The 64,063-nt window shown below is 46.1% G+C and overlaps 2 protein-coding genes across 2 annotated transcripts; both read right to left on the bottom strand.

Moving 5' to 3' along the window:
• Nucleotides 1-287: 287 nt before the first annotated feature.
• On the bottom strand, nt 288-5,163 carry LOC146236754 (nephronectin). Its single transcript, XM_084687596.1, has 7 exons — nt 4,982-5,163; nt 4,404-4,519; nt 4,068-4,160; nt 3,799-3,921; nt 3,164-3,283; nt 1,759-1,893; nt 288-1,279 (listed from the first exon to the last, which is right to left on the bottom strand). The coding sequence occupies exons 1-7, from the start codon at nt 5,077-5,079 to the stop codon at nt 1,071-1,073; spliced, it is 894 nt and encodes a 297-aa protein (XP_084543722.1). The 5' UTR covers nt 5,080-5,163; the 3' UTR covers nt 288-1,070.
• A 9,252-nt stretch (nt 5,164-14,415) lies between these two features.
• hhip (hedgehog interacting protein) lies at nt 14,416-47,261 on the bottom strand. The gene is made up of 13 exons (XM_084687698.1): nt 46,562-47,261; nt 43,337-43,529; nt 39,101-39,242; nt 37,035-37,251; nt 29,292-29,443; nt 28,094-28,267; nt 27,722-27,865; nt 27,282-27,403; nt 25,625-25,748; nt 24,741-24,880; nt 23,357-23,438; nt 17,347-17,495; nt 14,416-17,009 (listed from the first exon to the last, which is right to left on the bottom strand). The coding sequence occupies exons 1-13, from the start codon at nt 46,829-46,831 to the stop codon at nt 16,813-16,815; spliced, it is 2,106 nt and encodes a 701-aa protein (XP_084543824.1). The 5' UTR covers nt 46,832-47,261; the 3' UTR covers nt 14,416-16,812.
• Nucleotides 47,262-64,063: the final 16,802 nt, after the last annotated feature.

The following is a 64,063-nucleotide window of genomic DNA, read 5'->3' as shown; positions in this document are numbered from 1 at the left end:
TTGGTCTGACCCGTCTGTGCTCTCTTGCTGTGTGGTCAGCTGTCTCGTGTGTGACGTTCAGCGTCTGAGAATATCTGGTTTTAGCCAAACATCCTGGCAGAGCAGAGTAGGAGGGTAAAGGCTGAAAGTACAGGACAACAAAACTGTCCTTTCATGACCACTGTGACAAACTACACACATACACACACTTACATGACCATGAAAAATGCCAATTTACAACCAACAAATCACTTTATTGACATAAATGAAAGATCACCTGAAATGCGGACTAAACTATATGTCTGCAATTTGGAATCAAAGGTTTCTCTTGGAAACAAATTCACTTTTCCATTCTTGTTAAAGAGTGACTGTAAAAAAGATTCTTGATTACATCTCACAGGCATACATGATGCAAAGAATAACTATTTCTCCTTATCTTTCCACCAGAGGTCAGCCTTCTATTAACAAATATTGATAACAATATTTATTTTTTAAGGAATAAACTGGTGCACAACATCTAAATTGGTTTTCTTTGGCTTTGACTCTCGGAACAAATTATAGCAAAGAACATAAAAACGTAGATAAAATATTGTTTGAGATACATCGTTAGTTGGAAATGTCAAAGCAGTGAAAATCGTGTGACAGAGTTATTATCTGGGAACCTAAACAAGTAAAATTGTAAGCTGTGACTTTTTGACCAGAAACACACGGAAAGACAAACTACAGAGTGTTCGGTCATAGAGTGTGTTTGTGAAATGAGTGGCTCGACATACATCAAACAACGTGACTGCTAATGGTACCATATATCTACACCCTTGTTGACTGGTTGTTGAGGGGGACCAATGACAGGCTAAAACACAAAGTGACCCCACTTTCCAGTTGTATGGCGAATTCTTAACATTACTATGCTCACATTATATTGCCAGAATGAGTGAGAACTAATATTCGTTTCCACAATTTTTTCCCCAATGTCTCCTGAATTTTCCTCTGAAGTCCTGCCCCCTCACATTTACACACAACGGCACATTTATCCTTTCCACTCAAAATGGACACCAACTGTTGCTTTGGAATTGGTGTTATCAGAGTCATCCTCACCCCAAAGGTTGTGAGAATTTTGTTCTTTTGGAGAGTTTGTATTGGAAGTACATGGTAGACTTTGACAGAGTGGTTTTCCTGTGCCAGCAGGTGAGCCCGTTGCCTGCATAGTCCTCCGCACACTGGCAGATGTACGAGCCGTCTGTGTTGATGCACCGGGCGTTCCGGCTGCACCGGTGACTACCGCTCACACACTCGTTGTGGTCTAGACAGGAGCGAAGACAGAAACAGGTGAGAGGAGAACATCACATTTAAATGTGAACACATTTTGGTTTGAGGCCCAGTCCTCTACAAGATGAGCCCAAACAAAAATGTTGGTTGACGGAGTCAACAGGGTTCCCTGGCTGCCAGAGGACTCATTCAGATGCCGCGTCTCTTAGATGGTGAATACACGCGAGAGGAACATGTGAGGGTGTGCGTTGATCCAGCCAGTCACTGACAGGTCTGACACAAAACAGAGCAGAGGGCTGTGGTTTGGGCTGAAAAAAAAGTATATCTCCTCACAGCTGTAACCCCCCCCACCACCACCACCACCACCACGCACACACATGCTCAGCACCACCACCACTACATCTGCATCTTTTTTAAACGAGAAACATGTGGCCAGGCTGCTTAAAGATGCTGGCAGAGGGAGGAACAATATTCATGTGTTTAAGTAGGTCAAACACACACACACACACATACCTCGGCACTGCACAGAGTTGTGGAGCATCCCCAACACGAAGCCATCCCTGCACACACACACAAAGCTGCCGAAGGTGTTCTTACAGGTTTGCCGAGGTGGGCATACGTCAGGGAACTCCAAACACTCATTCACGTCTGAAAGATGAACACAACAACACCAGCGCACACTCTCAACATCTTAGAAAAACACTTGTGTAGAATATACAGGATTTGAAACAATGTCCATAGAAGTGTGTGATCGACGATATCCCCCTCACCGTGCGCCTATATTGGACATGGAACACTAAACACACAAGCACACACACACACACAGTCATCCCTGAGATTTTTTAAGGAATGCATGGAAACATGTAGGGAGGCCGCCGACAAGATAGAAGGTTATTTTTCCCAGCTCAAAACAATCATTACCGTCACATCAAAAGGACAGAAAGAGAGAGAGACAAATGACTAGCATGTCCCTGTTCTCAGCTCTTTGTACAGCAGCTTTGAAATGTACACCGCTGTTTAACAACTGAACTGGTTTGCACTATATCGGCCTCAAAGCAGCCCTCTCCCATAGTCAAAAGTTGGTCATTAGTTCATTGTTCATGTTAACCTAAACCAGGACACCAGAGTTATGTAAAACGTATACTAAGCTTAACTATAGACTGAGTATACACTTAAGAATGGGAAAACCTGTAGGTCTGCAGCACAAAAATAAGTCATACTTAACTGTGCTCACCCAATTGTCTGTTTTTGTTGTAGCGTGCTACTCCCACACACCCCTGAGTACAGTGGGACTCCTGTGGTGCTAATAGCACCTTAGGTAGCTAGGTCCTAATAACAGTGGTGATTTTACTGAGTCCCAGTGGACTTGGTCGTTCCCACACTATGTGAGAATGAGGCTATAACTACCACCAAAATGAGAGGGGGGGGACCTGTGAAGACTGACTGGCATCGTTAAAACAGCTGGAGGCGTCTAGCTCTTTACGGCCGAGGGGGGACTTTAAGTAAGTGAGTGCTGCTGGTTAGCTGGGTGCTAAAGAGAGTATATAGGAGAGACTGAGGTGGGGTGGGGCTGTTTTCTTAGCAGAGGGGCTAATGGTTCTATGGTTTATCGTCAGAAGGCTAAACTTAGTGGGATGGTGTTGCTGGCCTCGGTGCAGTGTGTGTGTGTGTGTGTGTGTGTGATTGGGTCACAGCATGTCCTATAAGCAATGCATTGGAACCTGTCTTTCCTCTTCCACCTGTTCTCTAATTGAAGGATAAACACCAATCTGGCAACCTCTGACCATAGCATCCGCTCCATGGGCTGCTAACACAATAAGACTTTAATGATAGATAACAGAACAGGATAACAGTTTGTTGCCATAAAAACTGGCCATAGTGATGGCGGGCGAGGGTAGCGGTTACCGATGAAGCCTACCTTCACACATCCTGTTGTCCTTGGCCAGGTGGAGGCCGGGGGGGCACAGACAGTGCACCTCTCCCCCTGTTTCTATTTGGCAACCAAATTGACAACGACCAGAGACACACTCCAGCTCTCCTGTAACACACACACACGCACACATGGAGAATCTAGCTTGAAGCTGAGGAGACGCACAGACCATTGGAACACCCCCAGGAACACATGCCACCATACGTCTGAATATTCTGATATGTTCCATTCTGCGACGGATGCAAACGTCGGATACGTTTATGGAGGAGTTGTCTCCGTGTTCCACGGACTGGGAATATAGAACATGTAGAACATAACAATAACAATACATTTGGTTTAAAGGCACCTTTCTCGATACCACTGTGAACACTGTACAGGTTTGTCAACTGCATGTCCCTTTTCGGCGAGCAGGTACATTTACATTTAGCAGACGCTCTTATCCAGAACGACTTACAGTAAGTACAGGGACATCCCCCCCGAGGCAAGTAGGGTGAAGTGCCTTGCCCAAGGACACAACGTCATTTGACATGGCAGGGAATCGATCCAGCAACCTTCTGATTACTAGCCCGACTCCCTCACCCTCAGCCATCTGACTCCCTGTCTCCCGGTAGGTGTGTACCTACGGGTGCAGGTGTGTCCGTCTGTGTTGAGGGTGGAGCCGGGGTCGCAGTAGCAGCGGTAGCTTCCTGGGAGGTTCATGCAGCGCTGGGAGCAAGGCCGCACAGCCTCGCCACACTCGTTCACATCTAGAACGCACGCACACACACACAAGTCCAAACATTACACATACACATGGACCCCACACATCCATACATCCACACACACATTTACAGACATTATTATTACTGTAATGGCAGGTTATGAGGGGGGGGGAAAGTATAGGATAGTATACCTTCTTCACATTGCTGCCCCGTGTAACCAGCTATACAGGAGCACTTGTCTGGACCCACACACTCTCCCTTCACACATGGCTTTCCACACACCGCTGTTCAGTCAGATAGATTCACACAAAAACAGACATGAATGGGGAAATGACAAGAATCATTTACCAATAACTTACAAAAAAGAGGGTTTAGAAATTGTCTCTGGACTTGTTTACTGCCCAAGTGCAATGACCATTCTGGACTTCCTCTGTGAGGTGTCCTATGCACTCTTCTGCAAGGTATTGCTTTTGTTGCTAGCAGATTCAATAGAACTGGATCATTGTTAAGCTTTCCAGGTGACTTACGCTGACAGAGTCCGTTAACATTCCTCCACCCCAAACAACATGCCATGGATCCCCCAAAGCTACAAACCCCTGGTCCAGACAGACCCCTGATACATCCAGACTCGGTCCTCACAGCGCTTTAGAAAAAGAAGAGAGACAAAAAAGTTATAAAGATGTTATTTGAACAATTCAAGGAATAGTTGAATCAGTACGATAGTACCAGTTAAAAAATGTTTGGGTGGATATTCTACACTTGTCTTGGACAAGTGAACATTTGCATACTTAGGTCTATACACAGGCCTTTGCTCTTTACTAACTCGTCAATTAAGTTGAATCAGCTGGGCTGGCGGACAGGATTTAAATTAAATATAAGCCAAAAGATTTGAATGGAAAACCATTGTTAAGCCAGACATAACACGATTACAACCTAAAAAAAATCGTTTATGTCACTTAAAATTGCGAATCCAGTCGGACTAAGATTTCTGGGACGTTAGTACTACCCACGTCAGTACTACTCTAACGAACTCTCAAAGTCATTCAATTACAATGGCCAAATGAAAAACAGTTTTCTACATATGCCAAATCTGTATCGACCCTACCTTTCGTGCTGGTTAGCAAAGGAGAGCGCAATGAAACGCATCGTGATGACCAATAACGGTTGACGCACTGAAAGGCTGCTCACAGTTGTAAATTCCATAGTTTAACGCAGTTTATGGATAACGTACGTTAAGTGACTACAACAGTAAGTGACTACATATTTCTAAAATCCATAACAATTTATTTTTTTGGTGTGCGTGTTTTAAGGTGTATTTCCCCAGGTCTCTAGCGCCAAAGCCAAGGACTAGTCACCGACAATGTATGCGTGCAGGGTCGCATCACATGTCACTTAATTGTAGGGTCGAAAATACCTTTGAAATTGTTGTCAACAAACAGGGACACGCAACCAACCTATGCCGGTGGAGAGACAGAGAGAAGCAGAGTGAGAGAGCGGATTGGAAACGTAGATATCATTTGTCAGGATTTGTTTCAAGGAGACCACAAGACATAATGTTGCCTGAATCAAGCCAGATCCATAGTCAGTCCTTAATATGACATGGGCAGCTTTGTGGAAATCAAAGTGTTAATTTGTAAAGGCTTATTTTGTGATTTTAAGGAGGGAAATGACTACTGGCAGGCTCAGAACCAATGCCTTTGAACTGGGAAGCTAAGCCCTTAACTATTTCCAGCAATGACCAGTCAGCAATCAGTTGTATTAGGCTCAAAGGCAGAGTTCATGTGTAATCGCCTGGTGGTCCACTCAATGGAGGAGCAAATGAAACACATGTGCGCACGCATGCAAACACATGGTTGTGCACATTCACACACACACACACGCACAAACACACACACACGCACACACATACACACACACGCACACACACGCATGCACACAGACACACACAGACACACACACACACACACACACACACACACACACACACACACACACAGGGGTCCTTTCTTTGTAAATTACCTTTGTGGATAATGGAAATTCTATCATTAGGTCAATGCCAAGTCATTCTTTTCCTCCCCTTAAAAAACAGAGACATTTCTCACTCTTTAAAACAGGCCGAATATGATGCTTGTTTAACCAGTGAGCAGTGAACTCAGATCCTTATCAACACAGTAATTTGTCCAGTCCCAAAACAAGTGAAGACTCACTGGAAGTGGCACATACCTGGCAAGCGTTCCCCAGCTCCTTGTGTTCATTATGAGATTACTGCAGCGGTGAGATGGCCCCCGGGGCACCTCCGCCACACCACCGACCCACGATGCACTGCCTTGGGAACACATGGGAGGTATTGGAAACCGTCCCCTGGCTTTCCCACAAGTCTGGGAGAATTAACCAGTCAATGGGATCAGTTTGAATTTAGGGCAGTTGGAAGGGATGATATGTGGTGTAGTAGATGAGGGAAGGGGGGGGGGGGGAATGGAGGTGAAGATGGGGGGAGAAGGCTTATAAGAGAACACTATACTGCCCCCCCCCCCCCCTGAGCCCAGACCATATCATGGTGGTGTCTGATCTGCTTTGACTCCCTGCCAAGCCTCAGTTTCTCCATCGCCATGATGATATGGTGAAACACAATGCTGGCTGCCAAGAAAAGATAGTTTGGGGCCTGGGAGGTTGTGGTGGGGGTGGTGGTAGGAGGTGGAGGAAGAGAGGGGAAGGTATATCTTGGTGGTCTTGTTGATGCTAGAGTGTGTGTGGCAAGTGCAGTCTTTCTCTTTATATTTCTCTTTCTCTCTGGTCACCTCTGCCCTATTCTCTCTCTCTCTCCCTCTCTCTCTCTCTCTCTCTCTCTCTCTCTCTCTCTCTCTTTCTCTCTCTCTCTCTCTCTCACACACACACACACACACACACACACACTAACACACACACACACTGCAGAGAAGATTGCTCTCACTCAGATTATGCTCACAAGGTTTGGTGGTGAGAACAGATCCTTTGCAGGCCTCAGACCTTCCCTCCTCCCTCAAAGACCACATCAGATGCTCTGTGCTGTGGTGGTCTCTGAGTCTTCAACCTGGGGGGGCCGTGACCCCATAACCATAGACATATTGAATACTAGGTCCAGACAGGACAGATCAAATGCCTAGCGAAGATTTTTTTTTAAACAGAACAGTAGCATGTAATAGTGCACTTCATGTCTGGTAGAGGAGAAGCAGCTGAGAAGCAGATAACATTACATTCTTTGAAGGAGGGAATCTTCTCAAAGTTTCTGTGAAACCTTTTCTGGATACATCATGGGGCAGTTAGGATTGTTTGCTGGTCGGAAGAATCGAACATCTTGCACCTCTGTGGATGAGCCTGGGGGGGGGGGGGGGGCATGTGGACTGTGTCTGGTATGTCTCCCTTTGTCATGGCACGCCAAACTGTCAAAACATGCAACAGGTAGAGAGAACGTTACAACAACAACAAACGGTGTTGATATCTGTTGAGCAACAGTTCTTGGAAATAACATGGTGGTGTGTGAGGTGTGTCGAGGCCTAACCAGCTGATTCCCTTTCACAGGGGGGAATGGGTTTAGGTTGAAAATATGTTTTATTACTTACTTACTGCCATGCAACACAGCTTAACATTAGCAATATGAACATCTGTTTAGAAATTGTTCACCCTTGGTCCAAACTTTTTAGATTCGGAGGCACTTTGGTTCATCGCTACATCTTGTATTAGCAAGAGCCAGAGAGCCAGAGAACCAGAGAACCAGAGAGCCAGAGAGCCAGAGAACCAGAGAACCAGAGAACCAGAAATGTCTCAGTGGACTTTGAAGTTGTCTCCCCAAGCAGAGCAGTGGGAAGGGACTGCCACCTTCTGTCTGCATGAGAAAAAGGACTTGCTTGCCTTGGGAAAAAGCTGGAAGGTGACGCAGAAGAGGACTTTCTCTAATTTAATAAACTTGAGACAATCAAACAGCATAATGCAGTGTTATTGTGTAGCCAATCTTTTGTCAATTTACAGGAAATCAATACATAACTACTATCGTTGAAAGATATTTTTCTGGACAACATAAAAAAGTTAGTGTGTATCTTTCTGCTAGCTATCACAACACCTTAAAACTGAATGGAGAGCTCATATATTATTTGCTGGTTGTTACAGCACACAACTTTACGACACAGACAGAAATATAAATGTATAAACAAGTCTGTAACGTCATGATTCGCAGACCCAGAGACACAGACCCAGAGAAGGCTACAGTGCCACCCAGTTCTAATGTGTTTAGCAGCAGAGCCCAGACCACGTGACAGACAGGCGGGGGGTCAAAGTTTGCACCGGGGGGTGTCGTTGTGGGAGTTGCCCAGGTGTGAGGGGGTCAAAGGTGACGGGGGTTCCGGGGTGAGGTCAACAGACAGGGCACCTGCAAGCAACAGATGAGAGGAACAGGGGGGGGCAGGGCATGGGAGGGGCTGTATGACAGATTGAGGGAGTCAAGGGCGATGGTGGTCTCACCCAGTCACTCACATTGTAGTCGGTCACCTGCATGTGGGTTTACCACAAAAACACACATGCATGCAAATACACACTTCACACACATTCACTCACAGGGACACACATACACACCTGCAAACCCTCAGAATCCTTCACAGGACACCACGAACAGTGTCTCATAGCAGTGCTTCTGTCTGCTACATGTTCTCTCCATCCATTGCCAGCACTGCCAGTTGGGCTTGTTTTGACTGGAAGGACATGATGTACACAGAGAGTCAGCAGGAAGAACATAGGGCTGCCATTGGACACAAAGCTTTAATTGAGAGAGAGAGAGAGAGAGAGAGAGAGGGAGAGAGAGAGAGAGAGAGTGAGAGAGAGGGAGAGAGAGAGAGAGAGGGAGAGGGGGCAGATTAGGATGCACTGGAACACACCACCACAGGCAGTTTCTGTACCAGATCAGGGATTAGGTTTTAGGTATTGAAATGGCAGTGCCACAGAACAACACCATGCGAAATGAGCTCTACAAAAGACTTGTGATTATTATGTCACACCAATGCAAGACATTGGACCATGGAGGAGAGAGGACATGAGCAATATTCCATTTGGGTTCTGTTTCTGTGTGCATGCAAGTGTGTGAGTCAATATATGGTTTGTATATCAGTGGTGCTTTAGCAGTGATCCTACTCTTCCGTCCATGTGAAGACATGTCAGTTTTGAATGTGTGTGTGTGTGTGTGTATGTGGACCAGCAGGAAAGGCCATTCACTGCTGTCATTCAGCAGCACAACAGGAGCCCCATAAACACCTCATCCCCCAGTCCCAGAGAGCTTAGCAATGCACCCACACAGAAACATCCACCAAAACAGGAAATAGTTTGCTTTCTCCACTGTCCCCATACACAGGTGCTTCTTGGGGGTAAGCTGTATTTTGATTGGCTTACGGGTTAATGTTGACACACCAGACACAACATGGAACATCCACTATGACAGATTGATACCCTTTCCACTGAAGACAGATGAGAAACGGAGACATGGTTACCGTTGTGGGGCATGTTACACCAATCAACAGAGTTTTCAGGACGGTAGAAGGTTTGTGTGTCTGTGTGTGACAGAGAGAAAGTGAGAATGTGGTAGAGAGACAGATATGTGGGTGTGTGCATGTATGCACCTGTGTGTGTGTGTGTGTGTAACATGCCCTCACACCAAGTGTGTCCTGGTGTGTGATAAGGTGGTTGGCAGGCACAGCGTGGCGTGGCGTTGGCAGAAGCAGGCGGAGCCTCCACAGATAACAAGACGGCAGGCATCTGGCAGAGTTCTCTAGCCAACATGGACGGACAAACAGACACACGGGTGATGCAAGCCATGGCTTCACATCAGATACGCACGGGTTGCCAGAACATGGGGGAAAAACACAGCCTGGGTAGCACAGAACTCCGACTGTACTTTCTCACTCCCTTTTTTTTCACCTCGATCTTTTGAGTGAGCCGGCCCTGCAGTCAAGTCAAAGTTGAAAGTGTTTGACCAGCAAATATGAGAACCAAGTGCAGGGAAAAGGCAAGCTGAGGCAATAAAGGAGGGTTTGCCCTCAAGTCTGGCAACCGGTCTGTTGTAGCCTTTTTTGTACTGTACAAACGGATGGAGATGCTCAGATGCTATAAAAAGAGCAGGAACAAAAGTTTGTTCCGTTCAGGAGGTTGGACGTGTATATACTGTATACTGTACACACCAGTGGACAACTGCTGACCTTTACTGGAACTATGCAGTGTCTTAGATGGGAACACACATACACAATGTTAACGGTGGGTCCGCACTGCACTGCTACACTGTGGACTCTCTGTGATGTAGGCTGTGATGAGCCATGCAGATTAAGAGAATAGGCAAACAAAGGGCTGTGCCAAGATTAGCCGCAGTGTATACAGATTAATATAACTATACAAGCACGTAAGTGCTGCCGTAAACCATTTGCATAACTCTTTTTAATGTGTTTGGGAAAATTTCTCCGGGTCGGTTTGAAAAGCTACTTTGACGTGGAAAGTTTTACCTAGGTGGTCCATTCCAGCTGACACTACTTGTTTACCTAGCCTGGCTGGAAATCACTGAGACAGGAAGCAGACAGAAAGGAGATGTGTCGTCCTTGACAGCCACCCATGCTCATACACACACACACACACACACACACGTGCACGCACGCACGCACACACACACACACACACACACACAGGTATACACTCACACACACACACACACATTCACACACAGGTATACACACACACACACACATTCACACACAGGTATACACACACACACACACACATTCACACACAGGTGTACACACACGTGCACAAACACACATGCATTCATGCACAGAGTGGTGATAAGACACACAGAGACAGACAGACACACACAGCCCTGGGGGGAGCCTGGCTGCTTCGTCCGTGTCTCCCTCAGCCGTGTGTCAGCTGACACGTCCGTCTCAATAAAACATTTACGGGCGCTGCAATAAAGAGCTCCTGTCACACTCCTTCCTCTCCCTTCCCCTCCTTCACCTCACCCACCCTGTCCCCCAAAATCTCTTACCTGTCTCTCTCAAGTTATTCACACAAAAAAACACAACATCTTGGTTGGAGCAGGGGAGTTGTGCATGTGTTTATGTGACAGATTGGACCCCAGTGGGAACCTTAATTGCATCATTTCATGGATGCGAATCAGTTCTGAAGCCTGGAGGCAGTAAACAGGCTCTGTAACCAGGACCAGGGAGAGAGGGAGGAAGGAGGAGAGGGAGAAAGGGATGAAGGTAGAAAGGAATAGAAGTAGAGAAGAGGGAGGGTGGATTATGGGGGAGACGTGTGAGAGAAAGAGATTAGGTAAGGGGGAGAGGGGGAAAGTTGCAGGATGGTGAGGGAGGGTGGACAGAAACAAAGGAAAGACATAAACCAAGACAGAAAGATGGGACTTAAAACGCTCATGACAGATAATTATATCACATACACACAGCAGGGGAAGAAAGAACTGTCAGGGAAAGATCAAGAGATGAGAGAAGTTAAAATAACAATTCATATAGAAAAATAAGTTTACTCAGACATGTTGAAACATTTACAAAAGACATTCACATTCCCACTCTTACTACACTGTGGTCAGTCATTTTTTGCCCCTAGTTTTGTTTTGATATGCAATGAGCACTGGATAAACAAGGCAAGGATAAAAGACAGCAACCTTTGGCTGGAGAACGTGTCTTCATCAGGGAGGTAGTATCAGACTTCAGCCTGCCTTGGTTGTACATTACACCAGTAGTCCTCCTAGACTCAGCCATAAGTAAACACATGATGTCATAGAACACACCACGCAATTAGGAGTGTGACAACACCAGATATATAACCAGGGATTGACACAAACACACACACACTTGTAAATGTTTACTTTGGTCAATTACAATGTTCTCACATCAATCAATTTAGCTGGGCCCATGTTTTAAGTCAAAGTCATACAAGAGACACAGGAGACTGTGTGTATATGTCTCAATCAGTATGGACCATATGGCCCAAGTAGCTCTGAGATGACACAATGTAAAACATCATTCCTTCTGACATAAGCCTTTACGTTAGACACGTACGACTGGCCTCGCGGTGACTCATTCCGCCTATGCTCTGCCATTGTAAAATGGAACCGTACAATTAGCTCATAAGGAAACAATGAATCACGCGCCACGAGGCCGGCAACAAACATTTCTTTCAGGTGTTGAGGCAGGCCCGGAGCAGACGTCATTGCCGTCAAATCAAGAGTCGGGTGTAGTTACTGTACCTTACTCTAGGGTCTGTGGAGCCACCTTTCAGTCTGCTAGTCAGTCATTAAGTCAGTCTTCATGTTCTCTCCCTCTCTCTCTCCGTCTCTCATCATTCCTGTACGTACAGTATACACAATACGAAATTAACCTACTGTGGTCTCATTTGGCTGGATTTCAGTTTACATTGACACCGCCCTGAAAACATTTAAGCTTGTTAAGAGGTCAACCACAACATTTTCTTGGAAAATAACTGAAACTGAGAGAAGTGAAAGACTATATATTTTTTATCTAGCTGACTTGATTGTTTTTGTTGTTCTCTCTCCGTTTCCCTTCCTGCCACACCGTAAGTATTGGTTGGATGTACTATTTTCCTGGTGTACACAATAGTAGGCCTATAGCATGCACTTCCAGGCATCTTGGTCCTACAAATATTTAGTATACATGGTCGCCATGCTTACTGAAAGTGCTGGGTTACATTGTTTATGAAAGATAGCCAGGCGTAGGCCCGCTGGGAGGGGAAAAAGAAACCCGTTCCAAATGAAAAAGTCATGATTCATGCCACAGATAGTGTATAAAGCCAAATACTTTGAAGCACAATTGCCCAGTTCCACTTTACGCAATGTTGATTGGCTCCAAACAGTGCGCAGACAACTTAGTGTTGCGTTCCTCTAAATACGTCGAGAGCGCTGAGGTGGGTGGTCTCCACGTTCTCCTCTATCCTTGCACAGCAGCACCTTGATTGATATTTTCGCAGGGAAATGAACAATTCCGGCGACCAAGGAGGTTGCCTTAGTACGCCTGTGTGTGTGATGTGTAGAGAGCCATTCATTTGGAATTGAAATTAAGGCTTTGTTCCTTCAATACAAAAGTATGAGGGTCCGTTTAGGAAATAATTCAGACTGTCCTTACACATTCACATATGAAACGTTCACACACATCCAAACTACTAAAAACTCACATCCACATATGTGAAATGCTGGCATAGACACATATGAAACGCATTCACATGTCAAATGTTCACACACATAGTCATACTACTGAAAACCTTTTTCGAAAATATTTGTTCAACGTTTCAAAACGTTTTTTTCACGTGAAGTGAAAGGAGAGGATAGGAGAGAGGAGGGAAGAGGATAACAAGAAGAGCAGAATACAATAGAGTACAATAGAGTACAGTAGAGTACAGTAGAGTACAGTAGAGTACAGTAGAGTACAGTAGAGTACAGTAGAGTATAGTAGAGTACAGTAGAGTATAGTAGAGTACAGTAGAGTACAGTAGAGTATAGTAGAGTACAGTAGAGTATAGTAGTCTTCATCAAATACTCATCAAAGGGGCAAACGTTTTTTTCGAAAATAATTAAACCATAAACCTTTCAAAACTTTTTTTGAGGAGAGGAGAGATATGGATTGGGAAGATGAGAACAGAGAAGCCTATAACAAAGTAAAGCAGAGCAGAGTACAGTAGAGTCCTCATCAAGTACTCATCAATGATGCAAACCTTTTTTTGAAAGGAGGAGAGGAAGAAAGGTGAGAAGAGAACAGAGAAGCCTAGAGCAGAGCACATGCTCTACAGTAGTCCTCATCAATGATGCAAACTTTTGTCAAATTGTTTTTTCAACCCTTACATGACAGATTCTTATTGCTGTGATGAAATGGGATAAATAGGAGATTTTATTGTCAAAGCCATACCAATTTAGGTTAAAGACAATGACTCACTTACTCTATCAGAGTGGAATTGATTTTCGTTCTTTCCAGACGTTTCAAAAATCAACATTCCTTCTCTCTCTGTACCCTCGGTCAACACAAGACACCACCCTTCCCAAACATACTTTTCCATTCAAGCGTTGAGGAAAAACCTTGGGCCGAGGGCCACATTGGCCCAGGTGGTGCCCAATCATTTTCTCAACATCCCTCTCCACTGTACACTTTACGTAGGCAGCGAGAGGTACCCCCTTGACAGGAAATTCTGTGAGTGGCGCCTCAGAAATAAGAGCATTCCTGGTATGCCAGAATAGTTAGCTAGACTACCGTTACTCCGTTTTGACAGCTCTCTTGAAAACTCAAACTTGGGAAATGTAGTTCAAACACAACGAGTGCTATCTGTTGGACCACAAGTTTTTCCAGACTTTATGACTGAAACAGGGATAACGTTTAGGGTTAGGATGACTCAAACACATTGTTACTGGTTGGGTCATGTAGAAGGCCGATATGAAAGTTGAAAATGTAACATAGTTCTTTGACTAGTAGGCTCTACTTCAATTAGTCAAACAGATGACAGATGGCAGAAGCATTTCAGACATGCTATAAACTTTAATAGACATATTGATATTTCTGAAAAGAAACAAAGATAGGCCTAGTTTTATTTACAGATACAATACATGATCCAAAAAATCATCACATACAGTGGTAAAAACAATGTAGAGAACTTAAATAACTTCTTATTTTCTATTTGCGTAACTACTTAAATAATGAAAAAAGGTTAGGCTATTCACACCATGCTGTCTCAGCAGCTACAATGCAACTTTCACATTAAGTGCTAAAAAATTATAGTATCAACTTTACAGCATGAATTCATTGTGACTTGCTATTCCAGGTAGAGTTGATTTTTAAAAAGCACAAACGAGGCATAAGGTTGAGGACAAACTTTAAAATCAGTGACAAACAAACTGAGCGAACTGGGACACGTGTCAGAAACCATGATCAGAATGGGAACTAATCGTACAAAAGTTCACATTCTGATATGTGTGGGGATCAGGCCCTGAGACACAATGGCACAAGATGAGTTTGACTTTCTTTTGTTAAATCTGAGACACCAGACTTAGCTGGCAAGTTATGTCAGGATTAATATATAATTTGCAATGGTAACGTAATGGATGGTTCCTGATTTTCATAAACATTGACTATTGTGTGCGTGTGTTTTATACAGTTCACTAAGAGAATAACAATACATTGATTGAGCTCCAGATAACTTTGCAGTCTGAGTTTAATTGTCATTTGCCTGGCTGGAGACACTTTGGATCTACGTTTTGTGATTAGTTCAGTGTTCTTGCCTTTTTTCTCTTCATTTGATACAGATCAACCACAGTGGAGGGAAGAAAATCAAACTTGACATGTCTCCCTTCTTTTTCATCGGAGTGTCACCTTGCATTAGGTAGATCTTCAGAAAACGAATCTTTAATCTGATCTACACCGACCGACCCGGGACTGACTGGGCACCGTTTCCAGTGGTGGTGGTCTGACTTTACCTTTGATCACTCTCGAAACAGAGACAAAGGTCCGACAGTCGTTATGAGGCTGAATATCACAAGGGAGTTTGACGCGGAGAGGGAGGGGTGTTTAAGTCTCCGTGTCCTATACGCGGGTCTGGACATGTGCCACGTTAACTGCAAAACGGGAATTGGAAAACACACGTGTCACTGTGATCCTTTCAAAACAGGGTGAGGAAAAAAACACTGCATACGTGAAGGCGGGAAAAAAGATAAAAATGTAATGACATGAATTTACAAGCTTAATGTAAAACCACTTCTATAAACACCCCTTCTCTCCCATATATTATTACGCTTAAAAAAATAAACCCTCCTCTATCAAAACAATAGTAATGCTATATTATTTCGCAAGGCTAAGTAGTACTTAGTTCAGCTCTATATGAAATATACATCACTATACTCTTTCCCTTTATTTAAACAACTGGAGTTGAGTGTAGCGAGTTGTGAGTGTGTGTTTGTTCAGAGTGAGAAATAAAGTGAGCTTTGTGTCATTGTGGTTGAGTGACAATATCACTGGTGTTGCAGAGCATTCTCCCCATAATGGAACAATTTGCACTTGAAAATGAAATAAAATTATGACCTTAGGTAAATAGTGCGTGAAGCTTAGGTCTCCATTTTGAGTATATAAAACTGCCAATGGTTTATCTAAGCTATATGACCTCAAATGAGTGGTGGGACTGTAAAATAACTCACGCAACTGCAAATCTTCTGGAACACAATATCAGTACTAGCTCTTTCTTGTTATACAATAGTTCAGAGATGGTACAAAGGATTATCATAGTTTTCAGCTCGGTTTTCGATAAGAAAGCACATTCCTGTATGTAGACTGTTAGGATCATGTTGAGGTTTGTCAATAGACGCAAAGTGTATTGTGGGTCTTCAGGCTTGGCATCAACTTGCCTTGTGGTGTGTTACTGTTCTTGTTGACCCCATTTTGGAGTTCCCACCTGCACTGCAACTGACACCCCAGAGATGTCAAACTGGTGGCCAAAAATGTCCGGTCCTATTCAACAGAATGTACGGGGTCTCCACTGAAGCTTAGCAAGGTTTGGAGTTCTAATACCGAGGATATCTGCTGGGGGTCTGAGTTGAGACCTGAGACTGACGACCATATTTGGACTGCGCTCACCATCTCCCTTCTGTTCCTGTCTGCAGGGCTTACGAAGCGCAGCCTACGGCTCAAGACCTGGTAGCTTATGGGCGTAAGGAGGGGGCAGAGCCGGGGTGGCAACGCAATGTCGACGAGCCGTCCGAGGACAGGCGGCGTCTGAGGAGTGTGGGGTGTCAACGTGTGCGAGTCAGAGCTGGGTAAGGATTAGAGAAACCCTCTCTGGGGGGAGGCTGGCTGGGTGGAGATGGAGGGGGTGGGGTGTACTCTGAGTCTACTGGTGGGCAGGGGGGCTGGTCCCCTTCCCGTGCCCCTATACGATGTAGCTGGTCAGGTCCAGCAGGTAGGAGGTCATGTCGATGAGGTGGTCCAGGATGCCGTCCTTGTCCTGGTCGTTAGGTAGGCCCGGCTCGCCCTTCTCACACTGGGCGCCGGAGTAGCCCCTCTTGCACAGGCACTTATTGGGCTCCACGCACACGCCTCCGTTGCGACAGCCGGGCTCACACTTGGCTGAGGGAGGGAGGGTCATAGCGAGAGAGCGAGAGTCACAACCAGGACACAGGATTTTATTATCACGAGTTTTAATCAAGAGTGTTTTCAATACCACATGATGTAGGAACTGGAATCAATCAGTCATCCAACATATCAATCCATCAAATCAAGGAACACAGTTGACTAACAGACCACTACTCAATTTCCACAGATGACATTGTGACCTTATCGGCATGTGCTGAGGAGAACTCCTACTGCACTCTGGTGTCTTATGGGAGGAAATGGAACGATCTTGAAATGGCGTTATATAGAACAACTAAGCAGGAAGGGAGGTAGTCCAATGGCGTGGACTCACCCACTCTGCAGAAGGGCCCCTCCCAGCCACGGGCGCAGCAGCACTTCCCGGTGGGGGTGCAGTGTCCGTTCTTACACTGCCTGGAGCATGCCGTGCCCAGCAACTCCGGGGGCTCCACCTGCCTCTGGCACTCTTTAGGGACCTGGGGTCTGGAGGGAGGGAGGAAGGGAGGGGGGAGGGAGGGAGGGAGGGAGGGGGGAGGGAGGGGGGAGGGAGGGAGGGAGGGGGGAGGGAGGGAGGGGAGTGGGGCCACAGACAGAGCAGAGGTCAGCGCCAAGATTGTGTACACTCACACACTTACACGCATACTGGAACACACCACAGTGGAGTCACGCTGATATCCATAACACATATGGGGTATGAGCAAAAACATTCCCTCAAAGACACACAAGCGTAAACATCCACGGGCCCCATGCGCAGAGGGGGGAACATCCCACACACACACAGTGATCATTTCATATCCAGACAAATATGCACGCACTCCACCAAATGAGGCGTTAGTGGGAAGTTGAAATCACGCTCTTCAAATCTGGAAATAATATTGCACTGTAGGTAATGGAGGTCAAATGTGAAGAGTCTGGTGGCTTGCTCCAATGTGTGTGTGTGTGTGTGTGTTTGAGAGAGAGAGAGAGAGAAAGAGAGAGGCATTCAAGGCACTCTAAACATCTCCCTACTGTACTGGGCTAAACACGGCCGCCTAATGAGGCAAGACAAGCTCCTTCAGGCAATATGTTGACATCCAGCAGGCCAGGCACGCACACACACACACACACACACGCACGCAAATAGACACACACTAATTGGACTGGAGCTGAGTGCTGGTAGCGGTATGGGAAATAGAGAGGCGAGGGAGCAAGTGGTGAGGTCAGTGCATTTGCGTAGGTAGGCTTCTGCAGTGATGAGAGCATGGGAGAGCACAGTGTGCTTCATTGCTCACTGCTGAGGGCCTCTAATGACCACAGCTCCGGGCTCTGGGGAAGCCAATGTGATACCTCTGGACATCTGGGTGGTTAGGGAGCGCTTCTGATTGGGGTTGGGGGTCTCTGTGTGCATATCTGTTCCGTTCGGTCTTGTGATTCGGAGACTGCGGAGGCATGAGCAAGTTCATTTTGTTCATCGTAGGTCGTTCACAGGGCGTTTGGCGTGCGTGTATGTGTAAGTACGTAAGTGTAGTACTCAGGCATTTGTTTGTGTGTGTGTGTGTGTCTGCTGTTGGACACGGGTGGCTGGGAGAGTGTTACTATTGACAGCCAGGCTGACTGATAGCAGTGTGTAGGCGCATGAGCAGCCGAGCAGGGGGGCTTTGGGGAGGAGGGGATTCCCATGCTCCCATCAGCACCCAAACCCGGGTGCAGATCCCGTTCCCATCCAGCCCCTGGACACCCCCACCACCCCCACCCCTGGGGGGCTTTGTGGGGACAGGCTGAGCATGGTTCCAGAAAAAGATAGAGAGGGAGGGGGGACAAAACGGAGCCAAGCAGAAAGAGAGAGGAGAGACGGTCCCTGGAGGATTGGTGGTGAACACTGTTAACGGCGTCCGGGGTGGTGGCAAAGGGGTGGGTGGATGGGGGTGGGGGGTGGATGGGTGTCTGGGGTTGGGGGGGGGGGTCAGCGGCCGCCTCTAAACAGTTTGCATGACTGCCAGGGTGGCCGTGAAAACAGCACCTGCCGCCGAGGCACTTGACAAAGGCAGCTGGGTCAACAGCCACTGTGGGAATTTATCAACTTTGGTGGGGAGGGAGAAGGGCTGTGTGTGTGTTTGTATATGTGTTGGGGGAGGGTGGAGGGGTGTGTGTGTGTGTGTGTTTGTGTATGTGTTGGGGGAGGGTGGGGTGCTTGTATAAAACACAGACTGATAAATGAAATGGGAGGGGAAGATGGTGGTGGGCCTGGGGGCGTCTTGTTAGTTTAAGGTTGTGCAGGCTGCATGGTGTTAGTTAGTGTGTGTGTCACTTCTTTTGTCTATCCTCAGGAGGATAACTAAGGCAGTGACAATGCACCAGGACTGATCCTGCTCAGGTTGCGTATCACTTTACAACACCAAACACTCGAGTCATTTGATTGTCTTCAAAACATAGCCCCTGGAGCATGCAGGTGCCTGTACCACATGGGCCAAGGTCTTACCTCAGGGGCCCGGGTTCGATTTCTGCCTGGGCCATTTCCTGCATGCCCTCCCCTCTCTTTGACTGTCTCATTCAAGGTAAATAAAAAACATATATTTAAAAAAACCCTCATCCCCGATCCAGTCTTGTGTTAAGGAACGATGCAAAAGCAAGCTAATGACTCCCTCAATATCTTTGGACAGTGACGGGTATGGGGTTTTGGTATGGGAACAATAAAAAACAAAAAATTTGGGTGAGGGGGGTCTTTAGCTAGTTGGCTAGCTGGCCGGTTTGATTGACATGAGGTGTATGTGAGAAAAAGCCAGCAAAGTGGTGTACATTGTGCGGTGCAACAATAGCTTAATCAAACGCCCCAGTGTGGGTCCTTTTGCTGTTTTGTCATCTGACTCCATTGTTTGGGTCAGGCTTCTCTTTGTGGTTTCATTCCTTGTTTTAATTGTGTCTGAAATTGACTGTGTATTGTAAGAGCCAGGCCCATTCAGCTGCTTTGTGGAGGGGTGGGCCGCACTGGAGCGAGCTACCAAGATTTAGGAGGGACGCTTTTAAATGAAAGAGGCTTTTTCGTAGTGCGATGGGAGCTAGCATGGGGCTGGGATACCACACACACACACACACACACACAAAAAGCTAAGGAGTACACACCCTCCCACACACACCCAGACACCCCCCTCCCCCCCACACACACACACACCCCCACACAGACACACCCCCACACACACCCCACTCATTCTCCAATGAAGGCCTGTGATTTGTGACTTCCATGTCGAATGCACTTAATAAAAGAAGTCCCAGGGCCTTACTGGGAGTCCACAGTGTCTTTTCAAAGTCTCTGCCCACTGTAATTCAATCAGGCCACTCTGCACCTGACTGAGATCCAACGTGTGAAAATCCTCTTAAGATCAAGTATTTCAATTTTGCCTCCTAGATAAAAAAAAGTTTTTTAAATGGACGGAAAAAGCAAAATACACTGTAATTTTCGGACCATAAACCACGCCTTTTGTCGCATTTTTCGACCCTGCGGCTTATATAACGGTGCGGCTAATCTATGGATTTTTACAGCTAACGGCTAACGGTTAATTCATGGGAGCTTCCTCAAGCAGCCATCTCTTTCCCGACAACTAATTACATATGGTAATTAAACATTAAAACACCTGCGGTTTATAGTCAAGTCCGTCTTATATACGTACACATCATTCAATTTAGCTGCTGCGGCTTATATAACGGTGCGCCTTATAGTCCGAAAATTAAGGTAGTTCTTTGGCTTTTCCACTAAAAGAGAGTTTGTTACCGGTGGGGGGTTAGGGAGGGACATAGCTGCGGAGTGACCCAATGGAATCTCACATTGTACAGTACACAGCAGCATGACAGCAACATGCAACATCACCGTTTGTCTTGTTGTATATACAAAGCCGATGTTCAAACTGTGCTGTCCCAGATCACATCTGCGCTGTTTCATATTATCTTTGTTTGTGTGTGTGTCTGTCCCAAGTATGAGGAATCCTCAAACTCCACAGATTCTTAATTGATTTCAGTGCCGGGAATACAAATAAATGGCTCTCTTTAAATGACACAAACTCCCACAAGACCTTTTCTCAGACTGCGTGTGGCAGGGCAATTGAGATAAGAATTGTTCAATGAAGCATTCTATGTCTCAATTATAGGAATGAGGGAGGGGGGGGGGGGAAGGAAAAGAAAGAAAAAGAGAAAGAGAAAAAAAGAAGAAACTAACACAGCCCTCTCTGGACGCGTGTGTGGGATTCATATGGTGCGGGTTTGGAATTGACAGCACTGCGAGGTGTTTTGAAACATTTCTGTCTCCTCCACCGCCGGCCCGCAAACACTCACACACATGCACGCACGTATACATCTTAAAAAATGCACGGTGGCCTATTTATTATTGGAGGGTACCCCAACTGACAAACAAATACATAGAGATGAAGTCATCTGGTCGAGGGTGGTGTTTACCCCGCCGGAACGCCGAGTTCGAGGTGATTCAGCCCCCCACCTTCCCAAACACAAAGTGATCCAAACACCATGTGGAGATGTGGTCCTGCTTCTCCGACCACTGCTGACACCCATTCCTACAACAACCCCCCCACCACCACCACCACGTCACATGAAACCTCTCTCGGGGTCCCCATTTCCCCGCGGAGCACCAAGGAAGAAGAGGACGACGGAGGACCACCCGACTCGATAACGCACCAGGGTCAGACACATTAGCTCGCTCGCAAACCCCTCCCCCCCGCCCTTCCCTTCTACCCCTTCCTTTCTCCTTCGTCTCTTGCACCCTCTCCGCCCTGCCCTGCCCGCCCGCTCCCCCCCCCCCCCCCCCCTCTCCATTGTAACGAGATACTAATAACGATGCTGGAGTGTGTGGAGAGTCAGACTCCAGCGCCGCAGAGCCGGCAGACTAAACAAGCCCTGTGGATGGTGGAAAGAATTGTTCTTGGGGGGAAAAAATGCACCCATGCCAGAAAACATAAATACAGAGCGAGAAGCCAGGGGCCCCGCAACAACATCTGGGGCCTAATTAATTGTGCTAAGTCTTGGGTGGCACTGTCATCACCTAGGAGTAATTAGCTGGGGGGATCCAGTTCTATTGTGATTCTGGTGCGAGCGCTGCCCACTCACATACACACACAGACATTCTGACACACACACACACACGCAAGGCGTGAGGAAACATCAGTTTGGGAACCTCTCGGACCTTCGAGCCTCTTCTTTAAGCTCCATGTGAAATGTTTTGAGATGCCCCACCTGCCAACCTCAGCTGAATGACTTAACCAAGCACAAGGGGCTCCGTTTCTCTACACCGATCAAGCGTGTTGAAAGGACGGCCGGGGAATGTGTGTGTGTGTGGATGTGTGCGTGGATGTGGGGGGATCTCAAATTTTTTCAATCGAGTTTGAGTCTAAAGGGGATCTGGTTGTGCTCAATGTAATTTCTTATTGTTGGGGTCGTATATCATCGGCACTCAAAGCCTGAAACACATTATGCAAATACTGGCAGTGCTTTGGTGGTAATTCATAATAATAAGTCATACACTCCAATGTATTCTCTGGTCCCCAGAGAGAATTGTTTTCTTCTGGATGAAGTATTTAGATCTTGACACAGACACCGTTATTAAAGATCCATCATGCTGTTAACTACATACTTCCCATCCAACGTGGCAGACGTTAGGACACACCAAAAACACACACAAACAATTTACAACGCAGTCACATATTTGTCTTGAACCCATCTGTGGGTACAAGCACACCCAGAACTCCACCACTTCACTGTATAACCCAAAAATCCAGGAGGTCTTCCATATGCCTACTACGACAAACAAAAACACTGGTTCACAGATGCTCTTCGACAGGTGCGTTTCACCGCAAGTGTGTACACCCCCGCTGTCAAAAGCTCTGAAAATACCCAGCAGGCCTTTCTTCAGCAGGAGTGCTCTGGAGCCTGTGAGTGGCATGCTCGTCCGTGACGGTTTTAAGGAATGTTACGCTAACATTTGCAAATGGCACGCTTTCTCTCCAATTACCGCCTCAAGGTTTGTGTTGGCCAGCGCTCAGAGGTCGTGCGATGCTTTCTTAAGTGGGATAAGATCCCTGGAGAGAGGGATGTGTAGGAAGAGGGGTAGAACGAAGGAGTGAGAGGAATGGGAATGTTTTCAGAGTACACAGTATGTTTCGCTGTTTCATTGTGCAGTTGCCACACTGACAATCACCAGAAATAAAACTGAAACCGATTTTGAGCACCTTTTTAGGTAGACTAGGTATTCCCTTTAGTCACCAAGACAAAAACGATCAACAAACACCGCGTTCAAGCACGTACAATCAATCACACGGTTACTCATACAGTCACACCAACTCATGACATGTTGAGGAACTTTGTACCTTTTGGGGTCCACCAGCTTGTAGAGCTTCCCGCTGTGTGATTGGGCCATGCTTTTACTGTTGGCCAGGATGTAGACCTCACCTGTAGGAAAGAGATGGGAAATGTAGTCCTTTGTCATTTGTTGTAGTTAATTTCCACTCCATAGAAACAGAATGGAGAGAAAGTCCCTCCCCCTCCAAGGAGTGCCTCCAGCGCTGCACTTGCCTCAGCAGACTTTTTTTTACCGTAAAACTGACGTACTCCCAACTGGAACCATGCGATTTAATGAGCAGACAAATTGTGAACATCTGTCAATGGGCCCTCCCTACATCTGTCAATGACGCCTGTGCCCCCCCCCCCACCCCCACCCCCCCCAACCAGATTCCACACCGCTAAAATGTAAAATTAGATCACCAGAGACTTGGCTGGCGCAGTTGTTAATAAGGCTTTAACATGAGGGATTTGACACATGTGCGTCTTGAGCCAATATGATCAAGGACAGTATCAACTGGATTTGACTGGATAGTTAACGCAGTGTAGCTCAGCTGACCTCACCTAAATGGTACAGTCCACAGAGTAATGGTACAGTCCACAGAATAAACAATAACACATATCAACCCCTATTACAAATATTGAACACCACCTAGGTGGCCAAACACATGCCCAGGCAGTGGAGTCTTTGACACAGTGCTATCTTATGGAAATGACAGTATTATCCTGCCAGGAAGCTGAACAACTTTAATATCCTGTTGGAAAGTACCATCAGGAAGGGCGATGGGAGTTTTCCTTTACCGGTTCCACAGTTTGTGACCTTCAATGGGCAAATCGTCCAATACAGCTTTGTTAAAACCTAAAACTTAAGACACTTCCCCCCCCCCCCCCCCCCCGCTTTTCTTTCTCCAGTTTCAATCTTCCTCGAAAGTGATACACACTAGCCAGAGTCAGATGGTGTGGAACGCCCTCCCACCGAACAACAAAGTGAACAACGCAGCACGTTTCACATCAGGGATGCACTGTGTAAATACACGCGCCCTTTTTCCGTATACAAAGTTTTGTGCTTCTAAACAAGGATTTTTCCAGAGTTTTGACATCTGTCATTCCAAGTAAACTGTGGTTTTGGGACGATCTGTCAGCCCTCGCATTTCAGAGGCCTTGTTGACTTAGATTACACTCACAAACCAAGAGCAAGAGGCAGAAAGACAGAGAGAGAGACCGTGAGAGAGAGACCGTGAGAGAGAGAGAGAGAGACAGAGAGAGAGCAGTGCCAAAAAGAGAGCAACAGTGAGAGAGAGAGCAAGAAAGAAAGAGAGAAAGGACATGAAATTATCTTGAGTCGAACAGAGCATTTCCTCAAATTTGAGGCTATGGTTTCACCATGCCATTGAGACATTGGTTTCAACGCACCTAGTTCGTCCTCTCCAAAGCCCTGGATGTGGCCCACCAGGGTGGAGCCACAGGAGCTGCTGCTGCCCAGACACAGAGCCTTCTCCTCCCAGAGCTGCTGCCCGGACGCCGTCAACGACTTTTGGAGGATTCGCAGGTTCCTAAAACACACACACACACACACACACACACAGGCCCACAATACCAACAGACACACATGAAAAACACGTCTAAACGTTAGCGTTCAGTTGCAGCAACATTTCTGTACCATTAGTGAAGAATTTAAAGGTGGGATAATTGTCTCTATTGGCCTGGTTAAATTGTGTAATTCACACTGTAAAAAAAAAAAAAAAGCGCTTTGGCCTTATCACAACAATGGGCCTGGTGAACTGAAATGAGGCAGAATATCCAACATCAGATTTTTCCGAGCTCAATGCCATCTACTGATAGCGCACTTCCCCCCTGCTCTACCCTATTTATTTCCTCTGTTTACACAAAAGTGAGTGTTTGACATCAGCAGAGGGAGATACATTACACAGCACTGACAAGTGGGAATGACACTGGGTGAGAGGGAAACAGTTCAGGGCAGGATATCCAATCTCAATTTACACTAGAAGAGCTGAACTGTGCTGGAGGCAGTTGTGTAACAGTCATGCCCCCATCCCTCCCCAAATCAGCGGAATGTTGGACCAAGGCAAGGGGACAAACGTCAATGGGCGAGTGTTCCTAGAGGCTCTTTTGGATTTCCTCCAATCGACGGATGACGCCAACAAACTCTGTTTAAGGATGGATTCAGTATTTTATTCCAACTTCCTTTTTTCCCAGTGCGTAACACCAACTTTGCCGCAAAGGGTTAAACAACTGATTCGACGCGGGTCTCAGTGGCAGGGCGTTTGGATGCCTACCCGTTTTTGTCTCCAAACACGTAATTCCTGTGGAGGCGTCGGGACTGGCAACCGCTGTAGAAGAACCCCCCCACGGGGGGGGCCCCGCCGCTGGCCTGCAGGTCCAAGATGGACGCCTCGTTTTCTGTGGAGCAAAGAGGAGGAGACGTGGAAAGACAGCTGACGGAAGCCACATTAGGAAAGCCACTGGAAAGCTAACCTACCAGCCTGGTACTACAAAGGTGAGATTTAACGACAAGGACTGAAGTGTACAGCTAGCTGTGAGTCTGTCGTGTTCAGAGAGGGAGTTCTGGAATTAAAACAAGGTTACATCATTTTGAAACAAAAAATTAAATAAATAACTATGATCATATGCCTGTCAGTAGATGTATTTAGTAAAGATAGAGCACTTGTTCTAGGTTGTTCTGTTGCTCACACAACAGGGAGAGAATAAACTCATGCCCAACATGGCACCACAACGTCACTCAGCACCCTGTCATGGTAGGTTCCTAACCAACTGCACTCCGAGACCCCAACCTGATTTATGCCTGTTATAACGAGCACTGTTTTCTGCGTTTGCTTAGGACGCGAAAAGGATATCCATGTTTATGGTGATCTGTCAGGAGTCTATTAGCACTTGGCGGAGGGCGGTTTCAATCAGGACAGGAACGGTAGGTAGTTAGGAAAGGCTGAATCTGAAGTTGATTTAATAGGCGTCAGAAGACCTGACCATGCTGCACAAAATCAGATTTAGATGAACTAAATCATGTTGAAACTAATGTGAGGCCATTAGGGTTTGTTCCGCTTCTCTTGAGTTATATTAAAGTTATAGTAGTGTTGGGATTAAACCATCCGAGGACTTGTTTTGCTTGTAATCAAGGAGGTAGAGAACACCCTTTTCCATCATCTCAGTACCAGCGCCAGGACAAGGTCGGAGGTAATCAGGCCCAATCAGAGTCCTCCTGGGTGAGGGGTGAGTTAGCTCTGTGTAGGAGGGTTATTTTGCATGGGGGTGGATAATGTAGGACTCATTGTGTGGCAAAAACAAACTAGCAGCTCTACATATCATGGACCAATCTTTCCAAAATTATTGTTTGTTTGTGAAAAAAGTGTGGCCAGTCTTCTGGTATTGATTTTCGTGATATATCAGCTCCACTGAGAGATGAACTAGGCTCTTCATGGATTTCAACAATACTAACCCATCATCTCAAAGCTGATTGTTTCTGACAGCTATGAATCATGTTCATGGACACAAGCTCACATTCCCTGGCAATGTGGTGCGAGGGAAAAATCTTTGTGGATCACAACTCGCTGTTCTATCAAAACTCTTTCTCTTTCGCTGGCCAGCCGAGCGTCTACTTGCACGTTGGATGAAAACCAAACCAATGTTCTCACAACGCAAAAAGATTTGACATTTGTAGCACAAAAAATCTAGGCCGCTTTTTTTTTCTCTCAGAACATAGCAAATGTTTTGTATTTATTTTTTTAACAGATTTTTTTCCATTTTTTTCTCAAGATTCCACCCAAGATTACCAAACTGAGAGACCGTAAAATTCAAAGTAAAAGGGTCAGACAAAGCAGCAATTTCATAACAAGCTACAATAATGTCGGAATAATCTACTCCAGACTCTAGAAAAGGTCAAATCCAGTGCAGCCTTGGACAGGCCTGGGAACTTACCATAGTCTCTCCCCTTGGCCATCTCCAGTATCCTCCCTGCTGAGGCATTGTTCCCACTGGCGTCGGTACAGAGAATCAGCAGGCTACCATTGCCGTCTACATGATCCCGATCAATGGCGCACCTAGACAGAATGCATGACTTATTTGTAGGGAGTCAGGTGGCTGAGCGGAAAGGGAATCGGGCTAGAAATCAGAAGGTTGCTGGTTCGATTCCCGGCCGTGCCAAATGACGTTGTGTCCTTGGGCACTTCACCCTACTTGCCTTGGGGGGAATGTCCCTGTACTTACTGTGAGTCGCTCTGGATAAGAGTGTCTGCTAAATGACTAAATGTAAAGGAAAGATACAGCCATGCAACCATATCCTGTAGAAACTGGGTTTGAGTCGGAACTCTATGGCTCGACCAGATATCCCAAGTAGAGGGGTACTGTACTGTACACACCTGCCTGGGTCGTGCAGCCCATGAGCGAAGATTTCCGGTGGCTGGTTGGTGCTGTTGAAGTACGGGTTGTTCCTGGGTATGGAGTAAGGGGCCGCACAGACATCCGTGTCCACGTCCACCCTCAGAATTGACCCGGTGAAATCGCTGCACAAACATGCCAACAACCACAGTGTCAAATCATACTGTATTGCTCTGGGCTAGCCACATGGAAAAAGAATCCAATGGAATATATATCACATAAAATACCTATAATTTATATCTGTCTCTTTTTTTTTTTTTACTAGGCGACTGTCTCACCCTAAAACAGAATCCCTAATTAGAAACCTATTTATGGTAGTTTCCACGGCGACCATGTGACCCCCTGGGCCTCACCTGAGGCCGTCCATCTCCTCCATGTCATCCAGCGTGATCATGCCGTCTCCCAGGACGATGTGCAGCAGCCCATTGGGAGCAAACAGCAGTTGTCCTCCAAGATGCTTCCTGTGGAGCTCTGCCACTTCCATCAGCACGTGCACTGTCCTAGTGTCCACCTGGTTGGGGTTCTTCCTAAAAGGTGCAGCCCAAACACGGCAGTGTCAGGTACAACAGCACTTATGAGACATAACGTACAACTGGCCTCATCTCAACTCTTCAAGCTAGTGTGATCAGACAATTCAGACACTAATTAAGAGACGTATAATATATGAGGTGTGCATGTCCTGATAAAGAAGGGGATTGATGTTATGGAGCAAAAGTAAACTGACATGCATCAACAAGCCTCAGCACTGAGTCGGTTTAATTTGTTTTCTCACGACATTTTTGACAGTAACTGATGTGTCGTCAAATCGTCAAAAATCAAAAATGGGGTGGATCTCAGAGTTGTAATCAAATCCTTCAAACGTGATGCTTGGGGTAGTAAAATGTTTAATGAGGTGTTATTTTGGGCAACAGTTTTTGACAGTAAGATTCCTATTATTTTCAGTGTTTTGCCAGAGAAGGATTTACACGTTTAGGCACTGACTGTAGAAATACCAAAGCAGGATTCATCTGTTTATTGCATGGCCCATGTCGATGCCGGCAAGATTATAATTGCAGCTTTGACAAAATTAAGTCTTTAAAGCAAACGTACAACGGTGATTACAATAATAAAACGTAATACTTTAATGGGTTAGTTAGAAGTTTGTTTTCTTAATCGCGTGTCGTTGTGCAACAGGCGCAGTGGTCTCTAAGCTGCAGAATAAGACAACACCAGAGGAGTCATTTAGACACGTTGTATAATTATATCATTATATTCTTCTAGAAAATGCCATTGCTGACAGTATAGGCATTTTGGAGGGACTGGTGTGTATTTGGGAATATATCCAAACCCACAAAAAAAGAAAAAACGTTTTTCATCTCTCCTACGCACACATTTTACAAAAGTACTATACAATATTTTATACCAAACGCTGCAACGGTCACAGGCAAGATGAGTGGAGGTATTTGGACCAAAAGTGGTTTAGGGGTTGAATACTTTTGGACTATGACATGCGAACACAGAAGAAGAACTGTTGTTCTGTTTTGTTTTTCTTGACCACAGGGTCCCCATTACCTGGAGACAGTGTACTCGACCACACGGAGAATGTGGTCGTGTGGTCCGCTGGCCCAGCGTTCCTGGTTGGTGGTGTAGGAGACGTAGAGCTTGCCGTTCTTCTTGTAATTGGGGTGGAATGCCAGGCTTAGCAGGCCTCTTTCATCACCGCCCTGCAGTCAGATGAGAAGCACAAAGGATCCAAGAGTTAATTATGTTCCCTTTCGCCTCTCTGCTGTGTCCCAGCTAGAGTCAAAGCCAATCCCCGCCCCCCCCCCCCCACACACACACACACAAACACACATCACACACACTTAAAGCCAATTGCCCCCACCTTGTCTCTTTCTTGCCACTACTTTCTCTCTCTTTTGTTCTCCACTTCTTCTAATTCTCTCACATTCCCTTTCTCACTTGTCCTTTATTCTCTCCACCCCTGCTTGCTAGCTCTCTTGCCATCGAGGTCTCTATAGATACCCTTTCACACTGAGACCTCCACCCACCCACCCACCACACCACCCCCACCTCCACCCTGCCTGACCACTGCATTACACACCATTATAAAACATTTGACTCTGGGCAGTGCCCCACCCTCCATCCCCCCCATCCAGTGTCTTTCCATCCTGGTTGTGTGTGCCAGTCCCAAAGGTTGGAGGGAATGGGGGGCGGTGGTGGGTGGGGGGTCGGGGGGGTGGTGGGTGGGGGTGGGGGTGGAGGGGTGCGACGCCCCGAGCCCTCCCGGCGGCCTCCATTGTGCGGTGATTTGTGTGTGTAATCTTCGGGGGATATCCGTGAATGCTGCACTGAGTGGCTGAAAGAATTTATTAGCTCACTCGCAGTTCATAGAGAGCACAAAAGTGCAGGGTCCTTCATTGCCTTCTTTCTCCACCCTCACCCCCCAAACCCCACTCCCCCAAATCTAAGCTAAATTCTAGAGAGAGAGAGAGAGAGAGAGAGAGAGAAAGGGGGAGGAGAAGAAAGAGAAGGAAAACCTAAACAAGGAAGGGGCTGCCAACTCCCACTGTCTTGGCAACATGTTTAGAAAACATCTAAATTGCTTGTGTAATACGTAAACCTTTGTCTCACCCCGGAGGCTACCACATCTGTTGTCACTACCATGGTGGTCCTCCCATCATAGTTAGTTGTAATAAGCAGCTATAGCGTTTCAGTCCCTGAGGCAAGTCAGTCAGGTTGGCCCTTTTTTTGTGAGTGCCTCCCTCCCAACAAGGGAGGACAGAACGTCAGGCTTGGGTGTTAAGAATGTTTAAAATGTGATTCTGACATTTTTGGTCCTTTTTGTTTTTCATCCCAAAACAGCATGACAGCTCTCTAAAATACAAGAATGAAGACAATAAGGGGAGGGGGGGGGGTCCCCAGTCCTCCTGCTGCAACCCAAGAAAGGTCGGACCTGGTGGCATCAAGTCTAGGCAGTATCAGCCGTTTGGTATTCGCTCTCAAAATATTTAACAAGGAATTCGGCAAAGAGAGGAGCAGGAGGCGGTCTGTGTTTTGGACGTCGGTGGAAGAAGGCTTTAGAGAGAGGTGTAGTCTGTGTCACCAGGCCAAGGAACACATCATAAATTGGTTCAAGTGCGTTGGATCCACCAGTTGTGTTTGGACTGCACTGGGCCAGGCCCAGGCCAAACACAGCGGTGACATAGTCCACATGGTCACGTCAGCGGCATGACAGCACGCATTTGGAATGTGATGAAAATGTCCACCTACGCCAATAGAGACACAAGTTTGGAGAGTTGGGGGTGCGCCCATCGATCCAAGAATGAGGCGAGAAGTTGTGAAAGGTGACAAATAAATGTCAGCTCCAAAGACAACAGTCTCAGCAAGAATTTAAGGTCCCTAATAAATGTCAGATCAACGTGGTCCAATAAAAGGTGGCGGGTTGGGATGCATTAAGCAAGCTGCCGGTCGATGCTGGCGATACCAGATTCCCTTCACGACGGGAGGTGTAAGAAAAAGTATTGTTTGGCTTTTTTCAGAGGGGGCCTTCCCGATCCTAACTTCACCTCAAAAATACTTGACCCACATGTCAAATCTGGAGGTTCAGTGACCCGGATCCCGAAAATAAATACAGTGAGCGGGAGCAGGTCCGAGAGCGGAATTCCTGAGCAGCCGTAGCTGTGAGCTGAAGCCAGGTAGACCACCATGAGACGGCCGAGGTCTGTCAGACTGAAATGTTAGTTCCTGAGTTAATCAGCAGCTACTGCAGCAGGCCCACAGCAGCACCAGGCCATGAGAAACACAACTCTCCACTGGAGCTTCTCTCCCACCAGGGCCATGGTGGAAACTCTGATCAGGACAGAACACTAACCTGGGCCAGATATACTGTATGCACTGCTGCCAGAGTTAGAGGTGTGGAGAGACTGTTGGCAACCTTCTCCAATTGGTAATTATTATGTGGAGTTACAGTGTAACCAGAACATTGGCTCCATCATTGACATAAAACACTAGGGGAGTTGTTTTGGGTAGGTTTTACTGTGTGTGGGGTCGAGGACTTCTACATCCAGACATCCTCTGTTCTGACATCCCCTTTTCACCCCCACCCCTAAACACACACACTCCCCTCTCCCCCTAAAGTGAGCGGTCATAAGAAAATACTGCTGTCTCATTGCTGGGGACAATGCACGCGATGATGTCATTGTTCCCTCCCTCCACTACAGTCAGCCTCCACAAAACACGTTGCCATGTCAACCTGCAACTAGTCATTATCATTATTCTTCAACAGTCCATTAGAGGGTTTGAGACTAATTTTTTTTTTTTTTTTTTTTACTCCCCCCCCCCCCCCCCACACCCCCCAAACACCTGCTTGAACTTTTATTTCTCAATCTTGGTTCAAGATATTTCTCAGCCACATTCCACAGAAAGTTGGGAAAGCAAGGTGGGGTGAGGTAGAAGAGGGTTGTGTAAGAAAATCCCAGTTGAGTCCCACAGACCTGGAAACCACTCCACTTATAGTGCAGAAGAGCTGAGGTAATTGCACAGGAGAAACTTCTATCCAGACCCCTTGACGCCTAGCTGGGCTGACAAATTGTTGCCCGGCAACTCTTGATCTTCACTAACTCGGACCGTCCGCCAGGAAAACAATGCCCTCCAACCCCCTTTCCTCAAAGGCAAAGCCCTGCCCCCTGAAATGTCCACATTATTTCCCTAGCACTACCGTACGGCGAGGTAGGCTATAACATGAATAGGATCATAGTGATAATAGTGACATGAACATGACTTGAGGCCTTTGGCTCTCGTTCACCAGTGTGACAGCACGGAGCAGGGGTCTCGTTTCTCATGGACAGAGTACTGAGGGTCAGATGGCTGAGTGGTTAGGGAAGCAGGCTTTTAATCCGAAGGTTGCTGGTTTGATTCCTGGCCGTGCCAAAAATAACGTTGTATCCTTGGGCAAGGCACTTCACCCTACTTTCCTCGGGGGAATGTCCCTGTACTTACTGTAAGTAGCTCTGGATATGAGTGTCTGCTAAATGACTAAAACATTTAAATGTAAAAATGTAAACTTACGTTGGGGAGTGCCACCTTTGCGTTCCCCCGGCTGGGGGAGTCTGACAGCTGTGTGTGAGAAGTGGGATGAAGAGAATAACACGTGGGGAGCGATTAGTTTTTTCCGTGAAATATTTCATTACCAGTGTTGGGAACGTTACTTTAAAAAAGTAATTAGTTATAGTTACTCACTACTTGTTCCAAAAAGTAACTGAGTTAGTAACTGAATTACTTTATTATAAAAGTAACTAATTACCAGGGAAAGTAACTATTTGCGTGTAAAAAAAAAGTTGCTGTATGTCAAAGAATTTGGATTTTCTGAGCGGTTTTCACAAGTCAGCTGAAATGAGTAGAACAGACAAGTACTTGAACATAACCTTCGATATTTATTGCACATACAAAAGTAAACAGTTAAACAATATAAAGTGTGTTTAACTATGTGCATATTAAATAAATCAAACTCTCACAACCTGAGACAACTGGTCAAGTAAACAACATGTACTTAAGTATTTTTTTCAATACAAGAGTAAGCATTTGAACAATATAAAGTGTGTTTAACTATGTGCATATTAAATAAATCTAAATCTTACAACCTGAGACAACTGGTCAAGTAAACAACATGTACTTAAGTATTTTTTTCAATACAAAAGTAAGCATTTGAAATTTAAATTTAAATTTGAGTTGCTAACAACGGATGTCGACAAAATCTTCCCTCCCGGACATAGTGTACACTTTACATGCACGTTCTTGCCTTTTTCCTCGATTAATTGGAAATAGTGCCTATATTTCCACCTTGTAAATGTCAATTTGTCATCGGATTGCTCCGAACTCGCCATCTCGGCTGCTGTTTGGTGTGTGTGGTGCAAGCAGCGCGTCGCGTGGCCTGGCTTGTGTGTGAAAACACTGGCTCCGATTGGCTACCATGATGACGTGACTCTGCTTGTAGCCAATCATAATCGCTAAAAACCATGCAGTCTCCTCACTAGCAGTTTGTGTAGAGCTAGGAGGAGTGCGTTCAGATTACACAGTTTATTCAATCAATTCACAGTAACGCACCGCATTTAACGTTCAGTAACGATAACGGCGTTGTAACGACGGAAAAAGTAATTAGTTAGATTACCCCGTTACTGAAAAAATAACGGCGTTACCTAACGCCGTTATTTTGAACGGCGTTATTCCCAACACTGTTCATTACGGGCCTCTTGCTCCCTGTCAGACAGGCTAATACTCTTCAATGGAGTGTTAACCCACACGGTTATCGGACTGGCACATAAAAAACAATTTTGCTATCACTGCTGGAACCTGAGTGCGTTTTGGGAACACAAGGCCGATCTGTCACTGTTTATTAAATCAAAGATGACATTTGATGTGTTTTTTTAGGATAGACGTATAGCCAGTGCTAAATACAGCAAGGTTTAGGGGAGTTTCTACATGTGGGAATGTATGTTGGGAGTTTGCTATGTAGCATCTGGAAGCAGGTTCCTTGGAGAGAAACAACAGCCACAACAAGTGAACTGTGGAAAATTGCCAACGTCGCTATTAGATGCTGGGGCTCAGCTGAAACATACCAAATAGCCTGGCACAGCTGGCACAGTCATAAAACCAGTCATAAAATCAGTTCTTCTTGTGTGTGGCATCTTTATTAGGATGTACCGCTTTGAAGCAGCTAATCCAACGCCTGGCCTGTGACAACAGCCACTCATCCCAATGAGCCATAGCCATTTAGCTGTGACATCTGAAAGGCCCTGATCCAATGGGATTGGGGACTAAAACCATGGCAGTTGAAGGATGAAGGAAGGATATTAGAATATGTCAGGCAACAGAGGGCAAGACAGACCGACCTCTGTGAGTGTCTGTGAGTAGGTGTACTGTAAATTAGGAGGCTCTATAGAGGGAAGAGAATGCCAGTTTTGTACCCTTTCTTAAACACACCCCTGAAAGGACAGGAAGATGTATATGTGTGTGTGTGGCGGAGGAGAGCAGAGATTGAGTTTCAGGAGAACACCCACGGCGATGCGAAGAGACTCCACGCCAGCGCAGCTTTGTTCGGCTTAATTGTCACTGGGGGGATCGCAGGACGAGGGTGAGCGAGAGCATGGGGGGGGGGGGGTTGTTTCCAGGATGGGGCAAACACAGTACATTGCAATCAAAAGACATGCGGGGGGGGGGGGGGTGAGGGGCAGATACAAACATGTTATCTACTCCTCATACCCCCCCACTTCCCACGCCACGATTCCCGAGAGACTCCTGGGTCCATCTATCCCTCCATCTGTGTAGATTGAGCTACGTCCTGTTGATGCAGCGGAGTAAACATCTCAGCCCTCCCCTGGTGCTGACACCCCAACCTAGGGGTGGGCCTGAGCCACCTCCAATTACTCTAATGATTGTTTTATCCGCAACCAGTTAGGTTTAATGATGATAAGACGCAGGCTGGATGGTTGAAGGGGGAGGTTGGTCCCGGTGGACCTGTTTGTTTGCATGTCCAGCCATTGGGGTGTGCTTGGCACTTCATAGGCTCTGGTTCTTCTTTTTCCTGCAGGTTAGCGAGGGAAGCCTGCGTGCTAGATAAACTGTGTGCTGTGGTGGCGTGTGCCCCACCATCATACCGACTCAAGCTCATCTCTCTGGTTGGCATCTGGTGCTATCTAATAATAAGATTTTTTTTTTACCCGTTGTTGTGGTCGCTAGTAAACATCCGGCAAAGTGTCTGAGATCGAAAAACTGAAAAATGTTCGGTCAAAGTGGCAGGAGGCAGATGAGATATCCAAGAGAAGAAGAAGAAAAAAAAATCAAATTTCACGCCGGATTAAAAAACGATATCTGAAAGCTTCCAAATCCTTAACAGCTACGAGGATGGTGTTTCCACAACTGGCGCGATACAACACAACGCTGCATGCTTCTGTAGTATACCTCTTGGCTGGAAACCATGCCCGCACCGCACAGCCCTCCAACGCTCAATACACAGATCCAAGGCTTCCACAAAGAAAAAGAAAATTGAGAACGATTTCTACCCGGAGACCATGCCAACACAAAACCTACTGCTAGAACGGCTGGTGGTGATTGCATTTCTTTAAAATTCACTTGTGGGTGTGCTTCCTTCGTTCTCCTTCCCTCTGAGAGTATGCCAAAACAAACGGCTGTAGAACATTATCTTTCAGGCGGAGGCTGGCCCTGGCCCTGACCACCCCAGGTCTCCTCTACAACTCTTATCCCGTTCTCTGGAAGTCTGACTTCCATACTGGTGGGAGGTCGGACTGACAGTCAGAGGGAGAGATTGAGCGAGCAAACGTTGAGAAAAAAGGCGATAATTCCCCTCTGAAGTGCAGACATGTCCTGGCTTCCTGTCTCGAGGAAACCGCAAAGTAGCATGGCGAGTGCTCTCTCTCCCTCTCTTTCACTCTCTTTTTCTTTCTCTCTGCCTTTGACTCAAACCCCTTGCTATTAGAGAGAGAAAGGCCTAGACAGCAGAGAGATGTTTTCTTTAGCAATGGCAGAAAGAGTATGCAGACAGGGGCTGTGAGGGGAGAGACCAAAAACTGTCCTCTAGCTCCGTGTGAGACGCTGGGGTAAAATGTGAGCAGAGGATTATCCTTTTCTTCTAGTTTTACCCTTATGGGATATTTAGTGCTCGTATAGAAACAATGTGTACGGCATTATGTAGGCCAATTAGGGAGCTGTTACAACATCTTGTATAAATTAGCAGCAAATTAGCAGGGGGAATAATGTGTACCCTCCCTTAACAAGAGGATAATATAAATGTGTAAGTTAGCCATGTGAGCAATTAATAAATGGCTGTTAGTTTGGTTAATTGCTAAATTGGGTGTTACAATGGTGAGTGAACTGGTTTTAAAAGCGATTTCGGTCCATGAGGCCCAAACGTTCCACATTTACAGAGGCAGTCAATGACGTCAACAGCACTCTGAGGTGTTAACAATTCTTCTGGTGTGGTAGAATAAGAATGTCTCGATTTCTCCCTAGTCTCCAGCTAGTCTGGAAAGTGCCTACTTCAGCTTTAACTGTCAACAACAGTAGGTAACAATATCATAACTATGTTTTCTCAACGCCAACCACAGTCCACCCTAGTGCTCGCGCAGGCTAAAACGTAACACACTTAAATACCTTTTTAGATATGTCTGAGGAGGACAGTCACTCCCCCCCTATCAATTTTTGTTTGTAATTCCCTGCAGTAACCTTCACTTCTCTCCCCTTTCACCCCCTTTTCCTTCCCCCCCCCCCCCCACCTTCTACAATGCCTTTCCTCCTCACCTTCAGGCCACTCTGCACCACCTTGTGGATGTCCAGGAAGGGCTCCTTCAGCAGCTCCATGCGGTGGGTGAGCACGCGTACAAAGCCCTCCCGCTCCAGCACGAAGAGCCGCTGGGAGCCGTCCCCACAGTGGACTACGCCCACAGGCTGCCGCAGCCCGCTCAGCACCTCCTCGGCGCAGTAGCAGTTGTGCTTGTGCTTCTTGGGCGACCGGAGACTGTGGTGGTGGAGAGAGGGGAGGGGAGGACAAAAGGTCAGGGGGTAAACAAGTGAGATAATCCTGTTAAGAGAGAGAGAGAGGGGGGGAGCAGAGAGGAAGGAGTGAGAGAGAGAGAGAGAGAGAGAGAGAGAGAGAGAGAGAGAGAGAGAGAGAGAGAGTAGATGTGGATAGAAGATGTGGAGGTACAGAGAAAGAGCAAAGTATACATTTTGTTGATTTGTGGGAGGTAGGATAGTGAGCTGATAACAAGGGCCACAAGCTTGTCCCTATCATGTGGTCCAACAAGGAAAACCTCTGGGTCCTAACTGAAGCCCAAAAAATTGTTCACACAGTATCATTGGCTTCCAGTCAGTTGCAGTGGATAATGTGCATTGGGGACACACAGTATGCTACCGACTCTTCAGGGATTTTCAAGCTGTGAAACAACCGCTGCTCTAACCACAGTTGATATGTGATGTGGGAGGGGAACAGCACAGATCATTTTACCACACAGTTAGCTAACAACGCAACATTGCCAGATCAGCAGGTGGTTTTTGTTTGTAGTTTTTTGATGCCGAGCGATATCTGATGGGCGGATGCTGACTTTTGGGAGAGGGAGGGAAGGACAGGGGTATCAGTATCTATCTTTCTCAAGTTTGCAGTCTGGGACTTCAATATGATGTCACTGCGACAGGGCTGGTTTCTGATGTGCCGGACAGTTGTGTTGTCTCTCTCTCTTCTCTCCCTCTCTCTTCTCCCTCACTCTCTCTCCTTGACCACCCTTGTTTAGAGCGGGAGGTCTCATGATGTCAGCAGACTGGCGGTTTTCAACCTGTAAAAAAATACATCTGCGACTGGATTTAATTGGAAAATCCTCTGTCCTCATAGACAGGGTGGCTTGGACTTCTCAGAATGATGAGGAGGAGGAGGGCAGGAGTGCATCTTTGGAGCATAGTCCATAGTTATCGTCCTGTTCTCTCTTTTCCAGGGTCCCTCTAGAAGCTCTCAGGACTGAGAAAGGGGCGATGTATCTCTCCTCAACCTCAATCGGAGGCAACTGGGGCTTTGTCATTAGAAGACCGAGGGACCAATCAAACTGGAACGCACCATTTAAGCCTCAGCTTACTGCTGTGTTCGTGTGGACCCTCAAGGACAGAGCAGGCTGGAGGTCAAGCACAATGTGCTGCTTACACATTGAAGGGAAACAGAGGCCAGCTAAGGTACTTTGGGAAGGTTTTTTATGCCCTTTGAGAAAATATTGTGGCTAATTTGGTGGCCTCTTGTCAGTAAAGTGACAGTATCAGTATCACCCAACACGCCGTTTTTTTGTTTAGTTTTTTGGGTGGTGGTGGGGATTTGACATGCCATACCAAAGCTTTCACCTTGTCTCGGGGGCTTCCCTCAAAAGGGTAAAAGGTCAAAGCTGCCTATGGTGGGCAGGGAGAGGGGTAGGGTGGATGGACGGAGTGGGGTAGGGTGGAGGGTGGGGTGGAGGGAGTGGGGTTGCCTATGACGCAGGCTAAGCAATTTCATTGTGTGTCCAAAGCTGGGGTGAATTTACCCTGAACAAACACCAAACAAAAAACAGCTTTGGGATCAGAAAAGCAGTTTGGAGTGGCGGGGGCATTCCGGAACATGTGGTTGGAGCCGCATCAGTGACCTCCCCCTTCACAGCAATTTGGGACAAGGCTGTCAGACTGGTGGCCAGTCAGAACTATATCTGGTTTTGTGTGATGAGTGAGTTAGTGTGACAAATTGCAGCACTGTGGTCAGCAAGAGATTACCTGGAACAGCCTTATGTGAGGAATATTATGGGAACACGTATTTGGCACAATTACAAACACAAATTTATGGGAGACAAACTAACCTATTGTCTTCTAGCTTCTCATCTCCCAAGTAGTTGGAGTCTTGGCCCCGCGGTTGCTTTCGCTGAAAGTCTGGGAAGCACAAGCTGCCATCCCTCCTCCCATAGTACTGGCAGAACTCATCTGCATCAGCTTGGAATAGCTCTGAAACACACACACACATACACAGACACACACACAGACACACACACACACAGATAAACAGACAGACGTTAGACAGAGATAGACACCTAACTGACTAACATACCAGCTATAATAATTAACCATAGCAACAGCTGTGTGTGTGTGTGTGTGCCCGTGTGCGAGTGTACGTGTGTGTAATGTGTTAGGGGTGGAAGAGTATGAGTTTGGCTTGATGAGCCAAAGCCTGGCTAGACAAGCAGAGACATTTTGAGCGAGTTACAGTAACAGGATGCTGGCTTCAGACAGGTAATGGTGTCGGCTTCTCCAACTATGGATCAAAGCTTACTTTCTCTGGCAAATAAAGAGATTCTGATTCCGCTATCCATGTTTCTTCAAGACACCTACAAAAGCCCAAGGCACAGCAATGGGATGATGATTACGTGTAATGTAAGCTATGATAGAACTAATCGTTGAATTAATCAAAGGACTGTCTGTTATTCTATTCGGTTCAATGACAGGGTGTTTGTGGCAAAACAAACCGAGGAGTGAAGAAAAAAGCGAAGAAATGTGGGATGGTTGGAGCACGGCACGGTGTTATCGAATGATTCTGCAGCATATGGGCGCAGCATGTGTAACGTGAGAGGCCTAACATTCAACGTCTGCCTGTTTAATGAACAGCCTCGCCTCCCAAACACACATACAACCACTTCTAATTTTTGAATTGAGAAATATTCCACTCAAATCCAAATCAAGAAATGATGTTCTCCATTGCTGATGGATGGCATTCAGCAGTATTGGTTTGAAGTTTCAAAGCAAAAATGCCATTGCTGTTTCACCCCCAAACCTTTATTTCTTTTGGACCCACCAGCTGATTTAACGCTGTTCCAATGTCGTGCGAACAAAGTGATCTAGGAAAACATCGCAATCAGACTCAGGCGCCTCACCCACCTCCAGTGTCCAGGTATAGTCACTCACAACATTATTACAAGTTTCAATACCCCCCCCCCCCCCAACCACACACACACACAGATGGCAGAAGAAACTTGGTAAATCCAGGAGCCCCTACGCGACCTAAAAACAACCTTGCCAGGGAAATTTTTCCCGGGCCAGTCCCTCAGACGATGAGAGCAAACACACCAGGGATAAAAACACAAACAGGACTCCCTCTCTTCTTCCTTTCATCTCATCCCCCACTCCGGGCTTCCCCCCCACACATTGACCACAGGGCCTGACCAAACCATAACTGGAGGTGATAGGATATCCTCCCAAACATCTAAACACAACACAGAGATCAAACACACACTCCAAACAGACACACAAACACACCGGGAGAACTCCCAGGCAATGCCACCCACCTACATGTGTTCAGTTATCTTAATCATGCTGGTCGGGGGACCTCAGGTGCAGGGAAAGAAGGGGAGAGAGAGGGAAAGAGGAAGGAGAAAGCGAGAGAGGGAAAGAGGGAAGGAGGGAGGGAGAGAGAGAGAGAGAGAGAGAGGGGGAAGGGAAAGGAGAGGGTGAAGGGCCTGGATGTTGAAAGTGAGAGTCAAGACAGTAAATGCCTTTATGGAGAAATGACGAGTTAAGTACATGGCCTAATCTGGAGCAGGGGGAGGATTTCACTGGAGCAGGATGACATTTTAGGATGCTGTAAACGCTACCGTTTCATTTTAATACTGTTAGTCAGCTGTCTGAAACATGCTTATCTCCATGCTTATCTCCATGCTTATCTCCATGTTCCAGCAAACAAGTACCGAGCAAGAACTTGAATTTTGTCAGGAGAATTATTGTTTCTCTTGATGCAAATATAAGTGTTACTGAATATAAAATGTGGGTGATTTAGTATGTCACCATAATTATCCAAGACCACTTATAAGGGCCACAAACATAAACCATCTGTTGTTAAAAATTACAAGCTGTTCAAGCTCTTTAACCCAAAAGAAATTTAAAAAGAATTACACAGGTAAAAAAATTGCTGTATTTAGAATTATATGTACTTAGAGGTCTGTTCAATTTAGGCAACAACTTATGGTGAAATGAATCCCTAAACATATGGCAGGGAGCAGCATAGCCTCTTCAACAAGGCCCAGTTTTATTGTACTGGCCCTAAAAAAAAACTGTAGAGGGAGAAAGAGAGAAAGAGAGAAAACCTTCATCCACATCCATGCTCCCCAGCGCTAAAGTTATACATCCATCTGGTTATCTTCCAAGACAACCTGGGTGGCCACCCAAAGTACTTGACATCTTGATGCACTTCAGCAGTTTTACATATACACAACCTTTGTAGAAAAATAAATGTGTCATTCGTCACCACATATGCTGATCTGCGGAGGGGAGAGAGGAGTGAGTCTGGGGAGGAAGGAGTTAGGCTGGGGAGGGAGGACTGAGGCTGGGGAGGGAGGACTGAGGCTGGGGAGGGAGGACTGAGGCTGGGCAGGGAGGAGTGAGGCTGGGGAGGGAGGAGGAATAACTCCCCCTCTGGCTCCGGTTCCCTGTCTCAAGCCCCCTGTTGATCTCCCCCCGTCACTGCGTCTTGTCCACTAACTGGTTAGTAATGTAACCCCTGAATCCCTCTGTCTCCCCCTCCCTTTATATATATTTTGCTCCACTAGCCTTCCCTTCCTATGAGCACTTATGTGTCAAACCCTTGTTGATTGTGTGTGTGTGTGTGTGTGAGTGCAGTGGGAGTAAGGGTCGCGTGCTGTGCGGGTGGGTGGCTTGCTGCACTGTGTTTGAATGTTTGTAACACTGTTGTCTGTTTGCAAATTTAGGGCAGATCTAATCTGTTATGGTGATGTAGATAGGAAGAAGACTTGGCAAGAGAACGAGAAGACTTCAGAAGCAAGAAAAAGAAGAGTGTTTGATCACTGAGAACGTGCAGGTAACAGGCAAAAGCAGCGCTTCAGAGGAGCCAACAGAAGCATAAAGGAACGGCAGCAGTACTCCTAGCTCCGCACTGTACCATCATATTCAGTAGGAAACGTGTCAATTCAAATCATTAGCACGTGTGTTTGTGTGTGTGTGTGGGGTTGGGGTTGGGGGGAGGGATACTGAGGCCAGCAAGGCAGCACTCTGATTGTGTTTACGTTCCATCGAATTAACCACCAAGGAAAACAAACTGATGATGTTGAGTGGCCTTTTTGTAATTTATTTTTTTATAAACAAGGACATGGTCTGTGTCTGCTTTGGACCTGCATACGCGTTCCTTTTAGTGGTGCTGGGGAGAGGTGAGGCAAGGCACAGAGAGGTGTCGGTGGGGGGGTTGGCGGGGGGGCTGTGTTAGGGGGTGAGGGGTGTTAATGTCTAGACTAGAGCCAGCGTGCTTACACATCCCCCACACAGTGCAGGGAGGGAGACAGGCAGGCTGGGCTGGGCACTGGGGGGGGGGGGGGGGGGGGCTGACATCAGCGTTCATGGAGCTTGCCAAATATGGACCCAGGGAAGAAACAGGTCATAAAATTATTCATTTAGCAACAGCTCTCTGGCAGATTATGTGTGTATGTGAGGGGTGTGTATGTGTAGGAGTGTCTGAGAGTGCATATGTCTAAATATCTGATTGACGCGTAGTTATTCCAGGATTCTCATAATAGGGCCTAACTGTCTGTTAAGGGCACATCTCAAAGGAGAGTCTCTGTGTGAACGAGAAAAACTAAAACAATCCCCCACATTCAGAATCTATGAAAAAGTGCAATAATAATTTACAAATTCATTTAACTTGAAGCCCAGGAGAAATAAATCCCCTCCACCTGGTGCTGTTAAACAGCTCACTGGGTTTAGCCTACTGCCCAAACTGTTAAAAAAAAGAGCACAACAATTGTTGCTCCCTTGAGTGCCCAAGTGAGCAGACTAATTATCAAAGTGCTGGTGGGGAGGCCACACTGTCTGCCAGTGTGTGTGGGTAGCAGACCTTTTAACCCACGTGTGGGGGTAAGTGAAGCATCCAGACTGACTCATGGGAGGGCTGGGGTCAGGTGAGGTAAGGCAGGATGAATAAATATTCGGATATTCCAACTGACATGTCTGTCTGTTGTGCAAGTGAAAATCCTGCTAAGTTTAGTTGGGAGTAGGGAGTTGGGAATTGTTTGATCTGTTGTGGGAGTTGACTGCCTGGTTACCTGGTATGTGTCCCCGGCAGGTATAGTAGAACTTGCGGCAGTAGTCCTGGCAGAGACGTGGGAGCTCAGGCTCCCTAAGGGCAGTCTTTTCCGATTCAGGTGTGTGGAACAGCATCTGGGCGTCGGGGGAGCAGCGTGCACACTTGATCTCCTCCAGGAGCCGGCCACAGTCTGTATTATTGGTAGAGAAAATCTGTGGACCACACGCAACGAGGACAAATGGCTGATTAAAATTCTGTGGTGTTTTGACTTTTGACCCAACATACACTTTGCAAGGCAAATTATTCACACAGCTTTAAATTAGAGGACATGTTGTTGATATTGGCCATTGTCATAAGAAACTGTAGCACACATCAATAACACATCTTAAATGCTCCAAGGTTTAGATTCAGTTGAATTTGTCTCACAACAGAAACTGCACCAAAATGAGTGTTGATTACCTTTTAATGTCACTTTTATAACAGTCAAAGGAACTCAAAGAAACACCTTGGTCTTTTTGAAAAAACATATTCACTCAAGGCTTGTGTACCTAAGCGTACAAACAGTTAAATTCAATTTACATTTCACATGACAGACAGACTCGGGGGGGGGGGGTCCTGAAATGGATGAAGCCGAATTAGGAGGGTTGAAGTGTTACTTAGGGTCACTAAACAAAAGTAAACAAAAGATTAAGCCCCAAAAAATTAGCAGGATTATTTACACAACAAATTAGATGTAATAAAACACATTGTAATCTATGCTGTTTCCAGGCATGTGCTTGGATAGGGCAGCAGGCTGGTAGTGCTTTACTCTGTGTGAGGTCTGAGTATAAACATCAATTTAGAGATAGACAGGCACATCATTCCCGCACTGGTATCAACAAATTAGCAGTCTGTCTAAGTCAATTAGAACTGCAGACATGGGCTCAACATATGGACACCTCCCTCCCTCTTATTGAAACCAAAAACTCCACTGGAACACGACTCAGCCCTCTGCCCGACCTGTTAGAGGCTGTTTTGTGAACACACAGCCTACTGTACAGTACATCCAGCAGAACCCATCCAGAGATTGGACTACACACTGTTTTCTCTACCGTCCTTTCTGCAGTCAGAACACATGCTACACAAATCCAGGACACTTCAAGAGTTGGAGCGTATTTGTAGTGGCCTATTTTCTCATCGAGTATTGACATTTCAGCCTAAGCAAACAAGCAGGCAGGCAAGTGTCAGGTTAGCTCATTCCTGGAGGCGCGTTTTGAGTGGTGTGCCCTGCCGTCCTTGCCCCCCCCCCCCCCCATGCTGTGTAGAGATGAGGGCATGCCTGCCCTCCTGCTCTAAATTGCCCATTGATTCTGTGTGCCATGGGCTGGCAGAGGGTCCGTGGAGAGGAGTATTTGTGTGCTTTCAGCCATGCCCTGTGCCCATATGTTGCTGGGATGGGCTCCAATGTTGCCATCACCCAAACCAGAACAAGAGGACCTTTGTTTGTTGTGTTTTGCTAAATTTCACCCAGTTGTTCCTCAAAAGTGAATGGTCTAACAAGGCTGAGATTAGTTTTAAAAAGTGAACCAAAGGAGCATGGAAAACAATTTGCCCTAATCATTCACATCCTCTAGTGTGACTTTCATACAGTAAGCTGAATAGGGTACACATATATATATATATTTTTTTTATTACATTGATAGAGAATTATAGGCAGAGTTTAACAAGCTAATGTGTATATAGGCTTTTGACAGCAAGCAGCTGTTACAGGATTTTTCTTTGATTGGATCCTCACAATGGCTTTTGTTAGTTAAATTGCTGGAACAAATATATCAATGCACAATGACACACTTGAAAACAATCACTTGTCATTCAATCACTGACAATGTGGGGCTGAGAATACTTCATAAGGTCCCACCATCAGAAAATCAGAAATTCCAGGGGAGGATGAGAGAGAGAGAGAGAGAGAGAGAGAGAGAGAGAGAGAGAGAGAGAGAGAGAGAGAGAGAGAGAGAGAGAGAGAGAGAGAGAGAGAGAGAGAGAGAGAGAGAGAGAGAGAGAGAGAGAGAGAGAGAAAAGTGTAACCATTCAGTATTAATACATGCTCACTGCAATGGCTTAAGAAAGCCACCACACATTCAGCCTTCTTGGCTGCTGGAGAAAAGGAGCTCTGGTGAAGGCAACACTAAGACTGGTGTTAAAAAAGCTTTAACAAAACACTTGTCCACTGGGAATAGGTGTAAGTTAGTGAAGGAGGGGGGGGCACCAGTGGGGTGGGCGCAGGACAAATACCCTCTCAAAGGCATTAACACTTGGACAGGGTTGAGGACTCGGAGAGACTGATGTTCTCCAGCTTCACCCATTAGTGAAACTAACAAACACAATGGTGTTGTTATTCTTTAGCCATAAGCAAAAACGACTCCGTGTGTGGGCAGTGTAATGGGGAGGAGGAGAAGTCGAGTCCTTTTTGTTCCATTCAGTTTTTCCTTCTTGTTTGCATGATTTGAGCAAATTAAATGATGCAATATGGCTTTTTGTCACCAGACAAAGTGAGATACCACCCAGCGACATGTTTGCAGTTTACATAATAGGCATTTTTACTGTAAACTCAGTCTCAGGAAATTAACTAATAAAAATCGAAATTAACCGTTTGCATTTTAAGTACATTTCATCACAAATGTCCTGACATAAAAAAATAAACATGATGATAAAATTATGATATAAACTGTCAAAAATTAAACCTAGCGAATACATCTAATCTAAAACATCTAATCACTCAATATTGGTCGACTTCCAGTGCTGCTGACTCACTTGGACAGCGCTCGTGCTGATATTTTGTTGCGAGAGTAAACGTAAAATGTTACGAGGGTTGATAACCATGGTAACAGAAGCGCGTTGGACACGCTCGAGCCAAAAACAGCTCCTACCAGCAAACGATAATCGAAAATAGTCTAATTTATGGACCGAATACTGTTGAAGGCTTTCTTATTAACACTATGGGATCACTTATTTTCCTCAATTAATATGAAATTAACATTTAAGTGAACAAGAAAGTTACAAAGCACTGCGAAGAAGTACGAGTGAGGAGTGTGTCGTACTCGTAAGTGGTAGCTAGCATTTTCCACCATCCCCCATCATGATGTATCTTGTAAATTCAGCTGTCAACACCGCGGCGGAAGAACAATAACGCTGTAAATACGTTCCCCGAGGCGTTTGGCAGTAAAGACAGCACTTACAATGAAAGAATGCAACATGCAGAACATACCCTGGCGTCGCGCCGGTGGAGGATCTGATAGGCAGCTCGCCTGGTGGGACAGCAGGACCCACGAGGGTACAACCTGTGACAAACTTCTCCGCTGCTGCCGCTGTCCAGTGACAGTTTTCTTTCCCTTTTCTTCACTCGCTTAGGCATGCTTCCATCATAACATCTCCGTCTTCTTGGGCTAATTTCTCCCTTCTCGCCGAATTTTGCATCTCCACATTCCCACAGATTGACCGCTATAGCCAACATCAGCACAATTTTCAAATGCTTCATATTAAATGCAATGTTCCAAACAAAACGAATTTGGACCACTGACCAAGAAATGCAGTAATCCTGCCACTAAAGAGATTATATATTCAAAATCTCTACAGGTGTTGGCAATTTTTACTTATATAATGTCTGTGCATCAACACTATTTGTAAATAAAAACAGTTACACATAAATTAATGGAAGTGCTGATTATAATGGCATAGTACAAAAAATATTTTTAAAACCATCATCTAGTATACAAACCAAAAACAAACAAACACTGAATTGCTATGAGCAGAGTTAGTGTCGTTCCCTCTGTAGTAAATTCCGTATTAGCACAGTGGTTGGTGCATTTGGTCAAAAAAGTAAGCACAAAGTTGTCTCCCTAGATCCTCAAAGCGCTCACATGTTTCTCCTTGCTCTTTCCTCCTTCTTTTTAACCAGCGCGCGAGAAGACGAGCAAGCGCAGTGACGTATGACAGCAACGGGTGCGCGCACTTGGCCCCAGTCGTATATGCATCGGGGGGAAAATTGCCTCTCGGAACAGGACGGTGTCGTCATAGCGAAGAACTGAAGAGGTGCGATTTATCAGAGTGAGAGATGATATGTTGAGATGTACAATGATTCTTACAAGAAATGCAAGGACCAAGTTCTAAACGATTATTCAGGGCAAGTATGTGTCAATGGTAGTTTGGAAAGAACCCCAAACCATGAAAAAATGACAATTGTTCTAAAATTGTCACATTTTCTTTGAATAAGAAAAAAAAAATTGTTGTCCGAACTTCAAAGCTTAACTATTACAAATGTTATGAGTCAATGATAACAGTATTATCCCATTCACTTCTTTCATTGAGTGGATGGAAGAAGGCTGTATTGTATAATATTGACATATATTCCCATATAGATAAACAATATTTATTTGTCACTAATATCATAGGCATAGGACCTGATCTGAAAAAAATTAACCCAGTGTATAACCACCACCTGAAGTACACACTTTTCAAACTTGTATTCAAGGTATTCCTCTTCCTTTGAGGGCTTCTGATAAGACCGAGCCAAATGCGGGACAAACCCTCTTTCATTCCCTCTTCAGAGAGATTACATGATAACAATCCAAAAGGGAATGTCCAACTGTGGCAATTAAAGAACAAAAAAAAAAGATTTACTGGCTTATTTTGGATTCGCTAAGAGAATCGCAAAATCAGTAACATTGACTGCACCTGTTCTTCCTTGGGGGTCCCCGGCACTGACCAGAGCCCCAGCTTGTCTTATCGACCAAAATCTGGAGTAGTACAAATCCAGCAGGGCCTGATTTGACTGTGGGCAATCATGGAAATGACTCTCTTCGAATCTTAGCAGCACAGGCAGCAACAACAGACCCTGCCATGGTCTGACCTTACGAATTACCCCCCGCCCCCCTCCCTCTACTGCATTCTGAATCTGTCCTCGCATTCCTTGCGTTACCCCACTAGAGACATTTTTGGGCCAAGTATAGACAAGCTACTCTACAGTAAATGGGGTGAGATTCCCAAAGCTTTTAAGCGCTACCAGATCTTAAGTACATCCCGGGCTAAGGAGGTAACAATGATCTCAGCTCCTAGAAGCTTTTGGGAAACCGAACCCCCCCCCCCCCCCCCCACCCCACTTCCACCAGAACATACTGTAGCAAGAAAGAGAAAGCGTCATGAAACCTGGACTTAAGCGTAGTCAGAAGACTTCTCCGCTGGCAGGTCTGTTCGCGACCAGCAGCGGAGAAATACAGCCGCATTGTTGAGTAGTGTGAAAACATGTGGGATACAGCTGTGGAGCTGAGGAGAGGACATCTGCTGGAGGGAGATAGACCAGCAAGGGGAATCACAGGGAGACAAACCACAGCTCTAAGCTAACCCAGTGTCCTGGTGTGGTGGAGGCTGGGGATTTTTTACACACAAACAGCAGTATAGCTACACAGTACAATAAATTACCCCCTGTTTGTTGAGATGCTTCTCATTCTTGTGACATCTTAGTTTTCGGGGGTCATAGTTTTTTTTATAAGCTTTATAAGCTTTTTTTCAGTCTTGTTTTTGCTTCACAATGCCACATTTAAAATAAATGACTGTAATATTGTGCTACACATAATAGTATAGCTGGTTCTACTGTAAGATTACTATGAAAACCCTATGAATGTATTTATATACTATTGATCTACAATTTTTTTTCTAACATCCGAAAACCAAAATATCGACTCTCAGAGAACATGATCATTCCCGTGGTCGCAAACGCACCTGCCTTGCCTTTGTGTTTCTGCAGGGTCAGACGGGAAATTCTGACTTTTCTTTCATTGTCTAACTCAGCTCATGTCCCTCGCAGAGAGAAGACAGAGTAGCCCACTGGGGGTATGGTTAGGTTTGACCACACAAGGATCAACAGCAGAGTTCTGGAACTCAGCATGATTTCACAACCTTTCCCTCTGCATGCTCTGCGGCAAGCATAAACAGCAAAATAGAAAAGGTTCTATATTCAAAAAGAGTAGATTTTTCGCACCAAACTATATTGTCATTGGTTTATAAAAATGGATTCTTTCCATTCTTTGCAGTTTTCTCGCTAGCTCTTGGGACGGAAGCAGTCCTGTTGAGGAACATTACCTGACGGCAACATGCTGGTCGCACTCCCATCTTTCCCAGCACCAGACCCCACTACCTCACACCTCACAGGTTGTTAGAACAGACTCAAGCCCCCTCTGAGCATGTCAGCAGTTGCCATCATTCAACCATTGGTCCAGATGGGTTCACCTATGGAGCCACAGCTGCTGGTACCAGCCTTTTCTTTTTTACTTTCAGGCTGAACATCCCAGTTTGAACTTTGAGCCCAATGAGAAACATACGCAACACATGAACAGAAAGGGTCTGACTTGCCATAAGCTGTAAATATGAATGTCGGTATGCATTGTTCCTGCTGCTTTTTGGACTGGAGAATGTTAGTCATAATCATAAGCATATGCAGCCGTAAAAATGGGAGAGTATCTGCATATCTGTCCCACAGTTGCAGCAGTTTGCTTGTGACATAAACACAGGTGCATTCATGTTTTGTTCATGTTCATGTGTATCGACTTTATTGAGCCATTACAGTAGACCTTTCCTCTTGAGTCAAAGTGTGGCCTCTCGCAAGAAACCATTACTGTCAGCTCCGAGTTCACACCTACTCAACAATTTGAGGACTTCTCTTTCATCTAATCTATTCCTCACCTTCCAGCATACATCAGCATTGTGTAACTCTCACACCTTCTTGCTGAACTTCGTCAGTGTTTAGCCCCGGGACACTAGGAAAGTGTTCACAGTGTCATTAATTGTCGTGACAACAGCTTAATGAGCCTTCGCCATCTGTTTATGAAAGCTTCAGAGGGAGAGAGAGAAGAAGAAGAACAAAACAAATCCAGTAGCGATTTCCAGCAGCGTGTGTGCCCAATTTCCACTTGAAGGGATCTAAACACATAAGGACGTTTTAAGTGTAGTGACTTACGCAGAGTCATCCACTGTGAGTCAGAGGCTGATCCTGGGCCCACTGCCCGGTATCAACAGCCTCTAAATCACTGGCTTCAACCATCAGACCACACTGCCTTGCCTTCTCAACCACCTCCCTCCTCTGCTCCCCATACCACCCCGAAGTGTCTTCAGGCACTGTTTGGCTAAAGTACACACACGGCATGAGTAACTGAAGCCACCCAGGGCTCTCTGGCTGGTGGCACGAGTCACAGACACAAGGTTACGCAAACAGAGAAGACTGAGTGGGGCCTATGAAGATGTTTACATGACACTCGATGCCCAATCCATACGCTTGCGTGCAGACAAACACGATCACACTTCTTTGCGCACACACTTTAGTAAACGCATGGACTTTCAGTCACAGATGCACATACACACCGGGCCACATTGTAATAGAAGAGGGCAGTGACCCGGGGGAAGGAAATGGACTGTAGCAGCATGGGATTGCAGGGTTCCTTCCAGGAAATATGGTACTGATCAGTGAATTTGCCCAGCGGTGCCCCTCAAGTCTTTTCCAAACAATGACCTGTGGGCTGTACCTGACCCCTGGAGGCCCAAAGGGCTCTCCATCACAAACAGAACCTTTCTCACATTTGCACCCTGTTAACTATGTATTACAATTTAGAGAGAATCCGGTGAAGCCCCCCCTTACTGTGTAATTGCACATAACGTCCTCAATTAATCATTCAACCATTCAAATGGCCAGAGGAGTTATCTGAGGTTGTTTTGTATGCTCCTCACTGTATGTGATGTTTTCGTTGTTTTGGACCCCATGGTAGGATGTGGCGCATCCCTTAAGGCCAACAAGGGGTTAACCCCACAGATGGATGTCTTTTCTTGGTCCAATTATTTGTAAATGTTTCCAGTAGGGGTTAAACAGACCCCAAAGTAGGACCATGTTATGCACCGCACATATGTGTGCAAATTGCAGATTCATTACAGTTTAGCATCACTGAGCTGCAAATGAATGGGAAGGGGAAGAGAGTGGCAAGTGCGGTCTGGTGTGGGCAGCATTGATGGTGGTCCCTGCCTGTCGATGCTCTCTTCCTCCCTCCCTCACTCACTCTCTCCCTCCCTCGCTCCCTTCCCAGTACCCCATGCTCAGCCCATCTGTTCCTGCTTGGCCTCTCAGGCTCTCCATCAGGTAGGCAGAGCCGGCTATTGAGTGTTCCTCTCACCTTATGGCATTGGAACCAGCCAGGAGGAGAGAGAGATGGAAGGAGGAAATAGGGGTACATTACTATGTGCACGTATGTTGAAATTAGGACTGTGACACCACCACACACAAATAACAGGGAGATGACTATCTTATCCCCTTCGTCTTTTTGGTTAGTTGGTTGGTTTCATTTCAACGCAATGACTCCTCAGTTCAGAGAAGTTGTGACAAAGAATAACACTTTGGATGCCACCTCTTCTCGTTGTTCTTGGAGTGAACCACAGTTAAATAGTTTTGTGTCTCATGACATGGAATATTGTCCAAATATCTTAATAGTGATTCAGACACATTCTCTCTGAGATACCATTGACGCAGGTTCAAATCTAAGCAATGTCATTACCTCTCTAAGCAGTTTGTACCTTTCTTATTAACTACATCAGTAGTTTATGCTTAGGATTCTTTCTGGGGCTGTAAATATGTGGAGACTTCATTTCTCAGTTAATGCTTTCTAAACACGAAGACGAACATGATGCTGCTCTTCTGAAGTGTTGCTTTATCTTCATATATTCAACTTTTACAACTCAAACAAAAAGGTTGATAGGAACGCCAGCTAAATTAATCAATGGGAGGTCTTATTTAGATAAAGGGAAGTGGAGAGCATTTTATTCCCCATTATTTGGAAATTGTTACTCTCAAGGTGGTCCTTAGAGTGTCTCCAGAAAGAGCTGGTTTGGTGGTACAGGAACTGCACAGTACAAACCTTTCTGAATGGACGTTGTGTAGTGTTCCCAGGGTTTGTGGTGGATTGTGAAATTCTGGTTTACATGGACTCTTAGCGCTGGGGTCGTTTTACAACGGAAAAGGGAAGAGGGGACTGGAGCGAGAGCGCTCCAGAGAAGGCAGTAAGGTGCGTTGGGATTCAGTTTTTTTTTTTTTTATCCCCAACTATCCCTTTCATCCCCATTCCAAAGGTCACGGTTTGGGCACCCACTGAGTTTTATTGTCTGGGGGAATTGTTTTGAGGTCTCATTTTAGAGTAATATTTCCTGGTCTGGCTTCTAGTTCTTTTATATCAAAAGCCCGAAGTGAAAACTTCCCCCTTTGTCTGGGATCTGATTACATGAAAGGAGTCATTTTCATAACGTGCCAGCTATTCTCATGTCCGGACGTTTTTGTTCTAATCTCTTTCAGTTAGGCCAAGGTGCTCCAGAACATTGCCCAGTGGTAATGGTATACATTTTCACATTGCCACCCTAAATGTAACCCAAACTACAGTCTGGTTATTGTTACTGGTTGACATTTTTTGGGCTTTAGCTTTTGCGCAACAGGTAGAGGTTAGATGGAATGTACAATCTGTGTGCATGTGCATGTTCTCATGTCGTTGACTGCTCTTACAACTGCTTGTCATTAGTCTTGCTGGTGCAAAAACATATTCCAACTCCGAACATCTCATTATTTATGTCCAGGTGCCTTTCTTCTGCCCCCCACTTCTTTTAACTATTCATGTATCACCTAACTACATAATGGCTACAAAGTCCATCCCGATTGGTCACGCACATCTGTGCGTTAGTCAGATCTGCCCGCCCCTTTCCCCCTGGCCTTAAGGTTCTCATTACCCGGTGGGTGATGGTTGTGTCAGAGCCAGGCCTCTGTGTCGGCCCCAGGTGACTGAAAGCTTGAGTCAGTGTGATTGAGTAGTTGAGCCCCAGGCCTCAGGCCGCTCTCAGCAGGGTCCCTGTCCTCGGAGGAGTGGGGTCATCGTCCTGTCTGCCATTGCTCGCTACCCCACACCCCATGGCCTTATTCCTCCAGCCATCGTCACGCAGACAAGTAGACAGACAGGCTGCCTCACAAAGAGACGCACACACAGCCATCCCACACATACACATACACACACACACAAGATCCCATCCCCTTACTCCCAAGGCCATTCAAAGCAGACAACAAATTAAGTAGAGCCAATTACCATAAACAGAGGCTGCATTCTTCTACATTTGTGTGGGAAAGCTCATTTTATAAATATTTTAGGGAACAAAGTATAAATCAGGACAAAACCCAAGTTTATCTTACACTAATTGCAAAGATACAGTGTGGTGTTTTGGGGTTGTGGTCCTTACTGTGCCACTGCATTCCAGATGCTGATAGCACTGAAGGACCACCAAAGACTTTAAGTATACTTTATTGACTTAAGATGTATAAAGTGTCTGATAAAGAGCTTCCCTCTGCCGCTAATCCATCTTGTGTCTTGACAGACTGGCTCCGCTCTGTCAGCAGGACTCTGTCTTGTCTTTGACCAGCCTCTCTGCACACAAGTTTGATCTCAGAGAAATACCGTGAGGGGAAAGACAGCGGGTTTCAAACCGAACATTTTCAGTCATTTTTTTAATACATGAATTCGCTGCTCCAAAGCCCTCTTAAAAAGGTCTTCTGATTCAGAACAGGGATACGGGTGAAGGAAATGTTTTGTGGCAGGGTAACATATTGTGACATTGATGCTCATAAAAGCTTGTGGTAATCTGTAAATGGTTGGATTCTTGTTCCACAACTAGCTAAGAGGTGCCAATGGCAGGAAGTGTGGTCTTCTTTTAATGTTACCAAGCTTTGCCAAAACTGGGACGGCAAAGCTGTGCTATACGCTAGAAATCAATAATCCTTTTGACATATGTGTCTTTGATTGTCAAAAGTTATTATGATTTTACAAGCCAAGATGCGGGGGCCATGTGGTATGGTTTTTATTAGGATGCTAAATGAACTCGGGGGTTTTATATTCTTGCGGTGCATCCAGCCCACCAAGCGAGCTCTGTGAATTTCGATATGCAAGTGAAAGCCGACCTGACTCTGACAATGCATGTGAAATATGCCTGGCGACGGATGGAGGGGGCAATCGATCATAAATCATTTGTGCACCATAGAGCAACTCTCATGTGTATTTCAACACTTGTCCTCCCTTGGAAGAGGGGATTTGTTTCTTCAGTCTTTCACTCCTTTGCCTTTCCTCAACCTGCGGTTTCTATGCTTCTTTTGAGGAGACGGAACCGCCAAACATCACCACTTACGGTCTCCAAATATTTGTATGGTCAATTGGACAGTGGGCTGTTGCGGTCTGACCAATAACATCCAAACACTCTTGGGTTCTTGGCAGATTTAACCCTTTCCAGCCCCAGAGTTTCAGTCCACTGTAGTCCAAACATGATTTCATACTTCAAGTGTAAGTTTACACATCTCATAGAGTACTTATTATTGTCAGGTTGTCAATGAGATAATGACTTTACATTTGTAAGCACAAGGATCCCTATTTGCTTCTATGACTTCTATTATTTTGATTCCCATATTATTTAGCTTCAAGGGTACCTGCTGGTAATGGCACAGAACTAGATCTTCTCATCTATATCATGTAGCACACGTGCACACATGCACATGTGGTATGTTGTTTTGGACATCACACGACTGTTCTACAAATAAACCTAGATTCCTAGACACATTTTAGCTGGCTCTTAAAGGAAAGTTTGCAACTGTATATTCTTCTCTTTTGAGCTAGGGCATTGATATCACACAGTTTACAGTATGTTTTTTGTACCCTTTACCCAAGCTATCTCAAAAACATAAAATATCACTCAATGGCTGGAAAAAACAAGACACATTGTTTACATTTTTATACATGAAAGAGGTTGAACAGTATACAGATCATATGCTGATAATTGTTTAGCTGACTGTTTGGACTGCTGGTGTGTCACACTTTTGGAGCCCTGGCTAAATATTTACTGGTAGTGGGGGGTTAGGGTTTAGAAGGCATGGTCGACCGAACCGGCGTGTCTGCTCCTAGGTATGTGTGTGTTTGTGTGTGTTTGTGTGTGTGTTTGTGCACGTGTGTGCAGTGACATCAACCCCCAATAGCTGATGTCATTGTAATGCCGCTGGGCTCTGACTCCTTTACCATTTAGGGGCCCTCAACTGATACGAGTGTTAGTGACCCAGGGGCCATGCATGGCATGTTTGGGGTCTGCAAAATATATCCTAAGCTTTAACCTATACAACAGAGCCAATTATAGCAGGGGAAGGCCAAACAATACAATCCATCAGTCAGGTTGTGGGGTAAACAGGAATGGGCGGCCCATGTCGGGGTGTAAACTCCCAAACCCGGGGAGACAGGGGTCAATGGAGCTGTTTGATTGTCTAATTGGGGGTGGGGGGTGGACTGAGTGTGTTTACGTGTGTGTGTGTGTTGCGTGTGTGTGCGCATCGCTGCTCAAACACTACGACCAGGGGCCCGAGACGCCTAATGAATGTGTGTTTGTTCATCCGGCTCCCATACACTTCTGTTTATTTGAACATGGGATAGTGTTCCTGAGGGGTCCTATCCTCCCTGTGTTTTCCACCCCAACACGTGCATGGCACACAGGGGCGGTCTGTCTGTACAGCACCTCTCCAGTACCCGTCACACAGACATCGTACTGAAGTTAATGACCGTTGCTAGGTTACTGTAAACAAACGTTATCTTGGAGAGTGAGTTCCCCTTCGTGACGAGAAGGCGGAATTCTTTGTCGGCGTTTTTTTCGTTGGGAGCCGGGGCATCGACATCTATGTCTGGATGGCGGTTTGTTGGGCGCCGCTGAGGAAGCCCTGAGAGGAGGACCTGGCGGTCAGTTTGTTGTCGGTGATGGGGGTCACCGCGGCAACAGCCATTACTGCGAAGTGGCACCGGAGATGGGGACCCTTCAGCTTGGTCCGCAGCCATTAATCACTCACACACACACATAATCACACACACACAAGCATACACTCATCTGTAATCTTCATCATCTGATGGACACGTCCAATTTGAATCAAGTGTGTGCCGTGTGACCTCGCCGTTTAATGCCTAAAACGGGATGCTATTTTGCAAGCTGCTCTGCTCCTCCTGTTTGTGTGGTTGCTGGTTTCTCAGGGCCTGCATGTTAACATAGTGAACTCTGAAATTAATGGCCGGTGACCTCCTGCCTCACCCGTACTGATAAGGCAGACTGTGCTTCCTATGTGGGGTCAACAGTGCTTTGAGGTCAGAGTTACTGGCCAGTGAAAGTACAGAGTGTTTTTATGATCCCTTGAATATTTAGAAATGAGTGCACCACCACAGTGGTCAATGGTCATGTAATGCACTGCCACAGATATTTCTCCTACTATTGTGTGTTTTAATTTGGTCATTATTGAAACAAAGTGAAGTCAGCCAACTCTTTGGAAGCACAGACATTGACACATTGACATCTCTCAGACACATCCTGCTCTGTTATAACTCCCCTCAGTTCACACCAGCCCTTGCTTTTCTCCTGGTGGTGTGATAGCATTCTCTCGTGGTACGAATAGTGCTTCCCCCTGAGTCTTTCAGTTGTCTGAAACACTCTACTTCAGCTCAAGGCCTTATTGCCCACCCAAAGAGGTTATAGGGATTCTCGACTGCCCTCTCTTTCCCTAAGTGGGTGGTCCTCTGGGGTATGGCTGAGGCACAGGTGGGGCATTGTAGGGGTGCTCACAAAAATACCCCCCCACACACACACACATACACATACATACCCCCCACCCCTCCCACCACCAACAACCCTCCCCACCATCACTACCCTCCTCTCAGTTTGCCACGCCTGCCTTACAGAAAGGTGGACGCAATTTTTCCAGAATTTTCCATCAGACCGTTACTGCACTAAACACTGAAGGTGGAACATTGACATATACAAACCAGGGAGATAGCATTGCTTAGAAACGATAAACACATGTATAACACCAGAAACAGCCCATGAGTCCATTGTTTGCCACCTCAAGAAACAAGGACCTTTTTGAGAGTCCATCTGGTGGATGCTTTGAACACACCCTAAGATGGTGCTTTTAAAAGTTTAATAGCACTAAAAAGATAATCTGTGAAGGCCTGGGACAGAGAGTTTACAAAATTGTGTTTCGTTCAACGTTAGAAAAAAAAAAAAAAACTTTGACAAAAAAAAAATCCCATGCGTCGGTTTTTGTAAATAATTACAGTTCTGCTGAATGTGTTGTATAAAGTTTACACGGTAGGTTCACTGCACCCTATCTGTTGTTTGGAACTCTGGGAACCACCAGTAAGATGTTGACATATGGCGGCTCTGCAATAGTGCACAAGGCATGGATTACTTGGGACCATAATAAACAGGAGCATAAAGAAGGATCTGTGCACTGGGGGAGCCGAAACAGGGGTGACCCATGGACCTCCTTGTCCGACGGTCGGGGGGCTCTTCCTCTCTGTCTTCCTGTCAGAGATAGCACCCGTTGGTAGGCAGAGATGATGGACTCGGGAGTGGGGTGGGTGAGGTCTGTGTGGGATTCTGAGCTGGAAGCTGCCAACCACCTGTTCCTCTGAGCTTACAGAGGGATTGATTGTTTAAGGTAAAGGCAACAATGAAGGCACCTCAGTATGAGGAGCACATGTGAGGTGGTAATACGCAAATAGTAGCACAGTATGCTCCTGTATGGTGCCAGATCATCAGCCATGATTTGACAATGCTATTTAACACTTGATTGTGGTATCCAATACAAAAACGTGATGAGAAAAACATGATGGCACTTCCAGCCATTCAATCGACAAACTCATTTTGGAAAAAGACATGTTTGTAATTGAAGAATACAGCAGGTGCTCCCCTGTAGAGGAATGGCAATGCTTCTTTGTACAAAGACTTGGCTGTGTGCTGCATACACCTGGGCTTTGGAAAAGAGATGCCAGAAAGTCGGATTCAATGAACCATTTATGCAGGGTAGGATGACTACGGCGGTTGTTTGAAATAGTTCCTTTTCTGTACTACCTTTAGTTCTATAAACGTAAAACGTAGCCTAGTTCTATTGTGGAGGACCTTTTCAGACACTTTTCAACCAACTTTCGCTGTATTCGCTGTATTATCTGAGCTTCTCTTCGAATATCTTTTTACTGTCCGCTTCTCCGTAGAAGCGAGGAACATATTTCAAAGGGGTGGACATTGTTTAGTTTGACGGTTTGGCAGCTCCCCCCCGACAGCGCTCTGTCAGTTTGCTTCGGGAGGGGAACGTCAAAAGAGAATTGGCCGACTCGAGAGATGAAATATCCATTATTGGAGTCTGGTCTTCTGACGTTTCACATGGCTCCTGGCCCCAATCTTTGCAAGGGCCAGATGGTTGCATTGGCCACTTGGGGATAGCGAGACTAGGGCCGAAGAGGCTGCTTTTACAACCGACAATTATAGGAGAGATAAGGTAAACGCTCAACAAAGCGAGGCATTTCCAGATCTCGTACAAACTTTGATAAGGGGACAGGGCCTGCATTCTTGCTCCAGTTTACCAGAGGAATCTGTCTTTGCGATTGGAATACCAGCACTAATGAACGCTGTGTTGAGAGAGACAAGAGAGATTTTTGGGGTGAATTCTTCATGATTTGATGGGGACATATGCTTGAGCTTAGACACTATCAAGTAGGATTCAATGCCTTATGTGTCTGCAGAAAGTGGACAAAAGTCTATGTGACTGAGCAGCTCCTAAGCAAATATGCCTCTTACTCGTTGTGTTAAGTCTCCAAAATCCCCCACAAGACTCAGTCTCTTCAAAAATCAGACGGTGTTGTTCCATGTTAACATTTCACAGCAAGAGCAGGCGTCTGCCCTTAATTCTGTACCCAAAGGGACCATGAATCACCCCAGTATTGACACTGATACAATCTGTAGGTAATGCAAACCTGCCTCTGAGCCAGTCGTCACAGTGTGTGTGTGCGTATGTGTGTCTGCAGGAGGCACCTAACACCGCCGGTGTGGTCACAAGGTCAGAGGTCATGCTTAAATGTGTGGCCCGGGTCAGGAGGTGTTCTGGCCTCCTCTAAAGGTGAGGATAGAATTACACCTCGGCCCCTCTTGCCTCTCTCCTGCCCTGCCGCCACTTATATTCTCACCATGACACGTGTGACGACCCCCGCCTTTGGTCAGGTGATCGGGGGTTGAGGGGGTCAAGTTTCAGAGTAGTTGATATAAAAGTATAGGAAGGAAGAGGAAAAATACAGACTGTTCACTAAGGTGCAAATGCACTGCAATCAAGCTCGGTTATGATGGTTGGTTGACTGTAGCAGGTTCATTCTAGTTGACAGTAGTTTGAATAGGAATTTGGCGTAGTACATCCTCTTTTTTTAAGATATGTTTTTTGTATTTTCATGCTTTGTTGGATGGTATAGTTTAAGGTAGACTGGAATGGCAGGGGAAAAGGGAAGACATGCAGCAAACAACCCAGGCTGGATTCAAACCTAGCCTGCTGTGGTAAGGCCCTGCATTCTTTACTTGGTGAGCAACCCAGGGCACCCTGTAGTACTGCCTCTTGGCTGATTTTGGAGGTCTCTGTTTTCAGGAACCATCGATGAGTTATTTTTGTGAAAAATGAAGAATGTCTCTCCCTCTAAAGATATGCCCCCACTTGTTGGAACTGATGGTAGCTGATTTATCTCTATATTTGTTTCCAGTCTTTTTTCTTCTGTCTGTACAGAAAAATATGCAAGACTTGCATGTGTCATTGTCTGTTGGAGTGGCTGCATAGTAGAAAGATGAGGAAGCCTAGTGTTCTCCTCCTTATCTTGGGTTTACCAGTTGACAGGAAATTGTCACTCCATGCGTCTCGCCATTCCTATCCCAAACTCATCAGAGAGCTCCCAAGGAGAGTAGGAAAGAGAGGAGAATTCCTCCGATGGACACAGACCACCCCCCCCCCCCCCACCTCTCCTCCTTCCTAAATCCCAGAACGCCCGCGGTATCGCACAGGATGTTCCGCCGCTTATAAACGGGATCTGTTTTAGTGGTGTATGGGAGTAATTGGGTCGTCTCCCGCCACACACACATGCACACACATAGACTCGGCAAATACACACACACAACACACACACACACACACACACTCACACACTCACACTCACGGTGGCCTGCCCTGCCTTACTGTTCCCTAGACAGGCTGGGATCCACAGACAGGACAGTCCTTCCTCCTTCAGCAGTCTGGCTAGTCAGAGGGATCAGTCCGGGGGTCTCCCAGCGAGAGGAGAGACCTCTCTCTGCCCCTCTCTCTCTTTCTCTCTCTGCCCCCTCTCTCTTTCTCTCTCTGCCCCTCTCGGTCTCTCTCTCTCTCTCTGCCCCTCTCGGTCTCTCTCTCACTCTACTTTATGACGCTCCTGAGCCTGTCTAGAAAAATGTTTAAATTTTTTACTTCCTCAAATTGATGTTACTAGCAAATGTTGTTGACATTTCTCTCTTCCTCGCTCTCCGGTGTGTCTATGTGTGTGTTTTAGTCCTCAACAGTATGTCTTTCTTTCTGCTTCTCTGTGATTTTGTTCTATATTAATATATTTTTGTCTGTTATATTTTATTTATTAACTGTCCCTTTTTTATCCTTTTTATCATTTTCTTCATTTTGTACTGCGCATACTCTCTCTCTTTCTCCATGTCTCTCTCTTTCTCTGTCTCTCTGTCTCTGTCTTTCCGCTAGTGTTTTCTCCCCTGAAAAATAACAAGGTCTGGGGCTGTGTGTGTGTATGCGTGCGTGTGTATGCGTGTGTGTGTGTGTATGCATGTGTCTTGCTCTGGCTGGGCTGGCCGGGCTGCCTGTGCTAGGGCCTCTTCTTGTGTGGTCCCCCGGCAAACTTTATGATTTATTCAGCTAAAGGCAGAGGAGCACGACCCCCAGTGACCACAGAGAGAGAGCTGCACGTGGGTTTAATGATTTCACCACAAAAATGTCTGCTATGGCCAGGGCTGCTTGGGACCACCAGACCCCCACCTCCTTCCCCAACCTACCCAACTAAGACACACTGGGCTGGGGCTTGAAAAGAGGGCTCGTTCAGCCCCAGTCAATACACTTACCACTACACATTCAGTAGGACAAATTACAAGACAAGAGACAGCCAAGAGAGTGAGGACAGAGCTCAATGGGCAGACCAGCATATTACAAAGGCTGAATATCCTCAATTTCATGTACCCCTTCTGCTTGTTGATTTCACAGATATATTTCTGTCACCACTTATTCTGTGTCTCTGTCACTCTTTCTCGGTTTCCCTCACTCTTCCTCCCTAGTGGGAGGCTTCAGTGGCAGTGTTATTGAAATGTGGAGAATGACGATGATGTAACCAAGTCTCAGAGGAGAACAGAGGGAGAGAGAGCAACAGAAATAATAGAGGGGATTTTTTTTCTCACATTTCTGCCCCCAGATGTCCAGGTCTGGCTCCCCGTCTCGTAAACTGCTGGGGGCTTCTTCAATCTGGTCCTCCCCGGTCCCTCTCTCTCTCTCTTTCTCTCTCTTTCTCTCTCTCTCTCTTTCTCTCTCTCTCTGTCTCTCTCTCTCTCTCTGTCAATATCTCTCATTCTCTCCTCGACAAGAAAATGATGTTCACAGCATGTGTGTGAGAAATCTGACCGGGTCAGTAGACTGAGTTTTCGTGAGGAACAGACCATCGTCTGATGGCCTGTGGCCAGTGTTTGGCCAGTAGACAGGACTGTCCAGTACAGTGCAGTACGTACAAAGCACAACTTGAAGTTTAGACAATGACAAAGATTAATGTTTGTCCTCCTCCCCACCTTTTAGAGAGAATCATGTGGAAATAAATTTGCCAACATAGGGGTTTGTGTGCATGTGTGTATTTACCATAGACGTGTACATGTGTGTGTACCAGGTCGAAGGTGCCCTATCACCCTAGTCAATCATTATGACTGCATTCCCAACCCCCGGGAGGCATTACACAACGGGTCAGCGTGTGGCAGGGGCGTCGTGGGCTTCTTCTCCAGCCCTACTCCTTTCCTCCCAGACACACACACACACACACACAATGAGTAATGAGTACACCCAGCAGAGCCATAGTATACCACGCCCTAGGCCCAAGGATATTATGTGCTCCCCATGTCTGGTATGACAACCCCCACCTCCTGACTAGCCAGGAACACAAGCTTATATCTACTGCTGCTTTCACTTTGATCCTTACCACCCCTCCTCCTCCTCCTCCACAGTCCCCCTTGAAAAGGAGAAAAACATGTTGGTTTTTTTCATAGGTGAACAATGTATGGGTCAACGTTGGGGCTGTATGTTCTGTGTGGTCCTATAGGAATGACCACTCACTTAAACACACACACACATATGTTCACATGCACACAGACTGACACCCCTTATAGACATAAATCACAGCACCTCCTAATGCAAAGAAAAACTTAACAGTGCTGTCTGTAGGAACATTGGGCAAACAATGTTGATCTAAAAACAGACAGAGGATGAAGCCATGTGTTTGCTTTGCAGGGCCCATGATGATATGTGAATTGACCGTTCTGTTTGCGGAGAAAATTGAGTTGAATTAATTGATGTGTGGACAGCATAATTTAATGTCACGGGACCAATTCCACCCTATTATAGTTGAGCGCGGACCTCTACAGTACAGTTCACACACTAGCAGCAGAGTACATCTCCATCATCACAAGAGAGGGAGGGAGAGAGAGAAGGTTGAAAGAGGGGAGAGGAAGAGGAAGGTGCAAGGTACTGTACTTAGTTTCAACCCTCTTCTTTTAGAACTGGAAAATCAAGCAGAAACATCAACTTGACAGAGTCAACGGGTCACAACTCTCGCACTCCTCTTTCTCCATAGCTCCTTCTCTCTCTCTCTCTCTCTCTCTCTCTCTCTCTCTCTCTCTCTCTCTCTCTCTCTCTCTCTCTTTCTCTCTCTCTCTCTCTCTCTCTCTCTCTCTCTCTCTCTCTGTCTCTCTCTCTCTCTCTCTCTCTCTCTCTCTCTCTCTGTCTCTCTCTCTCTCTGTCTCTTTCTCTCTCTCTCTCTCTCTCTCTCTCTCTTTGGAAGGGTTTGGTAATACCAAAGAGGGTTCCAAGTGTGACACATCCAAGTCCCACACGCCCTCGACTACCTCGACCCTCCCCACCTCCCTCTCTTTGATGCACGTTTGTTTTGGCCCCCATCGCTGGGCTGTGCACCGTGTGGTTTTAGCCACGATGGTGGCGGAGCGTCTCCTGTTAATTACCCCACTCCAGATGAGTCACAGGGAGAGAGCGAGTAAGGGGGGGGGCGGGGGGGTCACTTCGCTATTTTTGGCCCACTCGATTGGCCCCAAAAGAGACCCCCTCGCCTCCTCTGATCTGTGGACCTCCTCAACAGATGAAACGAATGGGGACTTTAAAGAGTTCCTGGTCTTGATTCTGTCCTGCTCCTTCTCCTTCTCTTCCTCATCTCCTCCTTTTTGGTCAGGCCTGCCAGGTACGAACAGCCGCCTGTTTTAGTTTGGGTTTGTCACGCCAACATGCACGCACGTGCACATAAGCTCTCTCACACACACATACGGTCTTTAGGTTTGTGGGCCTGCTGTGTCTTCAGCCTCTCCTCAAGACATTTGTCGTCAATGTCCCCCCCTTCACGCCAGAATTTCCCCCATTCCGCCATGCTGCCCCCTAGCCCCTCCCCCATCCATCCTCCCCAGCTCAGCAGAGCGTCCGGTGAGTTATGACAAAGGTTATTATGCTCCCCTAATGCACATACTGCCGTTGTAGATTGCCGTGTTTTCCTAAACCATGGGTCACTTAGCCTACCGCTGTTTGAACAGCTGTAAT

The sequence above is a fragment of the Hypomesus nipponensis genome, chromosome 22 (genome assembly GCF_054491055.1).
Source record: "Hypomesus nipponensis isolate SF chromosome 22, ASM5449105v1, whole genome shotgun sequence".
Classification (NCBI taxonomy): Eukaryota; Metazoa; Chordata; class Actinopteri; order Osmeriformes; family Osmeridae; genus Hypomesus; species Hypomesus nipponensis.
This window is presented reverse-complemented; position numbering and strand designations above follow the sequence as displayed.

Excerpts from the sequence above, each read along its gene's own strand:
- hhip (XM_084687698.1), bottom strand. The coding sequence starts at position 46,831 with ATGAAGCATTTGAAAATTGTGCTGATGTTGGCTATAGCGGTCAATCTG. Across the intron at positions 39,243-43,336 it reads CTGCCGGGGACACATACCAG|AGCTATTCCAAGCTGATGCA; the intron begins GTAACCAGGCAG and ends TGTGTGTTTCAG. Across the intron at positions 27,866-28,093 it reads GAGGAGATGGACGGCCTCAG|CGATTTCACCGGGTCAATTC; the intron begins GTGAGGCCCAGG and ends ATGTTTGTGCAG.
- LOC146236754 (XM_084687596.1), bottom strand. The coding sequence starts at position 5,079 with ATGGAATTTACAACTGTGAGCAGCCTTTCAGTGCGTCAACCGTTATTG. Across the intron at positions 4,520-4,981 it reads TTTGCTAACCAGCACGAAAG|CGCTGTGAGGACCGAGTCTG; the intron begins GTAGGGTCGATA and ends CTTTTTCTAAAG. Across the intron at positions 3,284-3,798 it reads AGACGGACACACCTGCACCC|GAGAGCTGGAGTGTGTCTCT; the intron begins GTAGGTACACAC and ends TGTGTGTTACAG.